This window comes from Triticum urartu, chromosome 2A, assembly GCF_056163025.1.
Source record: "Triticum urartu cultivar PI428250 chromosome 2A, HENAU_Tu73, whole genome shotgun sequence".
Classification (NCBI taxonomy): domain Eukaryota; kingdom Viridiplantae; phylum Streptophyta; class Magnoliopsida; order Poales; family Poaceae; genus Triticum; species Triticum urartu.
In genome coordinates this window covers 688,466,432-688,538,520 of record NC_141874.1, presented here as the reverse complement: position 1 = coordinate 688,538,520, position 72,089 = coordinate 688,466,432, and the positions used below count along the sequence as shown (strand labels likewise).

The following is a 72,089-nucleotide window of genomic DNA, read 5'->3' as shown; positions in this document are numbered from 1 at the left end:
TAGCACCCGATCGTTTAGTATGTTGCTATTGCTTTCTTCATGACTTATACATGTTCCTATGACTATGAGATTATGCAACTCCCGTTTGCCAGAGGAACACTTTGTATGCTACCAAACGTCACAACGTAACTGGGTGATTATAAAGGAGCTCTACAGGTGTCTCCAAAGGTAAATGTTGGGTTGGGGTATTTCGAGATTAGGATTTGTCACTCCGATTGTCGGAGAGGTATGTCTGGGCCCTCTCGGTAATGCACATCACATAAGCCTTGCAAGCATTGCAACTAATGAGTTAGTTGCGAGATGATGTATTACGAAACGAGTAAAGAGACTTGCCAGTAACGAGATTGAACTAGGTATTGAGATACCGACGATCGAATCTCGAGCAAGTAACATACCGATGACAAAGGGAACAACGTATGTTGTTATGCGGTCTGACCGATAAAGATCTTCATAGAATATGTAGGAGCCAATATGAGCATCCAGGTTCCGCTATTGGTTATTGACCAGAGACGTGTCTCGGTCATGTCTACATTGTTCTCAAACCCGTAGGGTCCGCACGCTTAAGGTTTTGATGACAGTTATATTATGAGTTTATAAGTTTTGATGTACCGAAGTTAGTTCGGAGTCCCGGATGTGATCACGGACATAACGAGGAGTCTCGAAATGGTCGAGACATAAAGATTGATATATTGGACGACTATATTCGAACACCGGAAGTGTTCCGGATGATTTCGGAGAAAACCGGAGAGCCGGAGGGTTACCGGAACCCTACCGGGAGAAGTAATGGGCCATATGGGCCTTAGTGAAGAGAGAGAAGGGCAGCCAGGGTGGGCCGCGCGCCTCCTCCTCCCCTGGTCCGAATTGGACTAGGAGAGGGGGGGCGCCGCCCCCCTTTCCTTCTCCCTCCCCACTTCCTTCCCCCTCCTGGTAGGAGTCCTACTCCTACTAGGAGGAGGACTCCTCCTTGGCGCGCCATAGGGCCGACCGGACTCCTCCCCTTGCTCCTTTATATACGGGGGCAGGGGCACCCCTAGACACACAAGTTGATCCACGTGATCGTATTCTTAGCCGTGTGAGGTGCCCCCTTCCACCATAATCCTCGATAATATTGTAGCGGTGCTTAGGCGAAGCCCTGCGACGGTAGTACATCAAGATTGTCACCACGCCGTCGTGCTGACGGAACTCTTCCCCGACACTTTGCTGGATCGGAGTCCGGGGATCGTCATCGAGCTGAACGTGTGCTAAAACTCGGAGGTGCCGTAGTTTCGGTGCTTGATCGGTCGGGCCGTGAAGACGTACGACTACATCAACCACGTTGTGCTAACGCTTCCGCTGTCGGTCTACAAGGGTATGTAGATCGCACTCTCCCCTCTCGTTGCTATGCATCACCATGCTCTTGCGTGTGCGTAGGAATTTTTTTGAAATTACTACGTTCCCCAACACCAAAGCCGCCATGTCTTCCTCCTCCGGCGCTTCCCTCCCGGCTAGTCTCAACGGCCAAGTCACCGAGAAGCTATCCCGCACGAACTACGTGCTATGGCGCACGCAGATGATCCCCCAACTGTGTGGCGCCGGGGTCTTCGGCTACGTCAACGGCACCCAGCCGGAGCCGGCAAAGCTTCTCGTCACCACCGACAAGGAAGGCAAGCAGACTTCAACGCCCAACCCTCTCCACCCAATCTGGGTCCGGGAGGACCAGCAGGTCCTTGGCTACCTACTGGGCAACCTCACAAAGGAGGTGCTCCTCACGGTGACCACGGTCACCACCGCGGGCGCGCTCTAGACGACGCTCGCCGGCATGTACTCGTCACAATCGGTGAGTCGCATCAACAATATTCGCACCTCTCTCATCAATGCGCAGAAGAGCAACCTCTCCGTCGCCTCCTACTTCGCCACCATGCATGGCTACGCCGACGAGCTGGCCGCGGCGGGCAAGGCGATCCTCGACGACGAGCTCATCTCCTACATCATCCACGGGCTCGATGCTGACTACCAGCCTCTGATCTCTGCTCTGGACGCTCGCGTGACCCCTGTCACCCTCGACGAGTTGTTCGCTATGCTCTCCAACTTTGATTAGAGGATGGTGCACTTCCACGGGTCCAGCGGCGGCGGCTTCAAATCCTCCGCGAACTCGGCCTCTCGCGGTCGTGGCGGCTCCTCTCGGCGCGGCGGCTTCTCCCATGGCAGGGGGAGGTCCAATGGAGGCGGAAACGGCGGCGGCTCCAACTCCCGCAATGGCGGCGGGCGTTCTTCCTCCAACAACCGAACTCGTCGCGGCGGCGGCAACCCTCGCGCACGCCCTGATGCTCCTCAATGCCAGATATGTGGCAAGTTGGGGCACACGGCAAAAGATTGCTGGTACCGCTATGAAGAGGATGACGACTCCTCTCAAGATGATGACAAGGTGGCGGCGGCTGCAGATGGCTCCTACGGCATCGACACCAACTGGTATGTCGACAGCGGCGCCACCAACCACATCACCAACGAGCTCGAGAAGGTGACCACGAAGGAGAAATACCGCGGCAAGGACCAAATCCACACAGCTAGTGGTGAAGGTATGGAGATCCGTCACATTGGTCATTCAAGTTTTAGTACCCCTTCTCGTAAAATCCATCTTAGGAAAATTTTGCATGTTCCCAACGCCGACAAGAGTCTCCTTTCTGTCCATAGAATTGCCCTTGATAATCATGTTTTCCTTGAATTTCACCCTTATTTCTTTTTGATCAAGGATCAGACGACGAAGAGCATCCTCTACCGAGGTAGATGTGTTCGTGGACTCTATCTGTTGATTCCGGAGCTTAGGAGACTAAATAAACAAGCTTGTGGTGCTATCAAGCTTTCATCCACACGATGGCATGATCGTTTAGGACATGCTTCTTTTTCTTTAGTTGAAAAATTTCTTAGAAAGAATAAGCTCCCGTTTGTTGGTGAGCGCAATATTGAAACTATTTGTGATTCTTGTCAATGAGCTAAGAGTCATCAGCTACCTTATCCTATTTCTACGAGTGTTTCTACCAAACCATTGCAATTAATCTTTTCCGCTGTGTGGGGTCCTGCCCCCACCTCAGTTGGTAGACATACATACTATGTGAGCTTCATTGATGACTATAGTAAATTCTCTTGGATTTATCTTCTCAAGAAACGATCCGATGTTTTTCAAGTTTTTAAAAACTTTCAAGCACTCGTTGAACGCCAGTTTGACAGCAAGATACTTGCTGTCCAATCAGACTGGGGCGGAGAATATGAGAAATTAAATCCCTTCTTTCAAACTCTTGGCATCTCTCACCATGTGTCATGCCCCCACGCTCACCAACAAAACAGGTCTGCCGAACGCAAGCACCGGCACATTGTTGAGGTCGGCTTAGCTCTTTTAGCTGGAGCCTCCATGCCTCTCAAATTCTGGGATGAAGCTTTTCTCACAGCCGTTCACATCATTAACATGCTTCCTAGTCGTGTTATCAATAACGAAACTCCGGTAGAACGGCTACTCCACACTAAACCTGACTACACGACACTTCGTGTTTTTGGGTGTGCATGTTGGCCAAATCTTCGTCCATATAATCAACACAAACTTATGTTTCGCTCAAAACAATGTGTTTTTATCGGGTATAGCGCTCAACACAAAGGCGTAAAATGCCTAGATGTATCCACCGGGCGCGTTTATATATCACGTGATGTTGTTTTTGATGAAACAAAGTTTCCCTTTGCTGATCTTCATCCCAACGCCGGTGCCTTGCTTCGCCAAGAAATCCTTCTCCTGCCATCCCATCTTCTCGGCCTTGATCAAGGGGGAAATGCTTGTGATGATTCAATGCTGACTAACCCTCCTAATGGTGCACATGAGTCCTCTTGTGATGTTGCAGGAACAAACAGTGAGAAAAATGATGAAGAAATCGAGCAGAATAATGAAGAAATTGGCCCCCAAGTGCCATATTTGCTGTGTCTAGAATTGGGGAGCAGATCCTCCTTGGGATCGTCGCCGAATCAGCAGCAGGGCAGCAGATCTGCGCCTGGATCAGCGCCGGCAGACGTGTCAGACCCGACAACAGTAGAATCTGCCGCCCGCACGGGCTCCCGTGGCTCCGCGCACGCCACGCACCAGCTCTCGGGTGGCGGCAGTCCTCCGTCGGCCCCGCTCCAATCGCCAGGCTCCACGTGGCGACGTCCTGATGGCTCGGGCGGTCCGCGGTTTCCTGTCGAACCGCGCTGCTACAAGCGGCGCGCCCAGGTGCAGCCGACCAACGCGGGGCCCGGCGCTGAGCCATCCAGCCAGGTGGGCGCGGGCTTCGGTGCTAATTCGCGTGGCCCCGCGCAATCATGCGCCCATGATGAGCCGGCTGGCCACCTAGGATCCTCTGCGGCAGAAACAGCTTCTCTGTTGCATGCTGGAGACACAGAAGATCCGGCGCGGGTACCGAGCGGATCTACCTCGGGATCGCCTGCACCAGCAACTCTGTGCATGATTCTGGATTTTCTGCACCGGCTGATTCTGTGGCGGAATCTCGGCGCCTCACACGGCTGCAAAAAGGTGTAACTCAACCTCTTAATTACAAACATATGAGTAAATATGGTCTAGTCTGCTCTACAGATGAACAAGCTGAACCAAGGACTCTGGATGAGGCATTCGGAGATGAAAGATGGAGAAAAGCAATGATGGAAGAATATGTGGCACTAAAGAAAAATAAAACATGGAATTTGGTTCCCACACGGCAAGGTAAAAATCTTATAGATTTCAAGTGGGTGTTCAGAGTTAAAAGAAAATCTGATGGAACTGTTGACAGATACAAAGCTAGGCTTGTTGCAAAAGGGTTTAAACAAAGATATGGTATTGATTATGAGGATACCTTTAGCACCGTCAGACTTAAAAGGAGCCAACAGTTGGTTCCATCGGTAATTGTTCATGTCATCCCAGACATCATCTAGAATAAGTAAAACCCTCTTTGATTTGACATGGCTCTTCAAGTTCTCCTGAAGTTTCACAAAGCAGTTTATGTCTTCACACCTTTCTTGAGAAACAAAGTTTAACATATCCCTTGTCAGCCCCATTTCGTCAAAGTTGCGAGACACCCAAATCCATATTTTGTAATCAAATTGATTTTCAGTTTTTGGATCATTGTATGCAAGTTGAGCCAGAGTTGTCTTTCCAACACCTGCAGTCCCTACAATAGGCAGAACAGTTAAACTGTGATATTTGTCTTCTGTCATTAACAACTCCATGATGGAGTTCTTCTCTACAACTCTCCCATACACTTCCGTTTGAACAAGACTTGATGTTTTGGGGCGTTGATCTGATATTGTACTTCGGTGGTGATCTGAACCTGAAGAAAAGTCTGATCCATGTAGATTGAAAATCTCATGCACTTTTGCTCGGATGTCTTGTAACTGACCAGTTATTTTTTGTATCCTATTGGATATCTCGACCTTGTCCCAAGGGGTGTGTGTGCTAGGTGCGTTGATTTCTGCTAGCTCCTTATCCCGTCTCCTTCTTTTTCTGCTAGATGAAGGCATCACATCTGCAATAGCATCACCATTGCTACAGTGGAAAAAACATGAACTGGCTATTAGAACCACATTGGGACCATAATGAAATCTCAAGTACTCCCTCCGTTCCCAAATATATGACGTTTTGGTAGTTTAATTTGAACCACCAAAACGTCATATACTCCCTCCGTTCCTAAATATAAGCCTTTTTAGAGATTTCAATGCGAACTACATACAGATGTATATAGACATACTTTAGAGTGTAGATTCACTCATTTTGCTCCGTATGTACTTCATATTGGAATCTCTAAAAGATTTATATTTAGTAATGGAGGGAGTATTTAGGAACAGAGAGAGTAGAGGTAAATAAACGACTCAAATCTCAACACTTGGGGTAGTCTCTAGTTTCTGTTGGGCTATGCCAGTTTAATTAACATAATATTATTGTTTTTAACAAACATAGAGAGTTTCTGAATTTTGCAGGCTATCCAAATGGCTGCCTATTGAATGTGTATTTGCTGCTTACTGCAGCGTGTGGTAGTACCGAGTACTCTGGCTCTGGGTGCATCCAGTCAGACGGTGGCTTGATTTGTTCAGCCATTTGGATACGAGTCTAGCAATAAGAGAGTAAATAGTGAAGACTATCACAATTGGCAGAACTACAACTTATTTCGATTGCCAAAAACTTACTCCCCCCATTCCAATGAATAAGGCGTGCACGCTTTCCAAAATCAAACTTTGACTGTAAATTAGTTAAAATGTATATTTTTGTGACTTAAAATTATACCATCGAAAACTTCTTTCCAATATGAATAGAACGACATCATTTTTATCATAAATAAACCACATTTGGTTTGTCTAATTTATGGTCAAAGTTTACTTTTAGGATGCGTGCGCGACTTATTCATTGGAATGGAGGAGCGACTTCCAAAAGAAAGTACCCTACTTCTACTTGTCGTTGAGAGTGAAATGCATAAAACCACCACAATATAAATCGTGACAAAATGTATCACACACTTTTGACAGGGGACAAACACTAATGGGGGTTGAGCATGTTCCTCCTCGCTCTTCCCTCCTTCCCTTCTCCCCTCTCCCGGTCGCTCTTCTTGTGCATGGGCCCGATCTGGTCACTGGCAACCAGTAATCCGGTGCCACCGACGGGTCTGGTCCTTCCTCCCCCTTCCCTCCTCCCCCAGCTCCTGTCCATCCCTCATCTGGTCCGGTCGCAATTCACATTAGCTGTCGGCCCCCTTTGCCAGCTCAACCTCTTAGATTGACAGCGGCTCGCAGGAGTGGCCATGCTGTTGTGCGCTCCTATGGGAGGGATGAAGACGAAGGAACGAGAGGCTGGGAACGAAGGTCAGTCAGTGGCGCACGAGGGCATCATAAGGAAGAATTGCCTAATAAGGATGAAATTATTGGTCTTGCTTCTATTGTTGTACCTCCTACTGATCCACTAGAACAATATCTGTAGACCATGAAAATGATTTGCATATGCATGAAAGAAATGAAATAGATAGAATCTTGTTCGAACAACAACCTCTGCTTAAGCACAATTTGCCTATTGAAACTTAGGAGGTCCTCCTCCACCTAAAGGTGATCCTGTGCTTGAATTACAACAGTTACCTAACACTTTGAAATATGCTTATCTTGATGAAAAGAAGATATATCTTGTTATCATTAGTGCTAACCTTTCAGAACATGAAGAAGAAAGATTATTGAAAGTTCTAAGGAAGCACCGAGCTGCTATTGGATATACTCTTGATGATCTTAAGGGCATCAGTCCCACTCTATGTCAGCACAAGATTAATATGGAACCTGATGCTAAACCCATTGTTGATCACCAACGTCGGTTAAATTCGAAGATGAAAAAAGTGGTAAGAACGGAAGTCCTGTCCATTGTGTCGCTAAGAAAGGAGGTATTGCTGTTGTTCCTAATGATAAAAATGAACTTATTCCACAAAGAATTGTTGCAGGCTATAGAATAGTAATTGATTTTAGAAAATTAGACAAAGCAACTAGAAAAGATCATTACCCTCTGCCTTTCATTGATCAAATGCTAGAAAGATTATCTAAGCACACACATTTTTGCTTCCTTGATGGATATTCTGCTTTTTCACAAATACCTGTTTCTCAACCTAATCAAGAAAACACCACCTTTACTTGTCCTTTTGGAACTTATGCTTATAGATGTATGCCTTTTGGTTATGCAATGCACCTGCTACCTTTCAAAGATGTATGACTGCTATATTCTCTGACTTTTGTGAAAAGATTGTTGAGGTTTTCATGGATGACTTTTCTGTTTATGGGAAGTCTTTTGATGATTGTTTAAGCAATCTTGATCGAGTTTTGCAGAGATGTGAGCAAACAAATCTTGTCTTGAATTGAGAGAAGTGTCACTTTATGGTTAACGAAGGTATTGTTTTGGGCCATAAAATTTCTGAAAGAGGTACTGAGGTGGACAAAGCTAAGGTTGATGCAATTGAGAAAATGCCATGTCCTAAAGATATCAAAGGTTTTCGTAGTTTCCTTGGTCATGCTGGTTTCTATAGGAGGTTTATCAAAGACTTTTCTAAAATTTCTAGGCCTCTTACAAATCTTTTGTAAAAGGATATTCCTTTTGTTTTTTATGATGATTGTTTAGAAGCCTTCAAAACACTCAAGAAAGCCTTAATTTCTGTACCTATTGTTCAACCACCTAATTGGAACTTGTCTTTTGAAATTATGTGTGATGCTAATGATTATGCTGTTGGTGCTGTTCTAGGACAAAGAGTTGATATGAAACTGAATGTTATTCACTACGCAAGTAAAACTCTAGATCAGTGCACAAAGAAATAATGCTACTACTGAAAAAGAATTTCTAGCAGTGGTGTTTGCTTGTGATAAATTTAGATCCTATATTGTAGATTCAAAAGTAATTGTTCACGCTGATCATGTTGTAATAAAGTTCTTATGAAAAAGAAAGATGCCAAACCTAAGCTTATTCAATGGGTTCTCTTGCTACAAGAATTTGATTTGCATATCACTGATAGAAAAGGAGCGGAGAACCCTGTGGCTGATAGCTTGTCTAGGCTTGAACATATTCTTGATGACCCACAACCTATTAATGATAGCTTTCCTGATGAGCAGTTAGCTGCAATAATGTTTCTCATAACACTCCTTGATATGCTGACTATGCTAATTATATTGTTGCTAAATATTTACCACCTAGCTTTACATACCAACAAAAGAAAAAAAATTCTTCTATGATTTAAGACATTACTTTTGGGATGACCCACATCTTTATAAAGAAGGAGTAGATGGTATTATTAGACGCTGTGTACGTGAGCATGAACAGGGACAAATCCAATGGAAATGTCACTCCGAAGCTTATGGGGGACATCATGCGGGAGACGGAACTGCTCATAAGGTATTGCAATCTGGGTTTTATTGGCCTACTCTCTTCAAGGATGCTCGTAAGTTCATCTTATCTTGTGATGAATGTCAAAGAATAGGTAATGTCGATAAGCGTCAAGAAATGCCTATGAATTATTCACTTGCTGTTGAACCATTTGATGTTTGGGTATTTGATTACATGAGACATTTTCCTTCTTCTAATGGGTATACTCATATTTTGGTTGTTGTTGCTTATGTTACTAAGTGGGTAGAAGCTATTCCAACTAGTAGTGTTGATCACAACACCTCTATTAAAATGCTTAAAGAAGTTATTTTCCAAGGTTTGAGTCCCCAGATATTTAATGACTGATGGTCGTTCACACTTTATTCATAGTGCTTTCCGTAAAATGCTTGCCAAGTATGATGTTAACCATAGAATTTCATCACCCTATCATCCTCAGTCTAGTGGTCAAGTTGAACTTAGCAATAGAGATTAATCTGACAAAAGACTGTAAATAGGTCCCGGAAGAATTGGTTTAAGAAATTAGATGATGCACTTTGGGCTTATAGAACAGCATATAAAAATCCTATGGGTATATCTCCTTATAAAATGGTTTATGAAAAAGCTTGTCATTTTCCTATTGAGTTAGAACATAAAGCTTACTGGGCAATTAAAGAACTCAACTATGATTTCAAACTTGCTGGTGAGAAGAGGTTATTTGATATTAGCTCATTAGATGAATGGAGAACCCAAGCTTATGAAAATGTCAAGTTATTTAAAGAAAAAGTTAAAAGATGGCATGATAAAAGAATCCAAAAGCGTGAGTTTGAAGTTGGAGAATATGTTCTTTTGTACAACTCTCGTTTCAGATTTTTCGCAGGAAAACTCCTCTCCAAATGGGAAGTACCCTATGTTATCGAGGAGGTTTATCGATCTGGAGCTATCAAAATAAATAATGCCAAAGGTACTAACCCGAAGGTTGTTAATGGGCAACGAATAAAACATTATATTCCAGGTACGCCCATTAATGTTGAAAGCAATATTATCCAAACTATGACATCAGAAGAACACATAAAAGAAACCTTCTGGAAAACTCCGGAATCATGAAAAAGAGGAGGTACGTGATACGGTAAGTAAACGGACTTCAAAAATCCACAAAAATATTTACTGTCCATTTTGGAATGTAAAAAAAATAAGGAAAATAAGAAACAACCAGGAAGGCACCCCTGGTGGGCACAAGACACGAAGGAGCACCTGGCTTGCCAGGCGCGCCCAAGTGGGTTGTGCCCACCTCGGGTACTTTCCGGGCTTCCTTTTTCTTTCGTTTGCTTGTTTCCCAAGATAAAAAAGTCTTTATATACCCCCCCCCCGAACCTATTGACCATCGCATCGCGGAGAAATCTTTTTTTTTCTTTTCTTGCTATTTTTCGGTCATATCTGTGGAGCCAGGCATCATGTCTTCTTCTTCCTCCAACAACGTGGAAGAGGATGCTTGGTTGATAAAGATCGAGCTGAAGAGAGAAGGAACCCGTAGAAGCCGTCAAAGGGGACAAGAGCAAGGAGGCTTTGGTTCATAATAAAGTTTATTTTGACTTTTGTTTTCTCTACTATCTTGTTCAATAAAAAGAAAGGAAATAAATGAAAAATATCATATGCTAATCTTATGGTAAGTAATGACATCACATAAGGAAAAGTATAAGTAGAAAATTTTATTGGAGATTGACAAACATAGCATTGGTCAATGATGCAATTCATGAAAGAATTAATAAGGGAAGAGAAGATTCACATGCAAATATACTATCTTGGAAATCTTTTGTGATTGTGAGCCCCCATCAAAATATTATATGCCAAAATTGTTGAGGTTGGACAAGGAAGACAACGTAATGATTTATGTTTGTTCATATTCACATAGAAGTTATATTGTCATAGATCCTTTATCATTTGGTGCTTGCCCCCCCCCCCCCCATATTTGCTAGCTAAAAATTCCGCACTAAGTAGAGATACTACTTGTGCATCCAAAAATCCTTAAACCCAAATCTTATTTTCAAGATTCCACCATATCTACCTAAGGATTGAGTAAGATCCTTTATCATAGATCCTTTATCATTTGGTGCTTGCCCCCCCCCCCATATTTGCTAGCTAAAAATTCCGCACTAAGTAGAGATACTACTTGTGCATCCAAAAATCCTTAAACCCAAATCTTATTTTCAAGATTCCACCATATCTACCTAAGGATTGAGTAAGATCCTTCAAGTTGTCATCGGTGCAATAAGGCAATAAAAATTGCTTCTAAAAGTGTTAGATCATTTAGTGTAAGAGAAAATTGAGCGTTGTACGAACTTGTGAGGGCAAAGAATAAAAGCGACAGACTACATAATAAAGGTTGCTATCATAAGGGGCAATATAACGTGACGTTCTTTTGCACTAAGGGATTGAGCATACAAACAAAAAGCGCATGGCAACCTCTGCTTCCCTCTACGAAGGGCCTATCTTTTACTTTATGTATTTACTTTTTATGCAAGAGTCAAAGTTCTTCTCTCTATTCCTTTTTATTTTATCTTTTGGAAAGCATCATGTGGTGAGAAAAGATCTAGGCACATATATCCAGTTGGATATGGATAGCATGAGTTATTAATGTTGACATCACCCTTGAGGTGAGTACATTGGGAGGCGAAATTATAAGCCCCTATCTTTTTATGTGTCCGGTTGAAACGTTTTGCTCATGTGTATGCAGTGAGTGTTAGCAATCATAGAAGACTATATGATGGTTGAGTATGTGGACTTGCCTAAGGCTCCGATACGTGACCCTTCCTGGAAAAAAATGATGAATTGTAGTTGCAAAGTTTACTGTGAACATAGTTTGTTGGTTTCCAATAGAGTTTATGCTTTATACCTCGATGTTGTGATGAATTGTTACTTATTCATGAGAAGTCCATGATAAAAGTTTTATGTTTAAGATTGTTGTTGTTATAATAATTTACATGATGCTTCTATGTCCGTATTTTGTTTTTGTTGACACCTCTCTCTCTAAGCATGTGGACATATTTTTTCGATTTCGATTTTCGCTTGAGGACAAGCGAGGTCTAAGCTTGGGGGAGTTGATACGTCCATTTTCCATCATGTTTACCTACCATTATTTATAATGTTTTTATGCATAATAATGCTTTTTGGAGTAATTCTAATGCTTTTTCTCTCATAATATGCAAGGTTCACACAAAAAGGGAGAATTCCGGCAGCTGGAAATCTGGACCTGAAAAAGCTACGCCAACCTACCTATTATGCACAACTCCAAATGAGCTGAAACTTCACGAGGAATTTTTATGGAATAAATAAGAATTATTGAAGTGAATAACCACCAGAGGGGGCCCACCAGGTGGGCACAACCCACCTGGGCGCACCAGGGAGCCCAGGCACACACTGGTGGGTTGTGCCCTCCTTGGCCCACCTCCGGTGCCCATCTTCTGGTATATAAGTCATTTTGACCTAGAAAAAAATACAAGGAAGACTTTCGGGATGGAGAGCCGCCGTCTCGAGGCGGAACTTGGGCAGGAGCACTTTTGCCCTCCGGCGGAGCGATTCTGCTGGGGGAACTTCCCTCCCGGAGGTGGAAATCATGGTCATCATCATCACCAACAACTCTCCCATCTTGGGGAGGGCAATCTTCATCAACATCTTCACCAGCACCATCTCCTCTCAAACCCTAGTTCATCTCTTGTGTTCAGTCTTTGTACCGAAACTATAGATTGGTACTTGTGGGTGACTAGTAGTGTTGATTACATCTTGTACTTGATTACTATATGGTTTATTTGGTGGAAGATTATATGTTCAGATCCATTATGCTATTTAATACCCCTATGATCATGAACATGTTTATCACTTGTGAGTAGTTGCTTTTGTTCTTCAGATCACGGGAGAAATCATGTTGCAAGTAATCATGTGAACTTGATATGTGTTTGATATTTTGATGGTATGTATGTTGTGATTCCCTTAGTGGTGTCATGTGAACATCGACTACATGACACTTCACCATATTTGGGCCTAAGGGAATGCATTGTGGGGTATTTATTAGATAATGGGTTGCGAGAGTAACAGAAGCTTAAACCCTAGTTTATGCGCTACTTCGTAAGGGACCGATTTGGATCCAAAAGTTTAATGCTATTGTTAGAATTTATTCTTAATACTTTTCTCGTAGTTGCGGATGCTTGCGAGGGGGTTAATCATAGTAGGAGGTTTGTTCAAGTAAGAACATCACCTAAGCACCGATCCACCCACATATCAAATTATCAAAGTAGTGAACACAAATCAAACCAACATGATGAAAATGACTAGATGAAATTCCCGTGTACTCTCAAGAATGCTTTGCTTATCATAAGAAACTGTTTTGGCCTATCCTTTGCCTCAAAAGGATTGGGCTACCTTGCTGCACTTTTGTTACTATTACCGTTACTTGCTCGTTACAAATTATCTTGCTATCAAACTACTCGCTACTTATAATTTCAGTGTTTGCAGAGAATACCTTGCTGAAAACCACTTGTCATTTCCTTCTACTCCTCATTGGGTTCGACACTCTTACTTATCGAAAGGACTACTGTTGATCCCCTATACTTGTGGGGCATCACTCCTTCATAGCCACGTCCTACTCCTCCTTCTCAGCACATCCTCCATCATTGATGCAAGCTCGGCGGCGCGACATGCCTCCTCTGCAGTGCATCGTTCCTAGACGGCGCGCATCTCATCTTGGATCTTCGCTCGATGCTTAGGCATGAGCATCTTATTATAAGTAATCTTCTGCCAAACCATGGCGGGCGACGAGCTTGGATTGGGAATGGAAGAGGGAGAGGAAGGAGTAGTGGTGACATGAAAGAGACGGAAAGGAGGGAACATCGGTGGCACGGAAGAAAGGGAGAGGAGGGAACAACGATAGCACATTAGAGAGGGAAAGGAGGGAGCGGCGGTGGCACGGAAGAAAGGGAGAGGAGGGAGCAATAGTAGCACAGAAGGGAGGGAGAGGAGGGGAATGTGGATGAGACTAGGGCTGCCTCGCCGTCTAGCTTAAATAGGCGGATTAGGTCTCTCAGGCGGTGCACCGGAGCGGCACCATGAATGCATCCTCATCGAACATGACTAATGTGTTTTGGCACGGGCCCCGCATGTTAGTCTGGCATGGCGGATGCATTCAGGGCTCCCCATATCTGCCCCACATAAGGGTTGGGTTTGGGGGTGTCGGACAACACGAACGTTTGGGTTGGGGTATATATAGGGGGTTTATCTGTGAGTGGGCAATGACCGGGCCGGGTCGTCCGCCCGAACATATATGGCGTGTTTGGTTGCCTTCATACAACCAACCAGGACCATGCGGTGCAAAAATGGCCCATTTGGTAGCCTGTATTCCACCTGATTCTTGGTCCGCATGAACCTTAAAGCACCTCCGGGTTCAGTGATACATCCATTTTGCATCATGTTTTTCTACTGTTATTTATTGTGTTTTTAATCAATACAACCCATGTTCCTTTATATAAGGTGTATTTATTTTTTGATAAAATTCCAGAATGTAAGGTGAATTTCTTCTAATTCCTCATAATTCCCTTGTTAGCCCTTCAGAAAAAGGGAAAGTATCTCTCTCGTGATTGTCTGTATCTCTTCTTGTAGCAAAACAAGAAAAGTATCTCTCTATTGATTGCATGTATCTCATACTTTCCTTGACTAACTGATTTACTTGCCACTAACCAATAAATTTACCAAGGGTAATTTCGTCCTAACATGTCTATAATTCTATGACTTGGTCACCGTGTCGAAAATAATACACCTTACATAAAGGAACGGAGAGTATAACACTTTGTGGAGCAATTCTAATGCCTTTTCTCTCTTAATATGCAAGATTTATATGAAGGGGGAGATTGCCGGCAGTTGGAATTCGGGATCTGAAAAAGCTATGTCAGAGATACCTATTCTGCACATCTCCAAATGAGCTGAAATTTCACGAAGATTTATTTTGGAATAAATAAAAAATATTGGAGAAAATAAGTACCAGAAAAATATTGGTACCCGTGGGTTGCTAGTAGTGTTGATTACATCTTGTAGTTGATGCTAGTTGATTTATTTGGTGGAAAATTATATGTTCAGATCTATTATGCTATTCAATACTCCTCTGATCTTGGACATGAATATGATTTGTGAATAGTTACTTTTGTTCTTGAGGTCATGGAAGAAGTCTTGTCATAAATAATCAGATGAATTTGGTATTCGGTCGATATTTTGATGATATGCATGTTGTTGATTCCCTTAGTGGTATATGTAAACGTCGATTACATGATACTTCACAATTTTTGTGCCTAAAGGAATGCATTATGAAGTAGTAATTAGATGATGGGTTGCTAGAGTGACAGAAGTTTAAACCCTAATTTATGCGCTATTCAGTAAGGGGCTGATTTGTATCAATATGTTTAATGTTATGGTTAGATTTATCTCAATTCTTTTTTCGTAGTTGCTGATACTTGCGAGAGGTGTTAATCATAAGTGGGAGGCTTGTTCAAGTAAGAACAACACTCAAGCACCGTTCCACTCACATATCAAATTATTAAAGCAGCGAATGCGAATCAAACAAACATGATGAAAATGACTAGATGAAATTCCCGTGTGTCCATAAAAACGCTTTGCTTATTATAATAGACTATTCCGGCCCATCCTTTGCAACAAAAAGGATTGAGCTACCTTGATGCATCCTAATTAATATTGTCACTTGTTACAAATTATCTTGCTATCAAACTATCTATTACCGATAATTCCAGTGTTTGCAGAAAATATCTTGCTGAAAACTGCTTGTCATTTACTTCTGCTTCTCGTTGGGTTCGACACTCTTACTTATCAAAAGGACTACGATTGATCCCCTATACTTGTGGATCATCATTCAGCTATGGAGAAATGCCCGAATCGGCCGGTCTTTGCCAGCCAGGCCCGAGCCATACAGTCGAGCTGGCGTGGCTAGGTCTCCTGGAGCAGTTACATGTGTGAGGCGATGCAGGATGGATGCGAGATGTAGGTGAGTTTTGTGTGTCACGTACTCATATGTAATTGTTAACTCTTAATCACGTCTAGTGTGTGCAACCAAACACCGAACAGTGCATCAGCCGAGCCAATGCATGCCAACCAAACACTAGACAAAAATTCCCCCCTAATGCAGCCAGCCTATATGTTGACCTTTTTTTCAAATAGCCTATATGCATTCTACCAAACAACATGCACAAAATGGTTTCTGCTAGTGGCGAATCTTGAAAGAAAATGAAGGGGGGGGGGGGGGTGTCAATGTTAATGGTGTGAAGAAAAAGCCACTAACTCTTAACTTTTTTAGTTCAAATAAGCTTAAAATTTGGATGCGAGGCTAGGTTCAATTGTAGTAAAAAAATCCTATTTTTGAAGGGGGGGCTCGAGCCTGTTGAAGCACCCTTAGATTCGCCACTGGTTTCTCCATCTAATCGGTCGTGTCCAACTAAGTCACGGATAAAGAACATACCCAGTTCATAGAAACTCTCATAAGATGGGATTTGAGGAGGGATTATAGGATAGTTTTATTATGCAAAATGCAATGCAGAGATGCTAGTTGGAACCCAACTAAGTCACGGATACAAGAAGACAAAAATCTATGCGCCACGGCTGTAACGGACGCCACCACCAAGGAGCTGCTCGCCTGCAAGTGCACCTCGTCATGGAGCTGTGCGAGGGTCAATTTGGGAAAATCTCCAGTCACGGCTCGACGTACACGCGTACTGCAGTGCCACCAATCGCCGCTCTGAATCAGCGGCAATGCGCCACGGCTGGGCCGGTGCCCGGTGGCGTGGCAGATGCATGCCCGCAGGCCGCACAGTTGCTCACGGAGACGGGCTCGATCCCACACAGACGACACACCAGCATTAGCGGAGGCGGCGCTCGCGGTGCATCCATGCCCATCAGCCTCGGCGCGAGAAGATTGCCTGGCGTCGCACCAGGCCGAAGGGAGTAGGTATTTAAAAGATGGTATTAAAATGGTACTCCCTCCTCCGTCACATAATATAATTTTTTTTGATTGTAACAACATCTTATATTATGAGATTAGAGGAAATAGTTTTTTGTCAATCAAAATAAAATGATAGTTTTTGCGGGACAAAAACGTCAATTACGGTAGTTTTACGCTATTTACCCAGCAATAAGATGTGTGATGATGATGACTTTGCTGTAGTATTGTAGTTTTTTGAACAATACTCCCTCCGTTCCGAATTACTCAGAGGTTGAGGTGATCTCCATCCTTTAAAGAAATAGTGTCACAGATCGTTTGGTCAACTTGTCTAGAGCGAAGCATCTGACCGATGTGTGATTGCAAGGTGCTCCAGAGGCTCTGGTAGATCTTAGAGACAAGTGCATTTTTCGTTCCTCAACTTATCACGAAGCGTGGCTTTCATCCTTGAATTTTTTTTTGTGCAACTTTCGTCTCGCAACTCACTTAGTCCATGTGACAGTGTCCTGAACTAGGGGGCACCAATCTAGTTGGTCCATCGTTCGTGGCCGGATTCAAGGCCCGCTATCTCATAAGGAAGGACCCTGGAAGCCTCAAGCTATGGCGTGGTGAAGCTGGATTTTGCCAAAGACTTGGCGTGCACTTCAAGATTGTGTCGGCCGTCTACATGTGTAACCGATCATGTGTAACTCTAGATACCCCCAGTGTCTATATAAACTGATGGGTTTAGTCCGTAGAGGCTAGATTCATCCTTATACACCTTAAGGTTAGAACACATATGATCTCAAGGTAGATCAAGCCTGCACTCGATACATCATCATCAATATAATCAAAGTAGGACGTAGGGTGTTACCTCTTCAAGAGGGACCGAACCTGGGTAAGTATTGTCCCATTTGTCTCTTGTTACCCATCGATCTGAGGTCCATAGCTCGGGGCGCCCTACCTGAGGTCTGCCAGTTTTTGTACCGACACCCTGACAACGGTATTCAAAAGTCAAACCTGGCTTTAACACTTTTTTTGCGATAACCGCAGTTTTGACCTTATGTCACATGATTTTGGCCACATCGTCACTGTAAGATGGCATAGGGTCGCATGTTATTGAGTTTAATATCTCTCTCTCCGATCCGTTGGCGTTGCTCCAGTGAGTGACAGGAGCATCTCCACCCACTTTGAAAATGCACTACGTGATGCAGAGAGAAAGGTCGTGATGCTACTCTAGGAGGTCGGTGATGGGAGCAGCTCCTCCCGCTTTAGATGGTCAACATGAAAGTTGAGGTGACGATAGGACAATAGGTGGCAGATCGGATCTAAACCGGCAGGGGGGGGGGGGAGGAAATGAGCACAATTCGCTGAGGTCCAATCCCAAATCCTTGGGGCATTCCCCTTACAGTGATGATGTGATAGAAATCATGCGAAAAGTCAAAACCGGATTTGACAGAGTAATACTCATGTTAGGCACTAATTCTACTGAAATACCCTTTGGTTCCTGCGTGCACCTCATATGGAAATAATAATAATAATAGTTAAAAAAGTCAAAAAAGATTGGAAGTTTTCTAACAATAAACTTTGACTTTCTTTTGCACTAGTATATAAATTTTCACGAATAGAAAACCAGTGTTGACTTCATGGAAACAAAAGAAAATTTATTTGCTATTATAGGTCACTATTCACACTATTTTGACCGAAAATTTTGTCTTTTTTTGTAAGAAGTCAACGAGATTTTTTTTCTTTTGGTACAATTCTTTTACCAGTATAATGGAAGGTCAAATTTATTTCAAACTTTTTTTCAAAATTTGTTGACTTTTTATTTAATTACTACTTTTTCATATAGGATGTATATACACTCATAGATCAAAAGTTCATGTCCCTAATTCTACATGATAATTAAGAGTTACTTGGGAAAACTGTATCCACCAAGTTCCCATGTGGGTAATATTTTGCACGCAGAAGTCTTGCACATAGTGAATCTGGTGATGTTAGGAGTCGCATATTTTCCATTGCAATGAGGCCCTATAAGCGGAAATACATGTGATTATGGAGGGAGTAAGTCTTACTATCCAACGCTCAAATCTCCCCGTTCAGCTTCAATCGGATTGTGCGGTTGCTCTTACCGCACTTGCTAATGGGTCTCTGGACAAGTTAGCATATGGTCACCTCTTAATGGAGATTAAAGGTTTAATGGATAATAGGGTGTTTGTTCCAGTAAAAATTTCTCGTGACCAGAATAGGGTTGCACATAGCTTAGCAAACTATGGTAGATATGGGGATAGCACTGCGTGCTGGCTTAACCAATTCCCTCCTTTTATTTTCAAACTCGTTGCTAAGGATTGTAACTCTGTGATCTTGGAATAAAATACCCTATTTCCCTCGCAAAAAAAAAAGATATGTGGTCAAAACAATGACACATTAAGTCAAAATCGGGTTTGACCGATGAATACCACTATGAGGGACTAACTATTCCTGGTGTTAAGAGTTGAGGTACGATGATTACACCAAAAAAAGTTCATTGATGAAAGCCACACTTCGCAATTAGTTGAGGGACAAAAAATGCACTTTACTCTAGTCTAGATCTTATGGCCACTCATTGTATCACTATTACCTAAGTTCCCACTTGTGCGAAAAGAAAAGTATTCTGTTTTAGGTACCTTGACGAAGGGTTTGGGAGATGCCCTGCAGGTTTCTTCGTACAAGTCAGGGAATGCTCCTTCTCTAAATGTTTCTTCATAGATGATGTACCGTTGGTCTTCGAATCGCACTTGAACTCATTGCCACATTGATTACATGCTGCTTTGACGGGCTTTCCGTTAACCCTTTCTTTTACCGTAAAGTGTACCCAGACCACGGACCGTGATTGGCCAACACTGTTACTCGGTGTATCGTCATCGCCCCTGGATATCTCATTGACTTGCTCAGCTCCATGTATGCCTGCGGGCTTGTTTCTTGTAACTGTACCGAAAGAAACAAGGACCGGAAATTAAAGCATGTCCGATCTTGATCATATAAGTAAAATCAACCTTTTTGTTTTTTGCGAAAATCAATCAAACTGAAGATTACTAACACGCATAAATCATTTTTGTTTGACCAAACAGCACAGATAAATCAGATCTAGTGGGATTTTGCTTACCTCCTTGGACCTGCTGTTGGAGCCTGTAGTAGTCGAGGTCGTCGACCACGTCATCGGCGTCGTAGAGAAGCTCCTTGACATGAGCGAGAGCCCGGGACAGCGGCCTGTTCTCAGCCGCCCTCCCCTTCACAGAAGCCACCACCACCATCTCGACTCTCTCCACCTCCGACTGGAGCCTCTCGACTTCGTCGGCTAGTCCGACTTGGCGAATCCAGGCTTCCATCTTGTCCATCAGGAGAGTCGCAAGGATGGTCTGCACCAGCCATGCAATCGCGGCCTCCAGGGAAGAGTATCCCGCCGGCTCCATCATCAGATCCGGCAGGAGCAGGTCTCGAGCTCTGAGTCAACGAAGGAAGGAAGGGGAGTTCAGCGTGTGGAAAGGGGAGCAGCCGAGCGGAGAGGAACACCAGACACAACCCACAGGGCATTTACTCCATGGAGAGTACCTATGATTTTTCTCCATCGGCCCTGTTTGGATCATGAGGTTAGAGCTAGTTTGGGTTAGTTGGAGGCTCAAATAACTTAAAAGTATCCAAACAGGGAGGGTTAGAGTGGGTTAGTTCTATCTAACCCAACTATCCCGATGGAGAGGTGCTTATTTGGGTTAGAGTGGGTTAGAAAATAACTCTAACTCTAACTGTGTTAGAGTATTCAAACAGGGCCATCGACCAAGAAACAGGTGGGAAGTAACGTCGAGCATTCAATGGTGTATATTGGGCTGATGTGAAAGGTGTGTTGGGCCGTCAGGAGCATGTGGACTCCCATATTTAAGCTTTTTGACACTTTAGTTAGCACATCTTTATCCTCGACGATCCGGCCCAAGGCAACCACAGCAGGGAGCTAGCCCACCCCAGCAGTTTACAAGCTATTCTCAAAAAAAAAAACATGCTTGTGTATACAAAATAACCAGTGAAACACGTAAATTCAATTCAAGTAGATCAAAAGCCACAGCACAACCCAAATCCTTATTAGTACTACTATTTTTACCACTTCCTTGAATATTCACGCCATAAATAATCCAAATCTGATGCACATACCAGATTACAAGTGGAGAGAAATGAAAGTATGATACCCAAAACACTCATGCTCCTTTCACACACACACACACAGACACACAAAAAAAACACTCATGCTCGAACAGCCCAACGATCCCTCATACCCACAGGCCACAACACACACACATTAAAGATTCTACTCTTACATCACAAGCTGCATGATGTATACGTTGATCAAACAGCGGGTGAAGCTATCTCAGTTCAGCGCGACGAAGCCTGCGAGCGCAGCAACGACGACGAGGGGCAGCATGGACACCCACAGGATCGTCTTCGCGGCAGCACGTCGTTGGACCACATCACCGGATGCCCAGAATCCGGCGGAAGCCTCCACAAGCCCGAATATCACTATGGCAATGAGGATGCCGTAGTACAGGTAGAAGGGCACCTTGCCATGGTGGACAAATATGCCTCCGGGCGTCCTCGAGATGATGAGGAAGAGCGCCGCCGCGGCTTCAACGACGCCGCACAAGATCAGAGCACCCGGCAACTTCTCCGCGCTGCGTAATGCGTCGGGGATCAGGGCCACCATTCTGAAAAGGAAGGCGAAGAGCTCCATCGATTGGCTTTCTGTACGTGCGCCGGTTTCTGAGCTTGGAGATCAATGGTGCGGATAGAAGAAGGAACGCAGGTTTGAATATATAGACAGTTGCTGGATGCTAAGACGCGTCGGAAGCCACAGCAGAACCGAACCCGAGCGAGCAAATGCCAGAGTCAGTGGCCGCACAAACCCGAGAACCGAGAACCGAACCGATGAACAAAGAATTAGCAAGCTTGAATCGTCTTCTCCTCGAGTCTCTGTCACAAAACCGAGAACCGAAATCTTGGGCGAACCGGGCCCAGGCCGGAGCCGAACACATCATTTTCTTGACGTCGTTGCGCTAATAAGACTTTGGCTCCGTGTGATGTGTGAACCGCCGAGTTCCCCTGCTGTGATTATCACAACTTCTTGTTAAACACAATATGCACTATGTCACGTATGGAGTGCATTGTCACGCATGGAGGAGTCCAAGACTTGGCGCAGGATCTAGGATAGATAGTTGGTTCGGTTTACATGTAATTCTATCTTCTTATCTCCTGTAACTACTTCTATCTCTTGTTTTTCAAGTTGTACACCTCCTGTAAAATCTCCAACGATGTATGCGCTTCCAGGGAGGTGCGCCCCTGCATATAACATGTAGCACGTCGCCTTAGGTTGAGGTAAGACGTTTCCGCCTATCGCACATGGTAATCAGAGCCTCCTCTTCCAAACCCTAACTTTCGATCTCCACCGGTGCCAGCCATGTCTTCCTCCAGTGCCACCCAATCCAATCTGAGCGGTCAGGTCACGGAGAAGCTCTCCCGGACGAACTACGTCCTGTGGCGTACCCAAATCACGCCGCAGTTGAGGGGAGCCGGCCTCTATGGCTACGTCGACGGCACCCAGCCGGAGCCGTCCCGCCTTCTCGTCACCAAGGACAAGGACAGGAAGGAGTCGTCCAAGCTCAATCCTCTCCATCCCATCTAGGTAAGGGAGGACCAGCAGGTTCTAGGCTACCTGCTCAACAACCTCACCAAAGAGGTGCTCATCGCGGTCACCGCGGTCACCACTGCGCACGCTCTCTGGACAGCACTCGCAGGTATGTTCTCGTCACAGTCCTTGAGCCGCGTCAACAACATCCGCACTGCCTTGATCAATGCGCAGAAAGGGAACCAATCGGTGGCCGCCTACTTCGCCGCCATGCGTGGCCTTGCCGATGAGCTCGCCGCGGCCGGCAAGCCCATCCAGGACGATGAGCTGATCTCGTATCTGCTTCACGGACTGGACATGGACTACCAGCCGCTCGTGTCTGCCCTGGATGCCCGCGTCACGCCGGTGTTCCTCGATGAGCTCTACGCCATGCTGAGCAACTTCGACCAATGCGTCGCCCAGTACCACAGTGCTGGCGGCGGGTTCAAGTCTTCGGCGAACGCAGCAACCCGCGGGCGTGGTGGGTACTCCTCCCATCACAGCGGTCCTCCTCGCGCCAAGGGAAAGCACAGCAACGGCAACACCAACAACTCCGGCTCCCGCGGCGGTCGCCCCACCTCCACCAACAACAGGGGTCGCCGCGGTGGCTCCAGCCGTTCGCGGCCCGACGCCGTTCGCTGTCAATCTGCGGCAAACCAGGTCACACTGCCAAAGATTGTTGGTATCGTTTTGACGAAGATGATGCCTCCTCTGAAGATGATGAAAAAGTTGCTGCCACCGCTGAAGGATCCTATGGTGTCGACACTAACTGGTACCTTGATAGTGGCGCAACTAATCACCTCACGGGGGAGCTGGAGAAGGTGACTCTCCGTGAAAAATATCACGGGAAGGACCAGATTCATACGGCCAGTGGTGCAGGTATGAACATACGTCACATTGGTCACTCGGTTATACGTACCCCTTCTCGTAAAATTCATCTTCGCAAAATTTTGCATGTTCCTAGTGCCAACAAAAATCTCCTATCCGTTCATCGCATTACCATCGACAATCATGTCTTTATTGAATTCCATCCTTTTTTCTTTTTGATAAAGGATCAGGCCACGAAGAAGGTACTATATCGAGGTAGATGCGTTCGAGGGCTTTACCCATTGATTCCGGAGCTTAGGAGATTCAATAAACAAGCCTATGGTGTTGTCAAACTTTCTTCAACACGTTGGCACGATCGTTTAGGGCATGCTTCTTTTTCTCTTGCTGAACGTTTGCTTAGGAAAAATAAGCTCCCATTTGTTGGTGAGCGGAATGTTGAAACTATTTGTGATTCTTGCCAAAGAGCAAAATGTCATCAATTACCTTATCCTATTTCTACAAGTGTCTCTACTCAACCATTGCAATTAATTTTCTCCGATGTTTGGGGTCCTGCCCCTAGCCCTGTTGGTAGACACACGTACTATGTAAGTTTCATTGATGACTATAGCAAATTCTCTTGGATCTATCTTCTTAAGAAACGATCCGACGTTTTTCAAGTGTTCAAAAACTTTCAAGCACATGTTGAACGCAAGTTTGATAGCAAGATCATTGCTGTCCAATCCGACTGGGGAGGGGAATACGAGAAATTAAATTCCTTCTTCCAAACACTTGGCATTTCACATCATGTGTCATGCCCTCATGCTCACCAACAAAACGGTTCTGCCAAACGCAAGCATAGGCATATAGTTGAAGTTGGTCTAGCTCTTTTAGCCGGTGCTTCCATGCCTCTCAAGTTTTGGGATGAAGCGTTTCTCACCGCTGTTCATATCATTAATATGCTCCCAAGTCGTGTCATAAACAATGAAACCCCCATAGAACGGCTTCTTCATGTCAAGCCCAACTACACATCTCTACGTGTCTTTGGTTGTGCATGTTGGCCCAACCTCCGTCCTTACAACTCCCGCAAACTCATGTTCCGATCTAAACAATGTGTTTTCCTTGGCTATAGTGCCCAACACAAAGGGGTTAAGTGCCTAGATGTTTCCACCGGGCGCGTTTGTATTCCCGTGATGTTGTGTTTGATGAGAACAAATTTCCCTTTGCTGATCTTCATCCTAACGCCGGTGCTTTACTCCGTAAAGAAATCCTCCTTCTACCATCTTCTCTCACCGGTCTTGATGAAGGGGAACGAAACCACGATGATCATATGTTGACTAACCCTCAAACCACTGTGCATGAGTTGTGTGATGCTGCAGAAGAAAACAGAATGCAAAATGATGAAGAAAATGACGAGCATGGGCCATATTTCATGTGCCCCGAACCAGGGAACAAATCCTCCTCGGGATCAGTTCCCGTGGCAGAACTGCCCAGCAGATCGTCCTCGGGATCCGCCGCTGGCAGGGGGCAGAATCTCCTCAGGAATCCGCACCAGCAGCTGCGCATGGAGTGGCCGACAGCGCGCACGCGGCGAGCGAGCCAGCATCTGCCACGCGGCCATCAGCGATTCGCGGCAGTGCCTCCATCAACCCGAGCGAATCACGCGGTGCCGCCTGTCCGCCTCAGATTGGTTCTTCGGGGGCCCGGTTCCCGGTCCAACCCCTGTGCTACAAAAGGCGCAACCCGCACCGGCCGACAGGTGCGGGGCCCGCCTCTGGCGCAGCGGACGCTGCCTCTCCATCACGGCGTCATGATGATCCCCGTCCGCTGGGATCCTCTGCGGAGCCGCGTCGTTGCACAACGCCGTCTACCGTCACAGAAGATCCAATGGCGGGATCTGTTGGGGAACGTAGCAATAATTCAAAATTTTCCTACGTGTCACCAAGATCTATCTATGGAGTCATCTAGCAACGAGGAAGGAGTGGATCTACATACCCTTATAGATCGCGCGCAGAAGCGTTCAAGAGAACGGGGTTGATGGAGTCGTACTCGTCGTGATCCAAATCACCGATGATCCTAGCGCCGAACGGACGGCACCTCCGCGTTCAACACACGTACGGAGCAGCGACGTCTCCTCCTTCTTGATCCAGCAAGGGGGAAGGAGAGGTTGAGGAAGATGGCTCCAGCAGCAGCACGACGGCGTGGTGGTGATGGAGCTGCAGTACTCCGGCAGGGCTTCGCCAAGCACTATGGAGGAGGAGGATGTGTTGGAGAGGGAGAGGGAGGCACCAAAGGCGTGGTTGAGAGGCCCTCCTTTCCCCACTATACATAGGGAGCCTAGGGGGGTCGCCGGCCCTAGGAGAAGCAATCTCCTAGGGGGGCGGCGGCCAAGGGAGGAGTCCCTCCTCCCCAAGGCACCTAGGGGGTGCCTTCCCCCTTTGGGACTCTTCCCCTTTTTTATCTCTTGGCGCATGGGCCCCTTAGGGCTGGTGCCCTTGGCCCGTATAGGCCAAGGCGCACCCCCTACAGCCCATGTGGCCCCCCGGGGCAGGTGGCCCACCCGGTGGACCCCCGGGACCCTTCCGGTGGTCCCGGTACAATACCGGTGACCCCGAAACTTGTCCCGATGGCCGAAATAGCACTTCTATATATAATTCTTTACCTCCGGACCATTCCGGAACTCCTCGTGACGTCCGGGATCTCATCCGCGACTCCGAACAACATTCGGGTTACTGCATATACATATCCCTACAACCCTAGCGTCACCGAACCTTAAGTGTGTAGACCCTATGGGTTCGGGAGACATGCAGACATGACCGAGATGACTCTCCGGTCAATAACCAACAGCGGGATCTGGATACCCATGTTGTCTCCCACATGTTCCACGATGTCAAGGACTTAATCAATCCCGTATACAATTCCCTTTGTCTATCGATACGATACTTGCCCGAGATTCGATCGTCGGTATCCCGATACCTTGTTCAATCTCGTTACCGGCAAGTCTCTTTACTCGTTCCGTAACACATCATCCCGTGATCAACTCCTTGATCACATTGTGCACATTATGATGATGTCCTACCGAGTGGGCCCAGAGATACCTCTCCGTTTACACGGAGTGACAAATCCCAGTCTCGATTCGTGCCAACCCAACAGACACTTTCGGAGATACCTGTAGTGTACCTTTATAGCCACCCAGTTACGTTGTGACGTTTGGCACACCCAAAGCACTCCTACGGTATCCGGGAGTTGCACAATCTCATGGTCTAAGGAAATGATACTTGACATTAGAAAAGCTTTAGCATACGAACTACATGATCTTGTGCTAGGCTTAGGATTGGGTCTTTGTCCATCACATCATTCTCCTAATGATGTGATCCCATTATCAATGACATCCAATGTCCATGGTCAGGAAACCGTAACCATCTATTGATCAACGAGCTAGTCAACTAGAGGCTTACTAAGGACATGGTGTTGTCTATGTATCCACACATGTATCTGAGTTTCCTATCAATACAATTCTAGCATGGATAATAAACGATTATCATGAACAAGGAAATATAATAATAACTAATTTATTATTGCCTCTAGGGCATATTTCCAACAGTCTCCCACTTGCACTAGAGTCAATAATCCAGTTCACATTGATATGTGATTAACACTCAAGGTCACATCCCCATGTGACTAACACCCAAGAGTTTACTAGAGTCAATAATCTAGTTCACATTAACACTCGATGAGTTCTGGGTTTGATCATGTTATGCTTGTGAGAGATGTTATAGTCAACGGGTCTGAATCTTTCAGATCCGTATGTACTTCGCAAATCTCTATGTCATCTTGTAGATGCAGCTACTACGCTATATTTGGAGCCATTTCAAATAACTGTTCTACTTGGAGCTATTCTAAATTGTTGCTCCATTATACGTATCCGGTATCTCTACTCAGAGCTGTCCGGATAGGTGTTAAGCTTGCATCGACGTAACTCTTTACGTCGAACTCTTTATCACCTCCATAACTGAGAAAATTCCTTAGTCCACTATTTACTAAGGATAACTTTGACCGCTGTCCTGTGATCCATTCTTGGATCACTCTTGTACCCCTTGACTGACTCATGGCAAGGCACACTTCAGGTGCGGTACACAGCATAGCATACTTTAAGCCTACGTCTAAAGCATAGGGGACGACCTTCTTCCTTTCTCTCTATTCTGCCGCGGTCAGGTTTCGAGTCTTACTCAATGTTCACACCTTATAACACAGCCAAGAACTCCTTCTTTGCCGATCCATTTTGAACTCCTTCAAAATCTTGTCACGGTATGTATTCATTGGAAAGTACTATTAAGCGTTTTGATCTATCCTTATAGATCTTAATGCTCAATACTCAAGTAGCCTAATCCAGGTTTTCCATTGAAAAACACTTTTCAAATAACCCTATATGCTTTCCAGAAATTCTACATCATTTCTGATCAACAATATGTCAACAACATATACACATCAGAAATTCTATAGTGCTCCCACTCAATTCTTTGGAAATACAAGTTTCTCATAAACTTTGTATAAACCCAAAATCTTTGATCATCATCAAAGCATACATTCCAACTCCGAGATGCTTACTCCAGTCCCTAGAAGGATTGCTGGAGCTTTGCATACTTATTAGCATCTTTCAGGATTGACAAAACCTTCCGGTTTGTATCACATACAACCTTTCCTCAAAAAAACATCGAGGAAACAATGTTTTGACATCCTATCTGCAAGATTTCATAAATAATGCAGTAATCGCTAATATAATTCCAACAGACTCTTAGCATCGCTACGAGTGAGAAAGTCTCATCGTAGTCAACTCCTTGAACTTGTCGGAAAACATCTTAACGACAAGTCGAGCTTTCTTGATGGTGATACTTACCATCATTGTCCGTCTTCCTTTTAAAATCCATATGTACTCAATAGCCTTACGACCATCGAGCCGTTCTGCCAAAGTCTACACTTTGTTTTCATACATGGATCCTCTCTCGGATTTTATGGCCTCGAGCCATTTTGGAATCCAGGCCCACCATCGCTTCTCCATAGCTCGTAGGTTCATTGTTGTCTAGCAACATGACTTGCAAGACAAGATTACGTACCACTCTGAAGTAGTACGCATCCTTGTCATCCCACGAGGTTTGGTAGTGAATTGATCTGAAGTTTCATGATCACTATCATAAGCTTCCACTTCAATTGGTGTAGGTGCCACAGGAACAACTTCCTGTGCCCTGCCACACACTAGTTGAAGAGACGGTTCAATAACCTCATCAAGTCTCCACCACCCTCCCACTCAATTCTTTCGAGAGAAACTTTTCCTCGAGAAAGGACCCGATTCCAGAAACAATCCCTTATTGCTTTCGGATCTGAGACAGGAGGTATACCCAACTGTTTTGGGTGTCCTATGAAGATGCATTTATCCGCTTTGGGTTCGAGCTTATCAGCCTAAAACTTTTTCACATAAGCGTCGCAGCCCCAAACTTTTAAGAAATGACAACTTAGGTTTCTCTAAACCATAGTTCATACGGTGTCACCTCATCGGAATTACGTCGTGCCCTATTTAAAGTGAATGTGGTTGTCTCTAATGCTTAACCCATAAACTATCGTGGTAATTCGATAAGAGACATCATGGTATGGATCATATACAATAGGGTGCAGTTATGATGTTCGGACATACCATCACACCATGGTGTTCCTGGCTGTATTGGTTGTGAAACAACTTCCACAATGTCTCAATTCTGTGCCAAACTCGTAATTCAGATATTCATCTCTATGATCATATCATAGATATTTTATCCTCTTGTCACGACGATCTTTCAACTTCACCCTGAAATTACTTGAACCTTTCAATAATTCAGACTCGTGATTCATCAAGTAAATGTACTCAAATCATCTGTGAAGTAAGAACATAACGATATCCACTACACGCCCCAGCACTCATTGGACTGCACACATCAAAATGTATTACTTCTAACAAGTTGCTTTCTAGTTCCATTTTACTGAAAATGAGGCTTTCAGTCATCTTGCCCATGTGGTATGATTTGCATGTCTCAAGTGATTCAAAATCAAGTGAGTCCAAACGATCCATTTGCATGGAGTTTCTTCATGCATATACACCAATAGACATGGTCCGCATGCCTCAAACTTTTCAAAAACGAGTGAGCCCAAAGATCCATCAACATGGAGCTTCTTCATGCGTTTTATACCGATATGACTTACGTGGCAGTGCCACAAGTAGGTGGTACTATCATTACTATCTTTTGGCATGAACATGTGTATCACTACGATCGAGATTCAATAAACCATTCATTTTAGGTGTAAGACCATTGAAGGTATTATTCAGATAAACAGAGTAACCATTATTCTCCTTAAATGAATAACCGTATTGCGATAGACATAATCCAATCATGTCTATGCTCAACGCAAACACCAATCTCGATGGTAGAGGGAGCGTGCGATGCTTGATCATATCAACATTGGGAACACTTCCAACACATATCGTCAGCTCACCTTTAGCTAGTCTCCGTTTATTCCGCAGCTTTTATTTCGAGTTACTAACACTTAGCAACCGAACCGGTATCTAATACCCTGGTGCTACTAGGAGTACTAGTAAAGTACACATTAACACAATGTATATCCAATATACTTCTATCGACCTTGCCAGCCTTCTCATCTACCAAGTATCTAGGGTAATTCTGCTCCAGTGGCTGTTCCCCTTATTACAGAAGCACTTAGTCTCGGGTTTGGGTTCAACCTTGGGTTTCTTCACTAGAGCAGCAGCTGATTTGCCGTTTCATGAAGTATCCCTTCTTGCCCTTCCCCTTCTTGAAACTAGTGGTTTCACCAACCATCAACAATTGATGCTCCTTCTTGATTTCTACTTTTGTGGTGTCAAACATCGCGAATATCTCAAGGATCATCATATATGTCCCCGATATATTATAGTTCATCACGAAGCTCTAGTAGCTTGGTGGTAATTACTTCGGAGAAACATCACTATCTCATCTGGAAGATCAACTCCCACTCGATTCAAATGATTGTTGTACTCAGACAATCTGAGCACAAGCTCAACAATTGAGCTTTTCTCCCTTAGTTTGCAGGCTAAGAAAATCATCGGAGGTCTTATACCTCTTGACGTGGGCACGAGCCTGAAATCCCAATTTCAGCCCTCGAAACATCTCATATGTTTCGCGACGTTTCAAAACGTCTTCGGTGCCTCAACTCTAAACCGTTTAACTGAACTATCACGTAGTTATCAAAATGTGTATGTCAGATGTTCGCAACATCCACAGACAACGTTCGAGGTTCAGCACACTGAGCAGTGCATTAAGGACATAAGCCTTCTATGAAGCAATGAGGACAATCCTCAGTTTACGGACCTAGTCCGCATAATTGCTACTATCAACTTTCAACTAAATTTTCTCTAGGAACATATCTAAACAGTAGAACTAAAGCGCGAGCTACGACATAATTTGCGAAGACCTTTTGACTATGTTCAAGATAATTAAGTTTATCTTATGAACTCCCACTCAGATAGACATCCCTCTAGTCATCTAAGTGATTACATGATCCGAGTCAACTAAGCCGTGTCCGATCATCACGTGAGACGGACTAGTCATCATCGGTGAACATCTTCATGTTGATCGCATCTACCATACGATTCATGCTCGACCTTTCGGTCTCTTGTGTTCCGAGGCCATGTCTGTACATGCTAGGCTCGTCAAGTCAACCTAAGTGTTTTGCGTGTGTAAATCTGGCTTACACCCGTTGTATGTGAACGTAAGAATCTATCACACCCGATCATCACGTGGTGCTTCGAAACGACGAACTTTCGCAACGGTGCATAGTTAGGGGGAACACTTTCTTGAAATTTTAATGAGGGATCATCTTATTTACTACCGCCGTTCTAAGCAAATAAGATGTATAAACATGATAAACATCACATGCAATCAAATAGTGACATGATATGGCCAATATCATATTGCTCCTTTTGATCTCCATCTTCGGGGCTCCATGATCATCATCGTCACCGGCATGACACCATGATCTCCATCATCATGATCTCCATCATCGTGTCTTCATGAAGTTGTCTCGCCAACTATTACTTCTACTTCTACAGCTAACGGTTAGCAATAAAGTAAAGTAATTACATGACGTTTATGTTGACACGCAGGTCATAAATAAATTAAGACAACTCCTATGGCCCCTGCGGGTTGTCATACTCATCGACATGAAAGTCGTGATTCCTATTACAAGAACATGATCAATCTCATACATCACATATCATTCATCACATTCTTCTTGGCCATATCACATCACATAGCATACCCTGCAAAAACAAGTTAGACGTCCTCTAATTGTGGTTTGCATGTTTTACGTGGCTGCTATGGGTTTCTAGCAAGAACGTTTCTTACCTACGCAAAAACCACAACGTGATATGCCAATTGCTATTTACCCTTCATAAGGACCCTTTTCATCGAATCCGATCTGACTAAAGTGGGAGAGACAGACACCCGCTAGCCACCTAATGCAACTAGTGCATGTCAGTCGGTGGAACCAGTCTCACGTAAGAGTACGTGTAACGTCGGTCCGGGCCGCTTCATCCCACAATGCCGCCGAATCAAGATTGGACTAGTAACGGTAAGCATATTGAACAAAATCAACGCCCACAACTACTTTGTGTTCTACTCGTGCATAGAAACTACGCATAGACCTAGCTCATGATGCCACTGTTGGGGAACGTAGCAATAATTCAAAATTTTCCTATGTGTCACCAAGATCTATCTATGGAGTCATCTAGCAACGAGGGAGGAGTGGATCTACATACCCTTGTAGATCGCGCGCGGAAGCATTCAAGAGAACGGGGTTGATGGAGTCGTACTCGTCGTGATCCAAATCACCGATGATCCTAGCGCCCAACAGACGGCACCTCCGCGTTCAACACACGTACGGAGCAGCGACGTCTCCTCCTTCTTGATCCAGCAAGGGGGAAGGAGAGGTTGAGGAAGATGGCTCCAGCAGCAGCACGACGGCGTGGTGGTGATGGAGCTGCAGTACTCCGTCAGGGCTTCGCCAAGCACTATGGAGGAGGAGGATCTGTTGGAGAGGGAGAGGGAGGCACCAAAGGCGTGGTTGAGAGGCCCTCCTTTCCCCACTATACATAGGGAGCCTAGGGGGGGCGCCGGCCCTAGGAGATGCAATCTCCTAGGGGGGCGGCGGCCAAGGGAGGAGTCCCTCCTCCCCAAGGCACCTAGGGGGTGCCTTCCCCCTTTGGGACTCTTCCCCTTTTTTATCTCTTGGCGCATGGGCCCCTTGGGGCTGGTGCCCTTGGCCCATATAGGCCAAGGCGCACCCCCTACAGCCCATGTGGCCCCCCGGGGCAGGTGGCCCCACTCGGTGGACCCCCGGGACCCTTCCGGTGGTCCCGGTACAATACCGGTGACCCCGAAACTTGTCCCGATGGCCGAAATAGCACTTCCTGTATATAATTCTTTACCTCCGGACCATTCCGGAACTCCTTGTGATGTCTGGGATCTCATCCGCGACTCCGAACAACATTCGGGTTACTGCATATACATATCCCTACAACCCTAGCGTCACCGAACCTTAAGTGTGTAGACCCTACGGGTTCGGGAGACATGCAGACATGACCGAGATGACTCTCCGGTCAATAACCAACAGCGGGATCTGGATACCCATGTTGGCTCCCACATGTTCCACGATGTCAAGGACTTAATCAATCCCGTATACAATTCCCTTTGTCTATCGGTACGATACTTGCCCGAGATTCGATCGTCGGTATCCCGATACCTTGTTCAATCTCGTTACCGGCAAGTCTCTTTACTCGTTCCGTAACACATCATCCCGTGATCAACTCCTTGATCACATTGTGCACATTATGATGATGTCCTACCGAGTGGGCCCAGAGATACCTCTCCGTTTACACGGAGTGACAAATCCCAGTCTCGATTCGTGCCAACCCAACAGACACTTTCGGAGATACCTGTAGTGTACCTTTATAGCCACCCAGTTACGTTGTGACGTTTGGCACACCCAAAGCACTCCTACGGTATCCGGGAGTTGCACAATCTCATGGTCTAAGGAAATGATACTTGACATTAGAAAAGCTTTAGCATACGAACTACATGATCTTGTGCTAGGCTTAGGATTGGGTCTTTGTCCATCACATCATTCTCCTAATGATGTGATCCCGTTATCAATGACATCCAATGTCCATGGTCAGGAAACCGTAACCATCTATTGATCAACGAGCTAGTCAACTAGAGGCTTACTAGGGACATGGTGTTGTCTATGTATCCACACATGTATCTGAGTTTCCTATCAATACAATTCTAGCATGGATAATAAACGATTATCATGAACAAGGAAATATAATAATAACTAATTTATTATTGCCTCTAGGGCATATTTCCAACAGGATCTGCTACCGAATCTGCTGCTGCTTCGCCGGGATCTGCCTCGGGATCGATTCCTGCTACACCTGCAAGTTGCATGGGATCTTCTGTGCCACCCGTGATAGCTACTTCAACGCCAAAATGTACACGGTTGCAACAGGGAGTAATTCAACCAATTAATTATAAGCATATTACAAAATATGTTATGGTGTGCTCCACAGGTGAACCCTACACACTTGATGAAGCCCTAGCTGATGAAAATTGGAAGAAGGCCATGCATGAAGAGTACATGGCATTGAAGAGAAACAAAACATGGCATTTGGTCCCTCCACAGCAAGGTAAAAACCTCATTGATTGCAAGTGTGTGTTTAGGATCAAGAGAAAATCTGATGGCACCATTGATCGCTACAAGGCAAGACTTGTGGCAAAAGGCTTCAAGCAACGCTATGGTATTGACTATGAGGACACGTTTAGTCCAGTGGTAAAAGCTGCAACCATTCATCTTATTTTGTCCATTGCTATGTCCAGGGGTTGGAGTCTTAGACAGCTAGACGTTCAGTACGCGTTTCTTCATGGTGTTCTGGAAGAGGAAGTGTACATGAAACAACCTCCTGGGTTTGAAAACAAACGTGCACCATTGCACGTGTGCAAACTTGACGAAGCATTGTATGGGTTGAAGCAGGCTCCAAGGGCGTGGTATTCACGTCTCAGTCAAAAGATGCAAACTCTTGGCTTTGTTCCTTCCAAGTCTGACACTTCACTGTTCATTTATAACAAGTGCAACACTCATATCTTTGTTCTCATCTATGTTGATGATATTATTGTTACAAGCTCATCTGATGAAGCTATAACAGGATTGTTGAAGGATCTCAGTGCAGAGTTTGCTCTTAAGGATCTTGGAGACTTGCATTATTTCTTAGGGATAGAAGTGAAGAAACATGATGGTGGACTTCACTTGTCTCAAGAAAATATGCAACTGATCTGGTAAGAAAGGCTGGTCTGCAAGGCTGTAAACCTTCACCCACTCCATTATCAAGTTCAGAAAAATTATCTCTCACAGAAGGACAAGCCTTGAGTCAGGAAGACAGCACTAAGTATAGAAGTCTTGTAGGTGCACTTCAATACCTTACTCTTACAAGACCTGATATATCATTTGCTGTTAACAAAGTCTGCCAATTTCTTCATGCACCCACTACTGTTCATTTGACTGCTGCCAAGAGAATAGTTAGATATGTCAAGAACACCCTTAATATTGGTCTCAACTTCAGCAAGTCATCATCTACACTTCTTAGTGCTTTCTCAGATTCTGACTGGGCAGGTTGTTTGGATGATAGACGTTCTAATGGAGGATTTGCAGTGTTCTTTGGCCCTAACTTAATTTCATGGTGTGCAAGGAAGCAGGCCACTGTCTCTAGGTCCAGTACTGAGGCAGAATACAAAGCATTAGCAAATGCTACAGCTGAGATCATATGGGTGCAGTCTTTATTGAGAGAGCTTGGTGTGAAAAGTAAACAAGTTCCATGCTTACGGTGTGACAATTTGGGTGCAACTTATTTGTCTGCTAATCCTGTTTTTCATGCCAGAATGAAACACGTTGAAATTGATTTTCACTTTTTCAGAGAACGAGTGGCTCAAAAACAACTTGATATTCGCTTTGTGCATTCCAAGGATCAGATTGCAGATGGATTCACCAAGGCTCTACCCACTAGAAGTTTTGAGAACTTCAAATATAATCTCAACTTGATGAAGTTGTGATTAAGGTAGGGTGTTAAACACAATATGCACTATGTCACGTATGGAGTGCATTGTCACGCATGGAGGAGTCCAAGACTTGGCGCAGGATCTAGGATAGATAGTTGGTTCGGTTTACATATAATTCTAACTCTTTATTGTTGGAAATATGAGCAATTTACCAAATAATTTTGCTAGCGGAAATACTAGATAAAGCATGACTAATATAGTAGAGATAACACAAGTCATGCGTTCTGACAGAGAGAAGGTAAATAGCTTCTGCATATATGAACTGTAGCCTATCATATCTATAGCAGACAGTAGAACTAGTTACATATATGAGGTAGAACCTAACATATTTAGGGCAAGTACTAGTACGAGAAACTGTGGCAGGATATCTAACAGAAAGAAGAACACATACGTGACAGCAGGAACAGTAGCGCTGGACTTGGGGTCGGTGTCCTCTCCAGCCATGTCGTCGAGGAGGTTGTCGACGTTGGGGAAGAAGTCGTCGTCGGGGAAGTAGTCGTCGGAGTCCGGGGCGTCCGTGACGAAGGGGTCAGTCAGTAGTCGTGCAGAGCACTCCCCAAAAACCTTATCACTCTTCTCCCATACAGGACTCAAAGAGGCGCGGTTTCGGAGGCCTACTGTCCCGACCTGCGGTGCACGCCGCAAGCCGAGATGAGGAAGATAGCAGCAGCTCAGAGATTGGAACCGGTGGAGAGGGGAAGGAGAGGTTCTGGTGCGTCTCTCTGGGAGGAGCGACCTCCCTTTTATAGGCGCAAGAGAAGGAGGCAAGAGGGCAGCGACGGAAGGCGAAATGAAGAGATGGAGGCGAAGCGAACAACCAGCAGCCGAAGGGCTGCACCGTTCGCATTCGAACTCCACTTTCGCAAAAATCTTTTCAGCTTCCGTGTGACCTTTCGTATACCCGTAGTGCGTGGCAAAAATTTAGATATCGGCTCGGCTCATTCCCGCAACCCGCAGCGCGTCGTGACATGGCGGGCGGCGGAGGAGGAGCGCGCGTGGATATCCCTCTTGTTCTCATGCTCGTACAAGTGGGGAAAGAACCTCCCTTATAAGGAGGTCCAACTCCCACTAAACTAGCAATGTGGGACTACACTTTAGTAGTATCCCTTGCCTTGCACAAATGGGCTAAGTGGGACTCTAGGATTTATTAGGAATTTCTGAAATAGTTATTGGGCTGCCCAAAATAGACTAAATTCCAGCAATCCCCCACCAGATCCCAGAGGCATACAGAAATTTGCCTTTGGTTCCAAAATACTGTTTAATATACCGGTACTGCAGTGGAGACTGTTAAGTTGAACTTCCACCTAGAACTCTATGCTACACTACTAAGCAACTTGAACAGTGGACTGGGCCTTGAACTGCAAGTTTTTTGCGAATCTAGCTTCACATAAAGCCTTGACCGATACGTGGCTACCGTGGGTCTTCCCCGCGGGTGGATCTTATGCGTCATACTCCGTGATCTTTCATGAGTTTACTAGAGAGAACCCTACTCTCATAGATTACGACGTTTGACAATCAGACTCATATAGGTGTGTTCTTCAATAGATGTTCTGCAGGATAACATCTCTGCTTAAATAATCCACTTAGAACACATTAAGATATACATCAACCTGCCATGCAGATTAGGAGAGTATTGCATCTTCATGGAGTGGTATTTTGAATAGTAAGGATACTCTCCTCTCAGTTGACCAACAGCTTGTCTTCCACATCTAATTCACGGGATCTCCGATCACAAAGAATAGGTTACCACTGTGAACAACTCATATTGTGGGTCTCATACCCATCTCCCTCGATGCATTATCTATCACATTTCGGATAGACACTTAGTAAAAGGATCTGCCAGATTTTTAGACGTTTGGATATAATCCAATGCAATAACTCCGGAGTTCCTCATTTTCTTGACAGACTTTAACCTTCTCTGAACGGGTCTTGATGACTTCATGTTATCCTTTGAGCTGCTCACTTTCGTGATCACAGTTTGATTGTCGCAGTTCATAAGGATACCCGGTACAGGTTTCTCAACAACCGGTAAGTCATTCAAGAGCCGACGAAGCCAATCTGCTTTGACTGTAGTTGTATCTAGTGTTGTGAGTTCTGCTTCCATTGTTGACCTCGTTAAGATGGTCTGCTTGCAAGACTTCCAAGAAACAGTGCCACCTCCATGAGTGAATACATATCCGCTCGTGGCCTTTATCTCATCAGCATCTGAGATCCAGTTTGAGTCACTATACCCTTCAAGCACCTTTGGGTGCCCGGTGTAGTGAATTCCATAATTTGAAGTGCCTTTCAAATAACGCAAAACTCTCTCTAGAGCTTTCCAATGCACATCTTCTGGTTTTGAAACAAACCGACTCAGTTTGCTAATAGCAAAAGAGATGTCAGGTCTTGTAGCACTAGCTAAGTACATAAGCGAGCCAATAATCTGAGAATACTTCAATTGGTCTCTAGCAATTCTTCGATTCTTTCGAAGTAACACACTCGCATCATATGGTGTTGGAGAGGGCTTGCAGTCACTATAGCCAAAGCGACTCAAGATCTTTTCCACATAGTGAGATTGAAGCAATGTAATCCCACCATCATAGTCTCTCAACAACTTGATGTCCAAAATGACATCAGCCACTCCTAAATCCTTCATCTCAAAACAACGAGATAGGAAAACCTTGACCTCCTTAATAACATTCAGATTTGTTTCGAAAATTAGTATGTCATCAACATACAAGCACAGGATAACCCCCTCGCCCCCACCATGGCGATAGTACACACATTTGTCAGCTTCATTCACAACAAAGCCTGCAGCTGTTAAAATTCTTTCAAACTTCTCATGCCACTGTTTGGGTGCTTGCTTAAGTCCGTACAAAGACTTCAGCAACTTGCACACTTTCCCTTCCTGACCATCTAGTACAAACCCATCTGGTTGTTCCATATAAATTTCCTCATCCAACTCTCCATTTAGGAAAGCAGTCTTAACATCCATTTGATGAACGAGAAGACCATGCGAGGCACCTAGTGAAAGTAGAACTCGAATAATGGTCAGTCGAGCCACAGGTGAGTAAGTATCAAAGAAGTCTTCACCTTACTTTTGGGTATAACCCTTAGCCACGAGCCGAGCCTTGTACTTTTCAATAGTACCATCACGCCTAAGCTTCTTCTTGAATACCCATTTGTATCCTATAGGTTTGCACCCATAAGGACGATCAGTTATCTCCCGGGTTTCATTCGCCAAGATGGAATCCATCTCGCTATGAACCGCTTCCTTCCAGTAGTCAGCATCTTCAGATGCATAGGCCTTTGAAATAGAACTGGGAGTGTCATCTATGAGATACACAAGAAAATCATCACCAAAGGAATTTGCAGTCCTCTGTCTCTTGCTCCTAGTAGGAACTTCATTGTTCTCCTCCACAGGACTTTCAAAGTGTTCCATCGAAATGGCAGGTTCGGTAATTGTAACTGGTCCCTGATTTGATGAACTAGGCATCTCCTGATTAGATGAGGTAGCCATATCCTTCATGGGAAAGATATCTTCAAAGAAAGTCGCATCATTCGACTCCATGATCGTACTGACATGTATGTCAGGTACCTCAGATTTTACAACCAAGAATCTATAGCCAATGCTATGAAAAGCATATCCCAGGAAAACACAATCCACAGCCTTTGGTCCAAGCTTCCGCTTCTTTGGAATTGGAACATTGACTTTCGCCAAACAACCCCATGTTCGTAGATAAGAGAGTTTTAACCTTTTCTTCTCCCATTCCTCGAATGGAGTTATCTCTTTGTTATTTCTAGGAACTCGGTTTAGGACATGACATGCAGTCAATATCGCCTCCCCCCACCATGCCTTGGAGAGACCCGAAGTGTCTAACATGGCGTTAACCAAATCTGTTAGAGTATGGTTCTTTCTTTCGGCCACCCCATTTGACTGAGGTGAATAGGGAGGCGTCCTCTCATGGATTATACCATGTTCCACACAAAAAGCATCAAATTCATTGGAAAAATACTCTCCACCACGGTCGGAACTAAGCCTCTTGATTTTTCGATCAAGTTGGTTTTCCACTTCAGCTTTATAGATCTTGAAAAAGTTCAAAGCCTCATCCTTAGATTTCATAAGATACACATGGCAGTATCTAGTGGAGTCATCAATTAACGTCATGAAATACTTCTTTTCACCTTTTGTCAAAACACCATTCATTTCACATAGATCTGAATGTATGAGCTCTAGTGGTGCAAGATTTCTCGTTTCCGCAGTCGTGTGAGACTTACGAGGTTGCTTAGCTTGCACACACACTTGACACTTAGATCCCTTGACAGTGGTGAAACTAGGGATTAAGTTCAACTTCGCTAGTCGCGACATGCAACCAAAGTTAACATGACAAAGACGTGAATGTCACACATTTGATTCACTATTGTTGCAAATATGATTAACAACTTTATTGCAAACGTCTGATAAGGATAAACGAAACAGGCCTCCTGACTCATAGCCTTTACCAACAAAGGTTCCATACTTGGATATTACAAATTTATTCGATTCAAAGACAAGCTTGTAGCCATCTTTACACAGAAGAGATCCGCTAACAAGATTTTTATTGACGGAGGGGACATAATGCACGTTCTTCAGCCGCACGATCTTCCCCGAAGTAAACTTCAGATCGACCGTGCCAACACCACGAACAAAAGCACTTGAACCGTTGCCCATCAGCACGGTTGAAATCCCTGCGGTCTGATAAGACGAAACCACGGAAATATCACCGCATACATGCACATTAGCACATGTGTCAATCAACCAATCAGGAGAATGACATACTGAAAGAATAGTGGAAAATATACCATACCCATCATCCTTCATGTCAGTGTCTCCAATGACAACATTAGCGGTCTTGCCGCCTTTCCCAGGGTAACGCTTGTCATAGCGATTAGCGCAACTAGGAGCCCAATGATCAGGATCCCCACACACATGACAGACACCTTTCTTATTGTCATTCTTCTTCTTGAAGTTCGTGTGTTGCACAGCCTTGTTCTTCCCATCAAACTTTGCTTTACCATCAAACTTGCCCTTGTTCTTGAACTTGTGGGGCTGAAAGTTCTTCTTCTGTACCAGATTGGCACTAGATCCTCCCTCAATACCTCGAGCACGTGTGTCCTTTGCTCTCGCCTTTTCTTCCACATCAAGAGTGCCAATGAGATCCGGGACGGAAAACTCTTGTCTCTTATGCTTCAGCAAGGTAGCAAAGTTCCTCCATGAAGGAGGAAGCTTAGTGATGATACCTCCGGCAATAAACTTGTCCGGTAGCATACAACCGAAGTGCTCAAGTTCTCTAGCAAATGACTGTATCTCATGAGCTTGCTCAACCACGGAGCGCTCTTCAGTCATCCTGTAATCGTAGAATTGCTCCATGATGTACAGCTCAGTGCCAGCATCCGAGACCCCAAACTTGGCCTCGAGTGCATCCCATATATCTTTTTCCATTATCAATTGACGCATAAGCATCAACTATGTTCTCACCAAGAACACTCAAGAGAGCAGCCTTAAACAGAGTATCCATTTTCTGAAAGGCTTGTGCCTGTTGAGCATCAAGCTCCCCTTCAGGTTTGCCAAGAGTGGCGTCATAGCAACTCATGGTTTAAAACCATAAGACTGCTCTCACGCGCCACCTCTTATAGTGGATACCCTCAAACATAGGAGGTCTCATGGAAGCAGCAAAACCACTTGGTCTAAATTGCCTATAATAAGGTTTTTGGATTGTTGGAAATATGAGCAATTTACCAAATAACTTTGCTAGTGGAAATACTAGATAAAGCATGACTAATATAGTAGAGATAAAACAAGTCATGCGTTCTGACAGAGAGAAGGTAAATAGTTTCTGCATATATGAACCGTAGCCTATCATATCTATAGCAGACAGTAGAACTAGTTGCATATATGAGGTAGAACATAACATATTTAGGGCAAGTACTAGTACGAGAAACTGTGGCAGGATATCTAACAGAAAGAAGAACACATACGTGACAGCAGCAGCAGTAGCACTGGACTTGGGGTCGGTGTCCTCTCCAGCCATGTCGTCAAGGAGGTTGTCGACGTCGGGGAAGAAGTCGTCGTCGAGGAAGTAGTCGTCGGAGTCTGGGGCGTCTGTGACGAAGGAGTCAGTCAGTAGTCGCACAGAGCGCTCCCGAAAAACCTTATCACCCTTCTCTCGTACATGACTCAAAGAGGTGCGGTTTCGGAGGCCTACTGTCCCGACCTGCGGTGCACGCCGCAAGCCGGGATGAGGAAGACAGCAGCAGCTCAGAGATTGAAACCGATGGCGAGGGGAAGGAGAAGTTCTGGTGCGTCTCTCTGGGAGGAGCGACCTCCCTTTTATAGGCGCAAGAGAAGGAGGCGAGAGGGCAGCGACGGAAGGCGAAATGAATAGCCAGCAGCCGAAGGGCGTGTGACCTTTCGTATACCCGTAGTGCGTGGCAAAAATTTAGATATCGGCTCGGCTCATTCCCGCAACCCGCGGCGCGTCATGACGAGACGGGCGGCGGAGGAGGAGCGCGCGTGGATATCTCTCTTGTTCTCATGCTCGTACAAGTGGGGAAAGAACCTCCCTTATAAGGAGGTTCAACTCCCACTAAACTAGCAATGTGGGACTAAACTTTAGTAGTATCCCTTGTCTTGCACAAATGGGCTAAGTGGGCCTCTAAGATTTATTAAGAATTTCTGAAATAGTTATTAGGCTGTCTAAAATAGACTAAATTCCAGCATTTATCTCCTGTAACTATTTCTATCTCTTGTTCTCTAAGTTGTACACCCTCTGTGAAATCTTCAACAATGTATGCGCTTCCAGGGAGGTGCGCCCCTGCATATAACACGTAGCACGTCGGCTCAGGTTGAGGTAAGACGTTTCCGCCTGACGCACATTTCTAAGTAAGCACATGCACCCGTCAGGATTAAGCGGGCATAACAGAGTGCAGATTAGTGCTAAGCGTCCGTAAATGATAAAAGAGTGTCAGTTATTCAAGAAACCATCATCTTGCTTGCTTGGTTAATTATTGTTTCATCTGAACAGAACCACGAAGGATGCATCAGATACAACCAAACCGCGAATAAGGATTTTTTACACCAGAGTCAAATCAAATTTCCCCAACAGCTCGGTAAGGAAATATATACCAGGTTGCGGTCAAAAAAAAAGGAAATATATACCAGGATACGTGGGATGGTGGGAGAGTCAAGCCCTAGCATGCACGCAAGTGGAATAATAGTAAACGATGGACACAGGAAGCTTTCATCATCTTTTTTCACTCTCTACCACAAGACCGAAAACCGAAGGCGAAGCAGAACCGGACCTAAAAGCGACAGCCGGAGCCGGATGCATCGCTTTCGCCACGTGGTTGCTCTAGAAAGACACTGCCCGATCCAGTTGTAGACCCTTTCTTGGCCATGCCACCACGTGGACCAATCAGGCCTGAGAGACATAACAGAGTGCAGATTAGTGCTAAGCGTTCTTAACTGATAAAGGAGAAGTCTGGAGTTATTAGGCTACTTCCTCCTGTCCTTTTTACTCTGTATATTAGATTTAGGTCAAGTCAAACTTTGCAAAATTTGATCAAATATATATTAAAAAATATCATACCAAATATATATCCCATGAAACTACATTTCGTAATGAATCTAACAAAATTGATTTGGCATCGTAAATGTTAATATTTTTTTCTATAAATTCGGTCAAAGTAGAGATGCTTTGACTTCAGACAAAACTTATAAGCAGACTAAAAAGGACCGGAGGGAGTACAAATCCTCATGCTGCTTGCTTGGTTGGTTGATTATTATCCTGTGTTACAGTGGAAAGTGTGAATGAGGATTTTTGGCACCCGAAATGAAATCAAAAGTTATCTCTTTAGTTTGGAAAAATTAATCAACGTGTATTTTCAAGTTTCGATGGAAATTCCATGTGTAGAGGAGCCTGGGGAAATTTCGTCGACAGGTGAGGCCAGCAGACGGCATCCTGCCGCGAATCCTGGGAAGGCCAGGACACTGCCGCGGCGCATCGAGGTCCAGCCGCCGCACTGTCGACCAGGGAGGTAGCGCCGTAGCGAGCTTGACAGGAGAGCCTAATCCTTGGTGGCGCAGAGTTCATCTGCTCGCTCCTCCCTTCCTCTATCTCTCTCTGCTCTCCGGTCAACAGTTCAGTGTGTGTGCGGCGAGCAGCGAGCTTGTTCGTTCTCCTTTTTTTCTTCATGGTAATGAGCTGTTTCTCATGGGTGTTGGATTGGCCAGGGACGGCTGATGTTGTTGCTACAGACCTACAGTACATGTGCAGTAACACTAGACATGCCGAACCCCTCCTTATAGCATTTTCAATAGATGATATAGATGCAAAAATAACTAACTTTTACGTCTTTGAGGCCAAAACACTTCTTCAGTAGATGATGTAGATGGAAAAAGAATTACATCTCCGTCTCTCAAAGATGTAAACTACAATACTTCGCAGTGCAAATATACATCTCCACCTACAGGAGATGTAAAAACTGCGGTCGCGCGCAAACTGCCCAACCGTTTTCATTTTCCTTCCGTTTGCCCGTCGCCCGGGCCATGGCAGACTCCGACGACCCCACCGCCTCGTCCACCACAGCCGCCCACAACCAACCCCCCCCCCTCCCCGCCCGGGGCCTTCGTCGCGCGCGACCATTGTCCCCAATCTCGCCTCTGCCTACATGCTGCCGCCGCCCCGGTTTTGCCCCACCTTGGTCGGCTGCAGTCACGGTTGTCGCCCCACTACCAGATCCGGTCGCTCCACCTCCCCCGCCTTCGGTTCCGCCGCTGCTCTCCTCCAAATCGGCCGAATTGGCCGCTCATCCGCTGCTGCATCGTCGCCGCGCCGCCGTATGATTTGAGCTCCCCTCGCCGCCGTGGCGCCATCGGGTTCGAGCCGCACACCCGCCGCCCCTCCGACGCTCCTCCTCCTCTCTCCGCTTCGAATGGCCGCTCCTATGCTGCTGCACCGCCTCTGCTTCACCGCCCCAATTCGAGCTAAGTACTCAGTATATATCTTTTGAATTCATCGGCACTCAGCAAACATCTGTACCATGTGGCAGCCGTCGTCTCCGTCCAACACGTCAAGTGTCTTTTTTGTGCTTGGTACCCCACCTAGGGCTCGGCAACTTGTTTGCCGAGTCCCCGATGCATGTCTCTAGTAGTGAGAATATCTTCATTTGAAAAGTATTTTGTTCAGAGGACTTGTGCATACAGAGAGTTAGAATATTAAATTAGCCCCGTCCTTGCTTAGCTAGCATCGCCATTTTGAAGGAACGGAGGTCACTGAGCGCAAACCATCCCTCCTTTGAAAGTTTCATTTTCTCCCCAGCTGATCCAGTACATTCTGTTTTCTTCTCGCTGCATGTCCACCCGTAGGGCAAATTAATTGGCTGATCTCATCACACAAGGTTTTTGTTAAATTAAAACTAGATTCTTTATGTTAATCGGACTAAAAGAAGGACTTCAGCGGAAATGCAATTCGGCTCCCGGGAGCACGTGCTCCTGCCATGAAAAATGAATTTTGAAATGTCAAAAAATCTTAATTTTTGTGTGTGTTCTTTGTCACATGCTAATGCTACGTGAAAAATTTTAAGCAAAAAAGTTAAGCATTTTGGCATGTGTAAAAAAACAAATCGAACATCAATTGTTACCCAAAATGTCACACCCAAATTTATTTTTTTCACCGACGAAACACCACTGCTCCGTTTCGCATGAAAATTGTCAACCTTACTTGCGACACTAACACAAATATCTAGAAAAACAGAATTTTTAGAAAATATTTACTACTTCCTCCTTCTCATCATAATATAAGAGCTGTAACAGTTGTCCAACGGTCCAAAAGAACTAAAAAAATCATTCATCGGAATGCTCCGCCGCCTGCGGCGCAACCGGACGCGAAGCAGTGCAGCGCACCACAGTGCGACGCAACGCAGCCCAACGCGACGCGCCCCGGCACAGGTGCGCGCCATAATTCTGGGTCCCACGTATAGAAGTCTCCTTCAATCCCCAAATCCCCCGGCCCAGTCAGCGAGCAACGGCGCCAGAGCAATGCGGCCCCCCACCTCCAGCGAGTCTCGGCTTCACCGCGGCCGGCAAGCGCAAGCGCTCGCCGGAGCTGGAGTTCCCCTGCGTGTCGCGCTTCCGGTAGCGGCGGTTCATCTCCTTCCTCCGGCACCACAACTTCAGCCGCACCGTGAGGCACGAGGCTAAACTGACTATCGTCGACTTGGTTTGTAAGACTCCAGAGGCATATTGATGGTGCTCAGACTAATGGGATATGTTCTCGTATGTTCTTTGCTTTGTGCAGGCTGCCTTCTTTGACTTCCGACGAGCACTCTCCGACGGCCAAGGGTTAACTCCTGGTATGATACCATCATACTCCCTTCGTTTTTATTTACTTCACATAATTGCTTTGATCAAAGTCAAACGACAAAGTAAATATTAACATATACTTCCTCCGTTCCAAAATAAGTGGCTCAACTTTATACTAATTTTAGTATAAAGTTAGTACTACAAAGTTGAGTCACTTAATTTGGGACGGAGAGAGTATAATATTAAATCAATACCATTAGATTCACTATTGTACTCCCTCCGTTTTTATTTACTTCGCATATTAGAGTTGACTAAAGTCAAACTTCGTAAAGTTTGACCAAGTTTATAGAAGAAAATATAAATATTTACGATAACAAATTTATACTATGTGGAAGTACATTTGATAATAAATCTAATGGTGTTGATTTCTTATTGTATAAGTTAATATTTTTGTCTACAAACTTTGTCAAATTTTATAAAGTTTGACTTTGACCAAAGCTAATATGCGGAGTAAATAAAAACGGAGGGAGTATATACTTTCACATCATATAGATTTTTTATTGTGAATGTTCATATATTTTTCGATAAACTTGGTCCACCAAACATTTAGCCAAGCTATAGTCTCACTTGAAGAAAGGCTTCAGTTTTGTTCATCAAAAAACTTCAGTTTATTGTCATTGTCTCCACTTTCTATCTGGAGTATTTTCTGGCAGTAATAAGTTTTTGAATCCTTGCTGCCTTGCTGGCCACATCTGCACAACCATGCCTATGTAGCGTATATATATCCACAAAATTAGAATGCGGACTCATGCAACGACAATGCTTGTTTGCATCTCTCATTTACTTTGATACTACAGTGCCCCGATTTATCTCTGTTGCACTCGGTTATTTGTTCTTACAACGTCGACTTTGTGGCCTACTATGCACCTGTAATACATCGTGATGCTACATATTCTCTGGCACGCATTATTGGTTTGGTTGCCTACATGCTACCATTTCTAATCTCATCTGTACAGATGTATGCTACTGGTTGCAAAACAACAGATTGGGTTTATAAAAGCTTGATAGCAATTTGTGCAGGAGCCCACTTAACTACCATCTGCCATGACATACATATCTGCCGATACGAGTGGAGAGCATGCATCACATACAGTACACATGAAAAGAGCATTAATATTTTCTGCGGGAAGGCACTGACTTGTAGGATGAAGCATCAGCAAAGTGGCAAAACTTTTGATCCAGCTAGTATTTTCCATTTGAAACTTTTCTCACTTCGCAAAGTTTCATTTCAAACGTCGCTCACAATTGAAACAGCACTACTAACAACAACATATCACATCATAATGTTTTGCGCTTGCTACTGAGTATACCGAGGCAAGAACAGAGCTACAGATATGTACTGATCAGACGCCACTAGACCACGCACTCCTCGGCGCAGGGGCCGCCGCCGCCGCGGCACTCCAGGGCGGCGACGTGCTCGTCATGCATGGCCGCCAGGTCAGGGTGCCCGAACATGGCCGCGGCGACGGCATAGCACCCAAGCACGTAGACGAAGGCGAGGAACACAGCCCCGAACAGCTGGAAGTTAGCCAGCTGCTCGGCGCGTTCCACTGCGGCGCGGCTGTGGCACTCGACTTGGTGGCCGCTGGCATCTCGGTCGCACCCGGCCGGGAGCATGGGGCCGTACAGCGTGAGCGCCGTCTGGTAGAACCACAGCCCCTGCAGCGCCATGAGCATGCCGGCAGCGACGTCGACGGGGAAGCTCGCCGGCAAGAGCGCGCCAAGGACGGCGGCGAGGATGCAGAGGCCGATGAGGATGACGAGGAGGTGGTGGTAGTACCCCTCCAGCCCTGTGTGAGTGGCCGAGTGGTAGGAGAAGAGCAGGAATTCCGACGTGAACGCTGCCGCCGCCACCAGGCACAGCTCGCCGTCGGTCAGGGGCAGGTACCTGCGGTGATCGCCATTGCAGTGAGCTTATCACATCAAGGAAAATCTATCTGAGATGGTCATCAAAACTGGCTGATCATGTTTCTGAAATTGACAACAAATAAAATGTGACCTTTAACAAAAGATTATTATGCAAAGAAATCAAACATTACCAAATTTATGTCTCAGCTGGACTTTTGGTGCTACGAATTTCACGCAAATTCTACCAATTTTGAGCTATCTGAAGAATGGCATTACAATTTACACCAACTTAAAAAAAACTCAAGAACAGAGTTGACAGATCCACGGAGTACGGAGAAGGACGGCAACGCACCTGCTGCGCTTCTGGGAGAGGAGGGCGAGCGCGCCGAAGAGGAAGAACATGAGGAGCATGCCGGCGTGCTCGAGGTAGATGAGGCTGGACTCCGGGGCGAGCCCATCGCCGCGGCCGGCGAGGACGCCGCCGCCGAGCTCCAGGCACATGTCGAGGAACGTGCCGCCGGCCACCACGTAGAGCTCCAGGAGGCGGGGCGCCCCGGGGAGGTCGAGGGGGCACCACGCGCGGACGCGGAACGCCGGCGGGTCGGCGGCGAAGCGCGCGACGGCGGACCACACCCGCCACAGGCCCACCGCCAGGAACAGCGTCCCTGGCAGCATGTGGCCGTTAAACGACCCCATTTAGTCGGCGGCGGCGAGCAGGGGCACGGCAATGCCGGACCGCGCGGGGTCGGTTGATGGCCGGTGAATCGGAGGCAATGTGCGCCTGGGGGAAGAGAAGAGGCTGGGGGTTAGATGGATCGCCAGATCTCTGCGAGGATCCGAGACAGGGGAAAAAGGCAAAAAGCTTCCGTCGTTAGGTGCCGGGGGGTCCAAGATCAGAGAGAGAGACAGGACACCATAGTCTACTCCAGTCCAGTCCAGTAGCTTCGTCCTCCGACAGTGTTGCGCTGCACCAGCAATGCACTGCACATCTTAGAGATTCAGAGCTCCGACGAGCCATGTCTGCGTTTCTTGGCGTCCCAGCCGTATTTGGGGTCTGTTTGGTTACCGGCCACAATTTACCAAGCCAAAATTTGGCACTCATAAAGCAACTCCAACGGACTGACTTAAACGGACGACGATTTTGTTCGCTTTTTTATTTATTTAGGTCGGTTAGACGGATACGGATGTCCGCTTCCATATTTAGGTCGGCGCGTGCGCCTAACGCTAGCCTGAGTCCATTTTGACGATGCAAAAACAAAATAAACGCATGCATATTAAAAAAAGAAATAATATTAATTAAACATTAAAGCCGGCCACGAAGACCGGCAAGAGTCCACGCGTCCATATTTGCATTTAAAAAAAATAAAAACAGCCTAAACTACGAGACGGCGCGCTGCCCTAGGCATCGTCGTCGTCCTCGGTGTCCTGAGGTCGATGAGCGTCGGCGCCGGCCCGGCCCAGGCGAACGCCGTGTTCCAGAGCGCCGTCATGTCGAGCAGTGCCGGCGCGGGGGGTGTGCGCCCGCCTGTACAGCCACGGCCTGGCGCGCCTCCTCCTCGGCCTCGCGCTGCTCCTTCTCGAGATCGCGCTCGAGCATCTCGAGGTACTCGCCGTCGCGGCGCTCCTCGGCCACCCTGATCTTGCGCCAGTGCTCGAGGTACGCCGTCTTCCGAGCCGGTGTCGCTCCCATCCAGACCGGCGGCGCGCGTGCCCACTTGCACACTATTCCTGTCCAGGAGTAGCGCTCGATGGGGGATGGCTTCGGCTCCCGCTCCAGCTCCGGCTTGATAGGGGACGGCGGGGCCACCGGCGGCACCACGCTGTCGCCCGCCGCGAAGAGGGCAAGGGCCTGCGCCATTGCCGCCTCGTACCGTGCCTCCTCTTTCGCCTCCGCCACCTCCGCCCTGCGCCACTCGTCCTCCTCGCTCTCCCAGTAGACGGCCGCAAGGGCCGCCTGATAGGCGTCCTCCGCCGCCTGGTCCTCCTCGCGGACGACGAGCGCCGGTGGCGGCGACCTCCGGTCGACCTCGCGCACGCCCCGTCGCCTCGCCTCCTCGTGCTCGAAGGCGAACCACCTCGCCCAGTTGGGCGAGTCGGTTGCGTAGGCGGGGTCGCGGCGCTGCTCCGGCGTCAGCAGCGCCCGCCGGCGCCGCACCTCCTCCGCGTGAGCACGAGCCGACCGCGACGCCGCCGACACTGGGATCCTATCTGAATCCAGATGTCAGTCGTGCGGCAGCGTCATGTCGGGATACGACAGAGGCTGGTGGTGCTGCCAGTGTCACTCCGCTGGTGCACTGGCACGTTCACGCGCTGCCTTTGCCGGCGAGGCGCCGGCGCCGGCGGAGGCGGGAGGAACTCCGAGGGGAAAGGGGTGGCGGGGGACTTGCCCTTAGCCTTGCTGCCGCTGGCGCCGGAGTAGAGGCCCATCTCGTTGTGGTTGTGGTGGCTAGGGTTTGTCGACGACGAGGGAGCAAAGGATGGCAGATGTGGACGACGAGTTTGGATGAGGACGGCCCCGCCGCACGGTCGGCTTAAAATAGGACGAGCGCCGTCGCTGACGCACGGGCCCGTCGTCATAAATTAAGCTGACCCGTGGGCAGCGGGTAGTTGGACAGCCGCCATGTGAAGACGCGGCGGACAGCGGGAAGGCGCGCGAAGCGTCCGTTCGGCATCCGCGCCGACGCATTTGGGGCGCAAATGCGTCGGCGCGGACGTGATTTGGATTTGGGCCGCCACTTTGTCCGCGTAGTGACGGTCTTGAGATTTTGGGGGCCCGGGACGAAACTAAATTTCGGGGCCCCTAGTATAAACAACATACAATAATATTAATTATACTTATATATGAAAATTTACATATGGACACTTGAATGCATCCAAAAAAATACATATGCAGAAATTATACATATTACTTTAAAAATTATATCATTTTTCGATGCAAACTCAATTCTGATAAGGTTCATGTCAATCTCTTCCAATAATTTCTTCTTGAGCACATTGATGCCAAGCTATTAAAATTTTCATTAGTCATTCTTGACCTTAAATAGTTCTTTAATAATTTTAACTTTGAAAAGCTTCGTCTTTCGATTGATGCCACCGTCAGATGAACTATAAATAAGACACAATATAATACAGACATTAGGATCACAAATAAATTCAGTGACATGCTCAAAAATCTCCATAGCATTATACCATCTGGCAATGTGAAATTTATAATCTTTAATAATTCAGAAAAAGGTAAAATTGGATGTTCATCAACACTAGCAGATTGTGCATGTCCCGTCCCGTCCGTCCCCCCCCCCCCCCCCCCCCCCCCCCCACACACACACACACCCCAATGAATTAACTGTACTCTCAAACACACTAACATTAATTCCCCTGATGTTGATGTCAACGGTTGAAGGATGCGAGCTATGCATCATGTATGCGAGGGATAAAATACTTAATTAGTAATGTACGTATAGAGGGATAAGAACAGTAATATAATATTAAACCCATTAGGGGTCGCGCAAACGGCGAGTAACCACAGGGTACACGTGTCCGTTTACTGTGCTAGCGATAGAAAAAAAAACCCAAGACGGGCAAGACCTAGCCAGGTCCCCTCCGCACGCCCCCCTTCTCGCTTGACGCCGTCGCCTTCTCTCCTCTCCCTCGATTATTCTCCTCGCGCCGCCACCTCCCCACGCGGCGCCCCTCCACCTCGAGCAGGCCGGAGGCGGCACCGATGGGTCGAGCCCCGCCATGGTGGTGGACCCCCGGAAGGGCAAGGAGCTCGCCGCGATTCCTTCTCCTCCGAGCTCCACGGGCAGCAGCAGTTCCTCCACCCCCTCCCACGACTACGCCGGAGGAGGCGCCGATGGGTCGAGCTTCGCTGTGGCGTGGGTCGACGGGAAGGGCAGGCTGTCCGCCGTTCCCTTTCTGGCACCTTTTTCCCCCAACCTCCGCGGGCAGCATCCTCGACTTCGCCTTCCCCTTCGCCTTGGGTCAAGCTCCACGGCAGGGAGGAGGATGATGGTGCCGAGGGACGTGATGGGGTTGTTCAACTAGGAACTGGAGTTCCACCATATCCTGCGACAGCAGCGGGCGGTTATCATGGAGGACGGTGAGGAGGAGCAGGTGATGAGCGTTCGTGATGTTGTTTCTTGGAGTTACTGGAGTGCGTTCTTGAGCGTTTCTTGGTTTCTTCTCAAGCAGGTGGAACCGTCGTACGCCAAGGACGTGCTCCCGAGAAAGGAAAAGGTATAGCCTGAATCAGGTCTTCTTGCTTGCTGGCTTGTGATTTGGAGTATGGAACAATGATTATTTTCTTGGTCAGGGTGTGGAACTGCGATCTCTTAAGTTTGTTGAAATCTTGGGGATGGTTTAGAGTAATACACGCTCAATCTTGGGCAAATGTTGGGGATAGTTTGATTAGGTATTTCATGATTATGGCTCGGGGTTCTTCTTGCAGTGCAGTCTGAATTTAGAGACGAACGAGCATCTTGTTGTGATTATTCGAAACTTTTCAAGATTTAAGTGTCCAGTCTTTTACTCAGTGTGATGGCATATTTTGCTGCAAGTGGAAAATGCAGGGAGATATGAGGATCATGTCGTGGCAACAAATCCTTAAGCCAAAACGAATCACTTTTCAGTGTAAATGACTCGTATTATAGCAGAAGTTAATCTGAATGCTTACACTGTATTACTTAACTTGACATACATTATTTAGATCCTCGGCCACTTTTATGCAAAAGCCTTTGATGGCTTACTCCACCCTGGAGTTTGGTCGAGAAGTTTGGGCCTTTGACCATCTGTTACCTAAACGTTTGAATCTGACTACAAAGCCTCGAAAGTCGAAACTCAGTTCATATAAAAATCGGCAAGAGTATAGAGGATTTCAACACTTTGCTCTCCTCCCATCCCCCTCGTCCCTCTCACAGGGGCGGCGGCGATGTCGGATCTACCCGTCTCGCGGGGCCAGCCCTCCCATTTGCGCCGTCACGCAAGGCCTGGCCGAGGGCAGCGAGTTTAGGGCATTTTTGCCCTGCATACTTTGTCGGGGTAAACTGTGCTAGCTTTCAGATTATTCATTTTCGTTTTACCCTATCGAAGATCAGCTTAGTTTAGTTAACCAAGCTATGTAGTGATGGTGCACATTTGTTCCTGATGTGAGAATGTAGATGTTGAAAATGGAGGAAATGAGATCTTAGGTAGTTAGGCGTGTGCTTGCAGTTTGAAGTAACACAAAGGAGATGGTGGCGAGTTGTTTGAGTCTGAAGATCATTTGTGTCTCTCTTCTCTGTTGCTTGTCGAATTGTAGAAGCAAAGATTAATGTGATGTATGTGAGGGGGCCATTGAAGTTACTTAACTGGTGAGAAGATGTGTGTAAAATGGAGGAAATGAGATCTTAGGTAGTTAGGCGTGTGCTTGCAGTTTGAAGTAACACAAAGGAGATGGTGGCGAGTTGTTTGAGTCTGAAGATCATTTGTGTCTCTCTTCTCTGTTGCTTGTCGAATTGTAGAAGCAAAGATTAATGTGATGTATGTGAGGGGGCCATTGAAGTTACTTAACTGGTGAGAAGATGTGTGTGGCACGGATTAAAAAAACAGGACATTTTCATCTGATTGTGCTGTCTTAATTCCAGGAGAAGATGTGTTGATTGCTGTAACTGGATACAAAGGGTGCTTCCCTTCCAGGATATCGACCAAGCCTGGCAGCTATGGATCCGTTCGAGGACCAACTTTGGTTCAAAGCCAGGTTTTGGGCATATCGCAGCGCAAGCGGAGGCAGATCTCAGTCAATGCTACTCCGGTTGATAATGCCCTGAAGCTTCCTTCAGTAACTGGTATGACTTGACGCCGGTGTTGTTTTGTGTTCAGAGAAGATGAGTTGTTGTATATTTTTTTTGTAGTTGTTGCAAGTTCTGCCATATCTAAATCCATAGAAAAAGTACCGATTGCTAGCTGTCTTGGAGCTGTTATAATTTGCACAACTATTTTTTAAGATTCATTTTGCTTACATTCATTTAGTGAAGCTCCTGCAGAAGTCAATATTCATTTGAGTGGTGACCAGTGTGCATGATTTTATTTACATTCATATTTAGTAAAGAGCTCCAGTATGTCAAGCTAGCTTGGTGTGAAATGATGAAAAAATGTAGCTGCAACTATGCACATGATGCAAGAGTTATATTTGTGCAGAGGTAGATGCAACTGTGCACATCAGTTGGCTGCCCTCTGTTACTATCTTATTTTTTGTTGAATTAACCAATACCAGAACACAACTCTATCCCACATGAACTCAAGTGTTATGTTGCATGCCATTTTCTGTTGTAGGAGGAGCAGTACACATAGTGAGAGTTCAAGAGAATCTGCTGAAATTGAGGTCACAACAGATGAGGTACATTACACTGACGTTTGTAATGTTTTTTCTGTAGGTTGTGTGCTGATGTTTGTAATGGTATGTGGTCCTGTACTTAGCAAGCCTATGATGCCAATTGAAATGACATCCATGTTAATTAATGCATGTCGATTGAGCTGGCCAGTAGCCAAAACGTGACTTCTTGATGACGAGCATTGTTGGACTCCTTCACTGATATTATTTGCCATGCTTTTATTTTTGCCATGCTTCATATTTTTGCCACGCTTCTACATATCTACCACACTTTTTATTTGCATTTACCTGCTGGTTTAGGCATTATATTATATGATTAAACCTCTCTTGATGCTAGATGTTTGATGTTTTGCCTCTTCGAAATAAAACAAGGGATTATGTGCTCGCATGTTTGTTAATTACCAGTAAAATTGTCAAAGTGTGATTTTTTAATTTTCATATATTGGATAAAATTTTCTGTATGATCTTTGTGTGCTTCTGTTCTTTCATCCGATTTGGCCATGTAGAACTAAGATTTTATTTATGATTGCATGATGGTTCAGATATTTTCTTTTGACGCTTTCACAATTCTACTCTCTCCATCTCATTCTGTCGCTTATCTTCCTCTTGCGCTTTGTTTTATCTGTTCAGTAGCTTGCTTGTGATCCATGTGCTCATTAACTCCATTCTCATGTGTTTCTATTTTTTTTCTCTGCGACAATGCTGACGAGCCATTCTCGTGTGAGTTAGTTTTAAATTCTCAATCTGACTGCATGATGGTTCAGATATTTTCTTTTCATTTGTGCTTTCCCAATTCTATTCTCTAATCTGTGTGATAACTAAGACTTCATATGTTTGGAATTCCAATTACTTTGTTGAGATTGAAGAAATTCATAACCTTGCTGTTTTTTATGTGAGCTTATCCTCTACCCTTATAGTAGCTTACAAAATTTCAATGTACTTCACTTTAATGATATAATGTACTGCCATGGGTGGTTGGGTTAAAGTACTATTTTATGTTGACAATCAATTACAGGCAACTCATCCTATTTGTTTTACAGTCTCATGTTCACATTAGTTTCTCTGCATGGAGACTCAGCTTTGTCGGTGTCACTTTCAGATCAACGGTCATGAATCAAAGTTAACTTCCTCTCTACCTATCATTTAACTGCAACAAAGAATTCGAGCCGGCACTAATACAACTGTCTGATGCTTTGCAAAGTAAGGATTGAGAATATGAAAGAGAACTTGCAATTCCATTCGTCAATGTGCAGTGCCAGGGAACCCATTTACATTTTGCAGGTATGTTCTGGTTCATACTTCTAAAATTTCGACTTATAACTTGTCGTTGCTTTCCACTCCATTTATACAGATGTCTGTTTGAGCAATTCATTAGAATTAATCACAAAATAATTTGCTTAAGATTTCATTTTCCATTTATACAGATGTCTGACATAGGCAGGTAACAAGCTAACAACGACATCAAGTTGTCGGTAGCAGCAACATCAATGGCTGCAGTGGACTTCGTCATCTCATCGGCATGCTCGCCCGCCACAGTACACCACTGCAGCTCCAGCGAGACGCTGGAGCTCATGGCGGCATTCACGGCGATGTGCCTCGTTCCGTACCTCAACTATCTGTATGCGCGATGGAGCGGGAGGGACGGTGTGCTCCGGATGGGATCCGGCACGGTCGGTGGGCTGACGAGGAAGAGGACCGGTGGAGGGGGGATTGACAAGGTGGCGCTGGCAGTCATGCTGGTGTTCATATTCAAGGCGGGGGCGGGTGATGGCTCAAAGGTTGGTAGCTTCTGTATACGTATTGCATCATTGTCTTGCCTTCTTGGAAGCGTGGGTGTTGCTTCAATTGGAACCGTTATTTTTTCCCATGACTTCCAGATGTAATCCTACTTGACTTTTGCATCAGTGATATTTGAAGTTCATCAAATGACTTTGTAATTAAGTTCATATAGTTGATATCTCGCATTTGTATATGCTACCTCTAACAGTATGTGCCAACAAGAGATGAACAAACTAGCTGAAGGGACGCTTTCCCAGCTGGCACCGCCGAGCTACCGCTCAGGCGGCGCGCCAGGGGTGCGCCCCAGCTGCTAGTACCTTCGATGAGTCGGCATCGGCCATCGGGCATTCAGCGATTTGTACTCGTTCGCGTCCGGCTCTAGAGCTCGACGGATCGGCGATGATGTGTGTGTGCTTGTCCAGTGCCCAAGGTGAAAGGGCAAAGCGTGTTCTGAATACTGGCTAGACACTCGAGCGATTGGGAGGCCCCGAAATAGAAATCGGTGAGACCACGTACTGCTGATCAGAATTAGGAACGGAATTTGAAGAAAATGAGCAGGGACGCAAGTTCTTATCGCGAACAGGACGGCTGCTTCTCCGCATCTAACCTCCTTGATTTTTCGCGAAGTGACGGCGGCGGTGTATGCAGGTTGGAAACTTGGAATTAGGTATGCCACATGATTTCAGGATGGCTACGTGATGGAACGTGGAGGAAAGTAGGAAACGAATCGCAAAAATAGAAAAGGAATATGAAGGCCTCGATACGTCGTCTGCCGGTGTCCACGCCTGGCCACGGCCCATGGTTTTCCTAGAGCAAGCCCACAGGCTATCTGGGGAGGGGCCCCTGGATTCGGGGGGCCCGGAGCGGTCGCCCCTCCTGCCCCCCCCCCCCCCTCAGGGCCGGCCCTGTGTCCGCGCCGACCCAAACGGATGCAGTCGGACGAAATGGGTCGGCCCTTTAGAGTTGCTTTTAGTTGACATGTGTTTGGTTTTTGCCACACTTCGGCTTGCCACATTTTATTGCCCCTATGGCCCACTTGTCATAGAGATAATTTCTTTGCCAACTATTGCCAAAGTTTGGCGTTTAATTTCTCAGCCACACTTGTATAGCTTGCCATACTTGTGTGGCTAGCCACACTTTGGCTTAGCCATACTAGTCTCCAACCAAACAGACCGTTGATGTGATCCCACGTATCTCTGCGTTGTGGACGAGTTCGTTTGGTCAAACCCGTGATGTGTTCAACAAAAAACCGTGATGTGATGTCTTCTTTGGATCAAGTTCCTTAAAAGCAGCAGGAGCACAACTACTGTTAAAAAAAACCATCCAGAACTACTCGGGACTCGAACTTGGGTCACCTTCGGACTCAAACCCAGGTGGGCTTGCTCGCACCGAGCGAGCCAAGCAAGCAGGGTGACACCCTGCTCTCTTTTCATCTAAAGTTAAAAGTTAAATGCATGAGCAGCTCCGCATCTAACCTCCTTGATTTTTCGCGAAGTGATGGCGGCGGTGTATGCAGGTTGGAAACTTGGAATTAGGTATGCCACATGATTTCAGGATGGCTACGTGATGGAACGTGGAGGAAAGTAGGAAACGAATCGCAAAAATAGAAAAGGAATATGAAGGCCTCGATACGTCGTCTACCGGTGTCCACGCCTGGCCACGGCCCATGGTTTTCCTAGAGCAAGCCCACAGGCTATCTGGGGAGGGGCCCCTGGATTCTGGGGGCCCGGGGCGGTCGCCCCTCCTGCCCCCCCCCCCTCAGGGCCGGCCCTGTGTCCGCGCCGACCCAAACGGACGCAGGCGGACGAAATGGGTCGGCCCTTTAGAGTTGCTTTTAGTTGACATGTGTTTGGTTTTTGCCACACTTCGGCTTGCCACATTTTATTGCCCCTATGGCGCACTTGTCATAGAGATAATTTCTTTGCCAACTATTGCCAAAGTTTGGCGTTTAATTTCTCAGCCACACTTGTATAGCTTGCCATACTTGTGTGGCTAGCCACACTTTGGCTTAGCCATACTAGTCTCCAACCAAACAGACCCTTGATGTGATCCCACGTATCTCTGCGTCGTGGACGAGTTCGTTTGGTCAAACCCGTGATGTGTTCAACAAAAAACCGTGATGTGATGTCTTCTTTGGATCAGGTTCCTTAAAAGCAGCAGGAGCACAACTACTGTTAAAAAAAACCATCCAGAACTACTCGGGACTCGAACTTGGGTCACCTTCGGACTCAAACCCAGGTGGGCTTGCTCGCACCGAGCGAGCCAAGCAAGCAGGGTGACACCCTGCTCTCTTTTCATCTAAAGTTAAAAGTTAAATGCATGAGCAGCTCCTAAATTTATGTCATCTAGGTTCACAAATCTTGAAAACATATTTTTGGTAGTAATTTAACAAGTTTGGAGACGTACGGTGTACCACTTATAATAAAGCTCCAGAAATATATTTTCAAACTTTGTGGATTTAAGTAGCACCCCTTGATAAATTTAAGAACCTTATGCATTAACTCTTTAATATATTACTCCTTTTATTTTTTATTAGATGCCGTATTAACTTTGTCCTAAGTCAAACACTTGTATCTTTAACGATTGATTTCGAAAAATTTATATAGGTTCATGTCATAAGATTTAAGTTTTTGGATTCACTATAAAAAATACTATCATAATATAGAATTCAAATGTTGCGACTTGCAAAACTATAAGAATTTTATAAAATAGCTGGTCAAAGATAATAATGTTTAGCTTAGGACAAAGCTAAGCTAATGCGACATGTAGAAAAGAATGGAGGGAGTAATTGAATAACTGAATTAGACACCTTAAAAAAAGCTAGCCGTTGCAAGAATTTAGAGATAAAATTGTAAGAAATCTGTCCTATTTGAATAAAGTTGCTCCAGACGTTAGCAGCAGTACAGCCATTTGTTGTTCCCACAAGCCACAATCGTAATCCTTAAGACCAGTCTTAGTGGATGTTTTATGTCTTAGCTTTAAAAACTCCTATGTGCTGAAAACAGTATAGATATATTTCATTCCATTAAACTTTCATTATCTTTCTTTTCATCTGTACTATACTATGTCAATTTATTTAATGCCCTTCAAGTTTTAAATTGGCCGAATGCAATATTTAGGAACACGATTATTGCTCTCCCCAAAAAGGCACTAATTGCCCCGTTTCAGACCTATACTTGTCTTAAGCTGTCTAGTCTCGCAGGACCCAATCAAAAAACTGGCCTTGAGAGATAAAGGGAATAACTACTAGGCCACGACGACACCTGTGGTTAAGTACTTCCTTTTTCCATTTTTACTTCTTAAGTTCGCGAAGCCGTGGTTTTGTTAAGCTTCCAGAACCAGTTTTTCCAGTTCACTGGTCAGTTTTCCTAGCAGTGTTATTTGTTTTTTTCCTTTTTATTCCTTTTTTATTTTATCTTTGTTTTCTTAAATGCACGGAATTTTTTTTCAAATTCGTGATCTTTATTTCTCAAACTTGACGAGCTTTAAATTGATGATATTATTTTCAAACAATCCATGAAGTTTCCTAATATTTGCTAACTTTTCTTGATGAGGTAAAATTTATAAACACTTTTCAATTTTGGAAACGTTTTTAAAAAATTGATGAACTTTTTAAAAATTCATGAACTTTTTTCTAAATTGAGTAGAACTATTCTGAAAATGTATGATTTTTTTAGATTTGATGAACATTTTCCAGATTCGATGATTTTAAAAAAAATGATGAATGCTCTTTTAAAATCGATGAACTTTTTTCAAAACTGATGATTTTTTTTTCAAATTCGTTGACTTTTCTGTCCAAATCAATGAACCTTTTCAGATTCGCTAACATTTTTTCAAAATGAGTGAACACTTTTTCAATTTCGTGAACTTTTTTAAAAGGGAAAATTTTATTTTGGCCACTCTAGATTTTGATATTTTACTTTTGCCACTCTTAGTTTTTGACAATTATCACAAATTTCATTCCCATGGGAAAAGCAAAATTTTCAAAGTGGCAATTGTGATAATTGTCAAAAGCTAAGAATGGCACAAATAAAATAAAATAATTTTACTTTTGCCATAGAATGACAATTGTGATAATTGTCAAAAGCTAAGAGTAGTAAAAGTGAAATGTCAAAATCTAGAGTGGCACAAGAAAAATTGGCAAAATCTAGAGTGCCAAAAACAAATTTTTCCTTTTTTAAAAGGCTATCATAAACTCTTTTCTAAATTTCGTGAATTTTTTTGCAATTGATGTTTTTTTAAAAATTAATGAAATTTTCTGAAATCAATGAACATTTTTGAAAAATGATTAATTTTTAAAATTGTGGACTTTTTAAAAATGAATGAACTTTTTTAAAAAAATACAAGAATTTTTTGAAATTACTGAAATTTTTCAATGTTGTTGACTTTTTTTCAAATTGATCGAGTTTTTTAAGTTTGTGAACGTTTTCTTTGAAAATAGAACATTTTTTGATTCCCGAATTTCTTATTTTTTTTGATTTTTTCGGGTATTTCCTCAGGAAAAATCGTTTTTTAAGTCAACCGTTCAACAATAGCGTATGCGTTGGCGAGCGATTAACCTCGTTTCGTAGTGGGCCGGCCCATATAATCAGCGCGTGAGCGCCAGAACCAAACAGCGCCGCTACGGGTCAAGGGCCAGACACTTTTAGAGTATATAACACTTGTTTTTTTTGCGGCAATAGAGTATATAACTCAGCCCACAGGCTTTAAATCCAATATTGCCGTCCCTGTTGTCGTCATTTATCTTTGCAACAATTTTTTTTTGCGAACAGGCCCACAGATCTATTAATAAACCCAACAAGATACAAGTAGCACCCCACAAAGATAACAAATTACAACGTAGTCCCTGAGGGGCCACAGAATCGCCACATCCACCAGAATGAGTCGAGGACGTGCCGCCGGCATCGCCGCTATGCATAATCGCCGGTGAATCTATATAGCAGACGGGTAGTCTCCGAACTTAGGTCTTGGGAACCAACACCCTGACGAAATAGCCGTCTCTGACAAAGTTTCCAATAGATCTGAACGCCACGAGCTCATGTACGGATAGCAACACCAGACTTCATAGACCGTCGTAGGCTCTAAGTCTCTTTTTTGATTTTTTTTTTTGACTGGAGCGGGACAGAAAAAACTGCACATGATGCAGTACATAGGAATTGACCTCGAGACCTCATATTGGGAAACGACTGTTCTGTTCCTACTACTCCAACCAACATCTGTTGTTGACAATCAGAAACCGGAAACATTTAAGAACATAACACAACGTCTAGAATAGAAAACATGTTTGAAAATTTTCAATTTTTTTATACAGATTGTGATTTTTTCAAATATCCGATATTTTTAAAAACAGAAACAATTTTGAAAATTTTAAATGTATTTTTAAAATATGAAGAGATTTTATCATTCCTTTGTTTAAAAAAAGAACACAATTTGCTATTCCAAACAATTTCTTCTCGAACTAAATTTAAAAACATGCACAACTTTTGAAAATCCGTCATCAATTTTTAGAGTGTGGATATTTTTTCAAAACACGATTTTTTTCTCATTTTAATAATGAATTCTCAATAAAAAATTGTTTCACAATTTAAAGAATGTTGACATTTTTAAATGTTCATGCATTTCAAAAAAATGTGATGTTTAAAAAATGTGTTATACAATGGAAAAAATATAACTTTCATAAAAATGTTCGTGATTTTTAAAAAAGAAACTTCAGAAATTTCAATAAAAATCATGACACTTTCTTGAATTTTTTGATGCATTGTGAAAAAAATGTTCGCATATTTTTTTTTAAAAAAATTCATTCCATTTAGAAAAATGTTCAGTATGAATTTGAAAAATGCTCACCATGTATTCTAAAAAATGCTTAGGTCTGTATTTGAAAAATTATTCATCATGTATTTCGAAAAAAATGGTTAGTGTGTGTTAAAAATGTTGTCGTGTATACAGAAAATATAAAATGTGTATTACAAAAGTGGACATTTATTTGTAAAAAATACAATTATATAGGGGTACTCGATTGGGAACGAGTTGTGTGCCGAGAGTGGACATGCAGCTATGTCGGGCCTGAGTTGCATGTTTGGCTTGGACATGCAACTGGGCTGCTGCTCTGTGCAGTTAAAGATGGGATCCAACCTATTCTATTTGCTTGTTTCCTATAATCTGTGCTCGATTTCATATTTCTGTATCCTTCGATTCCCGGGACAGATCTACTCTCCTTTATACTTACCTCAAACAACGAGCGAAGTCGAGATGTTGATGAGAAAGGGGGGGGGGTGGGTTTACATATTGGGGTTGGGCATGGAACTAGATAGGGGTCAGGGCAAGTTGCGTGTTGAAAAACAAAGCGCTGAAGGAAAATATGCCCTAGAGGCAATAATAAAGTTATTATTTATTTCCTCATTTCATGATAAATGTTTATTATTCATGCTAGAATTGTATTAACCGGAAACTTAGTACATGTGTGGATACATAGACAAACATAGTGTCACTAGTATGCCTCTACTTGACTAGCTCGTTGAAGCAAAGATGGTTAAGTTTCCTAGCCATAGACATGAGTTGTCATTTGATTAACGGGATCACATCATTAGAGAATGATGTGATTGACTTGACCCATTCCGTTATCTTAGCACTTGATCATTTAGTATATTGCTATTACTTTCTTCATTACTTATACATCTTCCTATGATTATGAGATTATGTAACTCCTGGATACCGGAGGAACACTTTGTGTGCTACCAAACGTCACAACGTAACTGGATGATTATAAAGGTGCTCTACAAGTGTCTTCGATGGTACTTGTTGAGTTGGCATAGATCGAGATTAGGATTTGTCACTCCGATTGTCGGAGAGGTATCTCTGGGCCCTCTCGGTAATGCACATCACTATAAGCCTTGCAAGCAATGTGACTAATGAGTTAGTTGCGGGATAATGCATTACGAAACGAGTAAAGAGACTTGCCAGTAATGAGATTGAACTAGGTATTGAGATACCGGCGATCGAATCTCGGGCAAAGTAACATACCGATGACAAAGGGAACAACGTATGTTGTTATGCGGTTTGACCGATAAAGATCTTCGTAGAATATGTAGGAACCAATATGAGCATCCAGGTTCCCCCATTGGTTGTTGACTGGAGATGAATCTTGGTCATGTCTACATAGTTCTCGAACCGTAGGGTCCGCACGCTTAACGTTCGGTGACGATCGGTATTATGAGTTTATGTGTTTTGATGTACCGAAGGTTGTTCGGAGTCCCGGATGAGAGCAGGGACATGACGAGGATTCTCGAAATGTTTGAGACATAAAGATCGATATATTGTAAGGCTATATTCGGACATCGCAAAAGTTCTGAGTGGTTCGGGTATTTATCGGAGTACCAGAGAGTTACGGGAATTCGTCGGGGAGTATATGGGCCTTATTGGGCTTTAGGGAAAGAGAGAGGGGCTGCCTAGGGCAGGCCGCGTGCCCCCAAGGCCTAGTCCGAATTGGACTAGGGGGAGAGGCAGCGCCCCCTCCTTCCTTCTCTTCTCTCTTCCCCTTCCTTCTCTCCTACTCCTACTACATGGAAGGGGGAATCCTACTCCCGGTGGGAGTAGGACTCCCCATGGCGCGCCATAGTAGAGGGCCGGCCTCCCCTCCTCCTCTCCTTTATATACGCGGGAGGGGGGCACCCCATAGACACACAAGTTGATCATTGATCTCTTGGCCGTGTGCGGTGCCCCCCTCCACCATAATCCACCTCGATCATATTGTCGTAGTGCTTAGGCGAAGCCCTGCGCCGGTAGCTTCATCATCACCGTCATCACGTCGTCGTGCTGACGAAGCTCTCCTTCAAAGCTCTACTGGATCATGAGTTCGTGGGACGTCATCGAGCTGAACGTGTGCAGATCGCGGAGGTGCCGTACGTTCGGTACTAGGATCGGTCGATCATGAAGACGTACGACTACATCAACCGCGTTGTCATAACGCTTCCGCTTTCGGTCTACGAGGGTACATGGACAACACTCTCCCCTCTCGTTGCTATGCATCACCATGATCTTGCATGTGCGTAGGATTTTTTTTGAAATTACTACTTTCCCCAATAGTGGCATCAGAGCCAGGTTTATGCGTAGATGTTATATGCACGAGTAGAACACAAGTGAGTTGTGGGCGATACTAGTGATACTGCTTACCAGCATGTCATACTTTGATTTGGCGGTATTGTTGGATGAAGCGGCCCAGACCGACATTACGCGTACGCTTATGCGAGATTGGCTCTACCAACGTGCTTCGCACACAGGTGGCTGGCGGGTGTCAGTTTCTCCAACTTTAGTTGAGTCGAGTGTGGCTACGCCTGGTCCTTGCTGAAGGTTAAAATAGCACATACTTGACAAAATATCGTTGTGATTTTGATGCGTAGGTAAGAACGGTTCTTGCTTAGCCCGTAGCAGCCACGTAAAACTTGCAACAACAAAATAGAGGACGTCTAATTTGTTTTTGTAGGGCATGTTGTGATGTGATATGGTCAAGACATGATGCTAAATGTTATTGTATGAGATGATCATGTTTTGTAACAGAGTTATCGGCAACTGGCAGGAGCCATATGGTTGTCGCTTTATTGTATGAAATGCAATCGCCATGTAATTGCTTTACTTTATCACTAAGCGGTAGCGATAGTCGTAGAAGCAATAGTTGGCGAGACGACAACAATGTTACAATGAAGATCAAGGTGTCGCGTCGGTGACGATGGTGATCATGACAGTGCCTTGGAGGTGGAGATCAAAGGCACAAGATGATGATGGCCATATCATATCACTTATATTAATTGCATGTGATGTTTATCCTTTATGCAGCTTATTTTGCTTAGATCGATGGTAGCATTATAAGATGATCTCTCACTAAATTTCAAGGTACAAGTGTTCTTCCTGAGTATGCACCGTTGCGAAAGTTCGTCGTGCCGAGACACCATGTGATGATCGGGTGTGATAAGATCTATGTTCACATACAACGGGTGCAAGCCAGTTTTGCACACGCAGAATACTCGGGTTAAACTTGACGAGCCTAGCATATGCAGATATGGCCTCAGAACACTGAGACCGAAAGGTCGAGCGTGAATCATATAGTAGATATGATCAATATAGTGATGTTCATCATTGAAAACTACTCCATCTCACGTGATGATCGGACATGGTTTAGTTGATTTGGATCACGTGATCACTTAGATGATTGGAGGGATGTCTATCTAAGTGGGAGTTCTTAAGTAATTTAATTAATTGAACTTAGTCCTGGTAGTATTAGCATATCTATGTTGTAGATCAATAGCTCACGATGTAGCTCCCCGTTTATTTTTATATGTTCCTAGAGAAATATAAGTTGAAAGATGATAGTAGCAATGATGAGGACTTGGTCCGTGATCTGAGGATTTTCCTCATTGCTGCACCGAAGAATTATGTCCTTGATGCACCGCTAGGTGACAGACCTATTGCAGGAGCAGATGCAGACGTTATGAACGTTTTGACAAAAGCTCGGTATGATGACTACTTGATAGTTTAGTGCACCATGCTTTACGACTTAGAAACGGGACTTCAAAAATGTTTTGAACGACATGGAGCATATTAGATGTTCCAAGAGTTGAAATTGGTATTTCATACTCATGCCCATATCAAGAGGTATGAGACCTCTGACAGTACTTTGCCTACAACATGGAGGAGAACAACTCAACTAGTGAGCATCTGCTTAGATTGTGTGGGTACTACAATTACTTGAATCAAGTGGGAGTTAATCTTCCAGATAAGATAGTAATTGACAAAGTTCTCTAGTCACTATCTCCAAGTTACTAGAACTTCGTGATGAACTATAATATGCAAGGGATGACGAAAGTAATTCCCGAGCTCTTCGCGATACTGAAATCGGTGAAGGTAGAAATCAAGAAAGAGCATCAAGTGTTGATGGTTAACAAGAGCACTAGTTTCAAGAAAAGGGCAAATGGATAGAAGGGGAACTTCAAGAAGAATGACAAGCAAGTTGTTGCTCAAGTGAAGAAGCCCAAGTCTGGACCTAAGCCTAAGACTGAGTGCTTCTACTGCAATAGAAATGGTCACTGGAAGTGGAACCTAGATACTTGGCGGATAAGAAGGATGACAGAGTGAACAAAGGTATATTTGATATACATGTTATTTATGTGTACTTTACTAGTATTTATAGCAACCCCTCGGCATTTGATACTGGTTCAATTGCTAAGAGTAGTAACTCGAAACGGGAGTTGTAGAATGAACAGAGACTAGTTAAGTGTGAAGTGACGATGTGTATTGGAAGTGGTTCCAAGATTGATATGATCATCATTGCACACTCCCTATACTTTCGGGGTTAAGTGTTGAACCTAAATAAATGTTATTTGGTGTTTGCGTTGAGCATGAATATGATTTGATCATGTTTATTGCAATACGGTTATTCATTTAAGTCAGAGAATAATTGTTGTTCTATTTACATGAATAAAACCTTCTATGGTCATACACTCAATGAAAATGGTTTGTTGGATCTCGATCGTAGTGATGCACATATTCATAATATTGAAGCCAAGAAATGCAAAGTTAATAATGATAGTGCAAATTATTTGTGGCACTGCCGTTTAGGTCATATTGGTGTAAAGCGCATGAAGAAACTCCATGTTGATGGGCTTTTGGAATCACTTGATACTTGCGAACCATGCCTTATGGGCAAGGTGACTAAAACTCCGTTCTCCGGAACAATGGAGCGAGCAACAGAATTGTTGGAAATCAAACATACTGATGTATGTGGTGCGATGAATATTGAGGCTCGCGGTGGGTATCGTTATTTTCTCACCTTCACAGATGATTTGAGCAGATATGGGTATATCTACTTGATGAAACATAAGTTTGAAACATTTGAAAAGTTCAAAGAATTTCGGAGTGAAGTGGAAAATCATCGTAACAAGAAATAAAGTTTCTATGATCTGACCGTGGAGGAGAATATTTGAGTTACGAGTTTGGTCTTCATTTGAAACAGTGCGGAATAATTTCGCAACACACGCCACCTAGAACACCACAGCGTAATGGTGTGTCCGAACGTCGTAACCGCACTTTATTAGATATGGTGCGATCTATGATGTCTCTTACCAATTTACCACTATCGTTTTGGGGTTATGCATCAGAGATAGCTGCATTCACGTTAAATAGGGCACCATCTAAATCCGTTGAGACAACACCATATGAACCGTGGTTTGGTAAGAAACCAAAGTTGTCGTTTCTTAAAGTTTGGGGCTGCGATGGTTATGTGAAAAAAAAACTTCAACCTGATAAGCTCGAACCCAAATCGGAGAAATGTGTCTTCATAGGATACCCAAAGGAGACTGTTGGGTACACCTTCTATCACAGATCCGAAGGCAAGATATTCGTTGCTAAGAATGGACCCTTTCTAGAGAAGGAGTTTCTCTCGAAAGAAGTGAGTGGGAGGAAAGTAGAACTTGATGAGGTAACTGTACCTGCTCCCTTGTTGGAAAGTAGTTCATCACAGAAATTAGTTCATGTGATTCCTACACCAATTAGTGAGGAACCTAATGATGATGATCATGTAACTTCAGATCAAGTTACTACTAAACCTCGTAGGTCAACCAGAGTGAGATCCGCATTAGAGTGGTACGGTAATCTTGTTCTGGAGGTCATGTTACTTGACCATGACGAACCTACGAACTATGAGGAAGCGATGATGAGCCCAGATTCCATGAAATGGCTTGAGGCCATGAAATCTGAGATGGGATCCATGTATGAGAACAAAGTGTGTACTTTGGTTGACTTGTCCGATGATCGGCAAGCCATAGAAAATAAATGGATCTTCAAGAGGAAGACGGACGCTGATAGTAATGTTAATATCTACAAAGCTAGACTTGTTGAAAAAGGTTTTTGACAAAGTTCAAGGTGTTGACTACGATGAGATTTTCTCACTCGTGGCGATGCTTAAGTCTGTCCAAATCATGTTAGCAAATTGCCACATTTTATGAAATCTGGAAAATGGATGTCAAAACTACATTCCTTAATGGATTTCTTAAAGAAGAGTTGTATATGATGCAACCAGGAGGTTTTGTCGATCCTAAAGGTGCTAACAAAAAATGTGCAAGCTCCAACGATCCATCTATGGACAGGTGCAAGCATCTTGGTGTTGGAATATACGCTTTGATGAGTTGATCAAAGCATATAGTTTTATACAGACTTGCGTTGAAGCCTGTATTTACAAGAAAGTGAGTGGAAGCACTACAACATTTCTGATAAGTATATGTGAATGACATATATTGATCTGAAATAATGTAGAATTTTATGGAAAGCACAAAGGAGTATTTGAAAGGAGTTTTTCAAAGAAAGACCTCGGTGAAGCTGCTTACATATTAAGCATCAAGATATATAGAGATCGATCAAGACGCTTGATACATTTTTTCAATGAGTACATACCTTGACAAGATTTTGAAGTAGTTTAAAATGGAGCAGTCAAAGAAAGAGTTTATGCCTATGTTGTAAGGTGTGAAATTGAGTAAGACTCAAAGCCTAACCATGGCAGAAGATAGAAATAGAATGAAAGTCATTCCCTATGCCTCAGCCATAGGTTCTATAAAGTATGCCATGTTGTGTACCAGATCAATTGTATACCCTACACTGAGTTTGGCAAGGGAGTACAATAGTGATCTAGGAGTAGATCACTGGACATCGGTCAAAATTATCCTTAGTGGAATAAGTATATGTTTCTCGATTATGGAGGTGACAAAAGGTTCGTCGTAAAGGGTTACGTCAATGCAAGTCTTGACACTGATCCAGATGACTCTAAAGTCTCAATCTGGATACATATTGAAAGTGGGAGCAATTAGCTAGAGTAGCTGCATGCAGAGCATTGTTGACATAGAAATTTGCAAAATACATACGGATCTGAATATGGCAGACCCGTTGACTAAACTTTTCTCACAAGCAAAACATGATCACACCTTAGTATTCTTTGGGTGTTAATGACATGGCGATGTGAACTAAGATTATTGACTCTAGTAAACCCTTTGAGTGTTGGTCACATGGTGATGTGAACTATGGGTGTTAATCACATGGTGATGTGAACTATTGGTGTTAAATCACATGGAGATGCGAACTAAGATTATTGACTCTAGTGCAAGTAGGAGACTGAAGGAAATATGCCCTAGAGGCAATAATAAATTTATTATTTTTTTCTTTATTTCATGATAAATGTTTATTATTCATGCTGTAATTGTATTAACCGGAAACTTAGTACATGTGTGGATACATAGACAAACAGAGTGTCACTAGTATGCCTCTACTTGACTAGCTCGTTGAATCAAAGATGGTTAAGTTTCGTAACTATAGACATGAGTTGTCATTTGATTAACGGGATCACATCATTAGAGAATGATGTGATTGACCTAACCCATTCCGTTAGCTTAGCACTTGATCGTTTAGTATATTGCTATTGCTTTCTTCATGACTTATACATGTTCCTTTGACTATGAGATTATGCAACTCCCGGATACCGGAGGAACACTTTGTGTGCTACCAAACGTCACAACATAAATGGGTGATTATAAAAGTGCTCTACAGGTGTCTCCGATAGTACTTGTTGAGTTGGCATAGATCGAGATTAGGATTTGTCACTCCGATTGTCGGAGAGGTATCTCTAGGCCCTCTCGGTAATGCACATCACTATAAGCCTTGCAAGCAATGTGACTAATGAGTTAGTTGCGGGATGATGCATTACAGAACGAGTAAAGAGACTTGCTGGTAACGAGATTGAACTAGGTATTGAGATACCGACGATCGAATCTCGGGCAAGTAACATACCGATGACAAAGGGAACAACGTATGTTGTTATGCGGTTTAACCGATAAAGATCTTCGTAGAATATGTAGGAACCAATATGAGCATCCAGGTTCCGCTATTGGTTATTGACCGGAGATGAGTCTCGGTCATGTCTACATAGTTCTCGAACCCGTAGGGTCCGCACGCTTAACGTTCGGTGAAGATCAGTATTATGAGTTTATGTGTTTTGATGCACCGAAGGTTGTTCGGAGTCCCGGATGAGATCAGGGACATGACGAGGAGTCTCAAAATGTTTGGTAGATAAAGATCGACATATTGGAAGGCTATATTCGGACATCGGAAAGGTTCTGAATGGTTCGGGTATTTATCGGAGTACCGGAGAGTTACGGGAATTCGCCGGGGAGTATATGGGCCTTATTGGGCTTTATGGGAGAGAGAGAGAGGGGCTGCCTAGGGCAGGCCACGCGCCCCCAAGGCCTAGTCCAAATTGGACTAGGGGGAGAGGCAGCGCCCCTCCTTCCTTCTCTTCTCTCTTCCCCTTCCTTCTCTCCTACTCCTACTACATGGAAGGGGGGAATCCTACTCCCGGTGGGAGTAGGACTCCCCATGGCGCGCCATAGTAGAGGGCCGTGTTGGGGAACGTAGCAGAATTTTAAAATTTTCTACGCATCACCAAGATCAATCTAGGGAGTCATCTAGCAACGAGGGAGAGGGGAGTGCATCTACATACCCTTGTAGATCGCGAGCGGAAGCGTTCAAGAGAACGGGGTTGATGGAGTCGTACTCGTCGTGATCCAAATCACCGATGACCGAGCGCCGAACGGACGGCACCTCCGCGTTCAACACACGTACGGTTGGGGAAGATGTCTCCTCCTTCTTGATCCAGCAAGGGGAAGGAGAGGTTGATGGAGATCCAGCAGTACGACGGCGTGGTGGTGGAAGCAGCGGTGATCTCGGCAGGGCTTCGCCAAGCTCCAACGAGAAGGAGAGGTGTTACAAGGGGAGAGGGAGGTGCCAGGGACTTAGGTGCGGCTGCCCTCCCTCCCCCCCACTATATATAGGGCCCCTAGGGGGGGCGCCGGCCCTAGGAGATCCCATCTCCAAGGGGGGGCGGCGGCCAAGGGGGGACTTGCCCCCCAAGTCAGGTGGGGCGCCCCCACCCCTAGGGTTTCCAACCCTAGGCGCAGGGGGAGGCCCATGGGGGCCGCACCAGCCCACCAGGGGCTGGTTCCCCCTCCCACTTCAGCCCATGGGGCCCTCCGGGATAGGTGGCCCCACCTGGTGGACCCCCGGGACCCTTCCGGTGGTCCCGGTACAATACCGATTACCCCCGAAACTTTCCCGATGGCCGAAACTGGACTTCCTATATATAAATCTTCACCTCCGGACAATTCCGGAACTCCTCGTGACGCCCGAGATCTCATCCGGGACTCCGAAAAACTTTCAGGTTACCGCATACTAATATCTCTACAACCCTAGCGTCACCGAACCTTAAGTGTGTAGACCTTACGGGTTCGGGAGACACGCAGACATGACCGAGATGACTCTCCGGTCAATAACCAACAGCGGGATCTGGATACCCATGTTGGCTCCCACATGTTCCATGATGATCTCATTGGATGAACCACGATGTCGAGGATTCAATCAATCCCGTATTCAGTTCCCTTTGTCAATCGGTACGTTACTTGCCCGAGATTCGATCATCGGTATCCCAATACCTCGTTCAATCTCGTTACCGGCAAGTCACTTTACTCGTACCGTAATGCATGATCCTGTGACCAAACACTTGGTCACATTGAGCTCATTATGATGATGCATTACCGAGTGGGCCCAGAGATACCTCTCCGTCATACGGAGTGACAAATTCCAGTATCGATCCGTGTCAACCCAACAGATACTTTCGGGGATAACTGTAGTATACCTTTATAGTCACCCAGTTATGTTGTGATGTTTGGTACACCCAAAGCACTCCTACGGCATCCGGGAGTTACACGATCTCATGGTCTAAGGAAATGATACTTGACATTGGAAAAGCTCTAGCAAACGAACTACACGATCTTGTGCTATGCTTAGGATTGGGTCTTGTCCATCACATCATTCTCCTAATGATGTGATCCTGTTATCAATGACATCCAATGTCCATGGTCAGGAAACCGTAACCATCTATTGATCAACGAGCTAGTCAACTAGAGGCTTACTAGGGACATGGTGTTGTCTATGTATCCACACATGTATTATGGTTTTTGGTTAATACAATTATAGCATGAACAATAGACAATTATCATGAACAAGGAAATACAATAATAACCATTTTATTATTGCCTCTAGGGCATATTTCCAACAGTCTCCCACTTGCACTAGAGTCAATAATCTAGTTCACATCACTATGTGATTGCAATGAATCCAACAACCA

At 44.8% G+C, this 72,089-nt stretch overlaps 1 protein-coding gene and 1 long non-coding RNA gene across 3 annotated transcripts; one reads left to right on the top strand and one right to left on the bottom strand.

The window, feature by feature from the left end:
- Positions 1–47,044: 47,044 nt before the first annotated feature.
- Positions 47,045–48,710, bottom strand: LOC125534104 (uncharacterized). The gene is made up of 2 exons (XM_048697400.2): positions 48,083–48,710; positions 47,045–47,770 (listed from the first exon to the last, which is right to left on the bottom strand). Exons 1-2 carry the CDS (start codon positions 48,424–48,426, stop codon positions 47,236–47,238), a joined length of 879 nt encoding a protein of 292 aa, XP_048553357.1. The 5' UTR covers positions 48,427–48,710; the 3' UTR covers positions 47,045–47,235.
- A 2,555-nt stretch (positions 48,711–51,265) lies between these two features.
- LOC125539735 (uncharacterized) lies at positions 51,266–56,034 on the top strand. 2 transcript variants are annotated; one of them, XR_007296974.2, is made up of 6 exons: positions 51,266–51,843; positions 51,922–51,966; positions 53,352–53,552; positions 54,040–54,103; positions 55,138–55,378; positions 55,522–56,034. It is a non-coding gene; the product is annotated as an uncharacterized LOC125539735 (long non-coding RNA). The 2 variants fall into 2 exon arrangements; XR_007296973.2 differs by having other exon boundaries at positions 51,295–51,843; positions 55,197–55,378.
- Positions 56,035–72,089: the final 16,055 nt, after the last annotated feature.

What these genes read in the sequence shown, in the direction of transcription:
- LOC125534104 (XM_048697400.2), bottom strand. Translation starts at nt 48,426, where the DNA reads ATGGGGTCGTTTAACGGCCACATGCTGCCAGGGACGCTGTTCCTGGCG. An exon ending in CTCTCCCAGAAGCGCAGCAG is followed by an intron (nt 47,771 to 48,082) that starts GTGCGTTGCCGT and finishes CGATCACCGCAG; the next exon opens with GTACCTGCCCCTGACCGACG.